Below are 71,273 nucleotides of genomic sequence, written 5' to 3' on the forward strand. Positions count from 1 at the left end.
CCATTAAATCTAAAAACCCTGAAAACCATAAGAAACATTAACCTAAAAAACTTTAATGCAAAAAACCCACATAAAACTGCTAAAAACTCTAAACCCTAATAACTGTAAAATCCCTAAAACCACTTCACTCTAAAAACCCATAAAAACGCCTAAACATAAAACCCTTAAGAACCCTTAACCCCCAAACCCCTAAAATGCCTTAATCCAAAACCCCCTTAACCCTACAAACCCTAAAAACCCTAAAAAACTTAACCCTACAAACCCTAAAACCCTTAACCCCAGAAAACTTAATCCTAAAAGCCCAAAAACCTCTTTAAACCTAAAAATTGTCAAATCCTAAAGCCTAAAAACACTTATCTCTGAAAATGCTTAACTCCAAAAACACTAACCCGAAAAAAAATTGACTAAATACCCTTAACCCTAAAGCCCATTAACAGCAAAAATCCTTTACCCCCAAAACACTTAACCCTGCAAACCAAAATCCCCTCTAACCCTAAAAATCCTAAAGCCCCTAAACCCTAAAAATAATTAAGTCTAAAAACACATAACCCTAAAAACCCTAAAACCCCTTAACTTTACAGGTCAAATATGTGCCTTATTTTCCACACCTGTGCCTCCTGTTACAATTCCAAAAAATGCACGCCTTGCTCAGCTTGTGCCTTTTGCGAGTTGTGTTCCCCGAGCAGAGCCCAGACGGCGGGGTGAGGAAGGACTCGGCTCCACAGGAATACCTCAAGTGCCTTGGACACAAGAACTATCTCCACAACGACCCAACCTGACCTAGGAGTTACTGGATGGTTAAAAGATGTGTTTCTGCACGGGATAACGGTATTAATTGCCATTGTAATCTTTTTAATGATATCGGGCTCTGTGTGGAATTGCTTTATGAGAATTATGAACCAAATGATAAAAGGGGTCTGGATCGCTCAAAAACAAAAAGGGGGATTTGTGGAGCGGCTAGAAGACAATGGGCACATTATGAGCAATCCAGACCGAGTAACTTTATTGTAACAGCAGGCCGAAGTTGTAGCAAGTTGCAGCTGTCGTGAAGGACACGTGCAAGGCTAAGAGAGACAAAGAAACTGTGTACAAGGACAAGGAGATTGTGAAACTGCGTCTGTGGCAAGAAGATAAGGAAGTTGGACTGAAAAATGATGAGCTAAGATGTGAAACAGGATGTCTACGTGACAAGAGAGCAGCGTGTGGACACCGCGCCAGGACCAATCCTAGATGACTAGAGTACGCGTGGACAAGTAGTTTTAGCCCATCACCTCTGAATAACAACGCATGCGTGGCGTGTGTATCTTTTGTTAAGAGTATAAATTGCTGTAAGCCTTTTAATAAATCAGCGCTAACTTGATCACATTGGCCGTGTAAGTTGTGTCCGAGAGACATCCGCGTCAACAAACCAGTACGGGGAGAGCAGTGGCCCCTGCCCCAGGAAAAGCTGTGTGCCCTGCATGAATTGGTGTAAGGAACAGTTAGACGCGGGCCACATTGAAGAATCACATAGCCCGTGGAACACCCCTGTAGTTGTGATAAAAAAGAAGTCTGGTAAATGGCGATTGTTGCGTGACCTGCGTAAAGTCAATGCAGTGATGGCCCCTATGGGGGCCTTATGGCCAGGACTGCTATCTGCCACCATGATACCAACGGAATGGGACATCTTAGTTACCAATCTGAAAGACTGGGGTTTTTACCATTCCTTTAGATCCAAAAGACAAAGCAAAGTTTGCTTTTACAGTACCAACTAGAACTAACTCTGAACCCACAAAAAGGTACCACTGGCCCGTGCTGCCTCAGGGCATGAGAAACTCACCAACCATTTGTCAATGGTTTGTTTGTAGCCCAAGCCCTGAGCTCAGCGAGAGACAAATACCAAGATGTTTACTGTTATCATGACACGGATGGCATTTTGCTAGCAGCACCGTCCAAAGAGCTGCGGGAGACAGTTGAGAAGGGTGCCAGGCACAGTTTAGCAGAGTTTGGATTGCATGTAGCTCCTGAAGAAGTTCAGAGGCAAGAGCCCTGGAAATATCTGGCCATGAATGTGCTGAAGGGAACTGTGTCTCCACAACCTATCAAATTGAAACTGGATGTAAAGACTTTGAATGATGTCCAAAAACTTGCAGGAATGCTAAATTGGCTACGGCCTTATTTAGGCCTTTACTAATGAACAAATGCATCCTCTTTTGCAGCTTTTAAAAGGAGACACAGATCTTTTAGCCCCAAGGTATTTAATGCCTGCAGCCTTGGCACTTGTGAAAGAAGTCAAACAGTTGATCTCTTCACGGCATGCGTGGCGTCTAGACATCACACTTCCTTTAAGTGGTTTTATTTTAATGGACCAATCTTCCCCTTATGCTATGTTGGCCCAGTGGAACCAGGCTTGGCAAGATCCACTGCATGTACTTGAATGGTTGTTTCTGCCTTTGCAGCCTAAGAAAAGCGCTGTCGAATTGTACAAACTTGTTGTCGATGTGATCATAAAAATCTGAAAAAGATGTTTAGAGTTGACTGGAGTTAATCCAGCAACTGTAATTATCCCTGTACAACAATTCTATGTTGAATGGGCGCTATTAAACTCTACTGCCCTTCAAGTGGCTCTTGCCAGTTTTCAAGGGCAAGTTCAGTACCACCATCCACCTCACCCACTTTTGAAAATGACTGTAAATCTAACTTTATGGCCACGGCAACGAAGTCAGAGACGACCAGTCAAAGGTGACACAGTATTTACAGGTGGGTCTGGAAAAACGGGAAAAGCTGCAGTCGCTTGGAAAAAAAATGGGCAATGGCATTCCCGAACTGTATATCAGGAAGGATCCCCGCAAGTCGTAGAGTTACAGGCTGTGGCTTTGGCATTTCAGTATTTTCCAGGCCTTCTTAATCTTGTTACTGATTCGGCATATGTGGCAGCCCTCCTTCCCTAGTTAGGCACGGCTGTCCTTGGCCATGTCAACATTCCCGAGCTTTTTGCAATTTTGACTTTAGTTTGGGAAGAGATTCGGAAACGCCATTCTCCGTATTATGTTATGCATGTTAATAGCCATACTTCCCTACCGGGTTTTGTAATTGAAGGCAATGCTAGAGTTGATGCTCTAGTTTCTGTGGCTCTGTCGGTGCCTGTTCCTGATGTCCATCAGCAAGCCGTGTTAGCCCACCAGTTCTATCATCAGAATTGGCGATCCTTGTATCATCAGTTTGGCCAGAAGGGTCTCTCTCAGGCTGCTGCACGCAGTATTGTTGCAGCCTGTCCAGACTGTCAAAATGTTACTTCTGTGCCAAATTATGGAGTTAATCCTAGAGGCCTTCAAGCTTTACAGCTTTGGCAAACAGATGTAACTCATTACAATGAGTTTGGCAGACAAAAATATGTCCATGTTACAACAGATACATATTCTACTGCAATGATTGCTACTGCCCACACAGGTGAGACCACTTGTGACGTCATTTGGCACTGGCAACGTGCTTTTTCTGTGCTCGGTGTCCCTCTTGAAATCAAAACGGACGGTGGACCTGCCTATAGGTCCAGGCCCGTCAGTCAGTTCCTTTCCCAATGGGGGATCTCCCACAAATTTGGTATTCCAAATACCATCCATCCAAATTCCATTCCAAATTCCAAATTCCAAAGCCATCGCTGAATGCATGAATGGTACTCTTAAATGCCAGCTTGAAAAACAAAAAAGGGGAATGAAGGGAATGACCCCAGAGGCATGATTAGAGAAAGCATGTTATGTTTTGCACTTTCTGAAAATCTCTGCTGACCGTGTGGTGCCTCCCATTCTTGTTTGGCACTTGGTGTCAATTGGTGACAAGCAGCAAAAGCACGAAGGCATCTTAGTATGCATGAAAGACCCTCGTACCGGGCATTGGTTGGGACCCGCGTGAATTGTTAACTTGGGGGAGAGTTATGCTTGTGTTTCTACAGTTGAAGGTCCACGATGGATACCTGCTCACTGTGTGCGTGCCAGACCGTGGGAGCACTGCTGCCGCCAGTCAACACAACAACTAATGTGTGGTCTCCTTACTGAACCAGTCTTGTTTGGTGTGCCCTTCCTCAAAACTGACTCGCAGACATTGTTGCAAAAAAGTGAATGTACGATTTTGACAAAGAATGTGGGGAATGAAGAATGTTACTGAAAGCCTTGATATTTGGGATGATTACCTCTGTCTAATGTTAATCCAAAAGAAGTGGATATTGTTTGCACTTTGAATGTCGATAGTTGTTTTTATGGAGATGCTAATGTAGTAGGAGGCCATGATGGGACCATGACACCCGCATAAATCAACACGTGAACATGTTGATAAGCATAATGTGCTCAAACACAATATAACTTTGGATGAAGCATGTAACGATGTAGTTGATTAATGGAACTGATGGGAACGTATTGCAGTGGTTCTTCTCTTATCCGGCGCAACCGCAGGGAAAGCATTCAAGAGTTAAATCACCTTGTTTGTTAGGCAGTTAAGAATGTGAGTCAAATTTGCCACTATGACATACAAAACAGAGCAACTATTGCCCTTTTGTTGTTGGCTCAAGGACATGGCTGTGAGGATTGTGATGGTATGTGCTGCTATGGATTTTAGGCGCCCCATTGCAGCAACACGTTATCAGAATCTGAGAAAATGTCATCCTTTTGGGCATCAATTCACTCAATTGGCAGTATTGTTTGTTTGCTGTTGCCTTGGTTGCCATCATGTTTGCAAGGGCCCTGCAGAACATGACAAACCTGGTACTAGCTGTTCAAAAAACAACAAGGGGGAATTGTTAGGGTCTGCAGCGGGTCTGCAGACAAGTTAGTTGACTTCAAAGACTTAGCCGTGTACCTTTAAGACAGCCACAAATTGTCAGGTATGTAAACAGGATGTGAAGGATCGGAACTTAGAGCCGCAGCATACAGGCACCTACAGCAACAGCAAATAGCAAGCAAGAAGAAGGACACAAAAACCTATCAGGGTCTAACACCTGCACTGTCTAAGATATATAAATAGTTTGTATAAAGAATAAAGGCCATTTTGTCCGAACCCAGCAACGCAGACATAGTGTTTTTTTCAGTCCTCCTCGACTTGCGCCACCACAACCTTGTCAAGGTTTAGCCCCAGCAGGCAGCTAAGCATCACACAGCCTCTGTTAGCTCCCTGCCCTGGTGGGATGGAGGGGAAAATCAGAAGGGTAAAAGTGAGAAAAGATTGGGTCGAGATAAAGACCGTTGAATAGGTAAAGCAAAAGCCGTGCACGCAAGAAAATCAAACCAAGGAATTCCTTCCCTGCTTCCCAGGGGCAGGCAGGTGCTCAGCCATCTGCAGGGAAGCAGGGATCCATCATGTGTAACAGCTACTTGGGAAGACAAATGCCATAATGCCCAGTGCTCCTCCCCTTCCTTCTTCTTCTTCTTCCAGCTCTATAACCAGCATGACGCCATATTGTATGGAACAGCCTTTCAGCTAGTTCAGGTCAGCTGTCCTGGCTGTGTCCCCTCCTGGTTTCCCGTGCCCCTCCAGCCCTCTCACTGGCAGGGCCCAAGGAACTGAAAAGTCCTTGACTTAGCATAAACATTACCCAGCAACAACCACAACCATCAGTGTGCTATCAACACTGGTCTTACACCAAACCCAAACCACAGCACTGTGCCAGCTACTAAGGACACTAACTCCATCCCAGCTGAAACCAGGGCACTATCCACCCCTTGTTCCATTCCATTTACATCATGCCACACTTCCCAATGCAACCACATTCACCACCACCACCCTTCCCATCCTTTGATATAATACATAGATATCATTCCCCTAGTCCAGGGGTCCTCAAACTACAGCCCGTGGGCCGGATATGGCCCCCCAGGGTCCTCAATCCAGACCCCCGTATTTACAGATCCACCCCCACCCACCCCACCCCCGCCAGGGGTTGGGGGGGGAAACCAAGCAGCCAAAGGTGACTTCCTGCCGCTTAATCCGCGCGCTGGCCCCCTGTTTAAAAAGTTTGAGGACCCCTGCCCTAGTCTATGGACCACCACTGTAAAAATGTCCAGAAAATGTCCATTGTGTTCATTCAGTCCATGAAGATGATCTGTTATGCTGGTCACTCAGGAGAGGAGAGTTTGTGTGTTGTGTGGGGTTACTGGGCCAGCTCCGGTCGGGTCACTACTGCACTTGCCGTGCTATTGTAAGGCTTGTCCTCCAATGGTTCAGGAGGTTCCTGCTATAGTAATTTCTAGAACATGCAACTCAAACCATGGCTTACAACAATTGAAAGGTATAGCCATTACAATGTCCACCCCGTTCCCTTTGGACCAGCCTGTAGGGTTTAACATTGCAATGAAGTCCTCCCCTTGCCCCTGCTCCAGCTTGTACTTACCCACAGACTGCCGTCCCTTAGGGTTGTACCTGCTCCAAGTGGAGCCTCAGCTACGAGCCACAGCCCCTGCAGGGGTATGCCTGCTGCAGCACGGACTTACCCACAGCCGCAGTTGCTTTGAGGTGCACCTGCTCCAGCATGGCCTTATGCATGGGCCATGACCATAGACCTGCTCCAGCGTGGCCTTACCCACAGCCACAGTCCCTTCAGAAATAAAAAAGCTCCAGCATGGCCTTATCCCTGGCTGCTGTCTCTCCAGGGCTGTCCTGCTCTGTCATGGGCTTATCTATGACCACACGTTTTGAGGTGCTCCAACATGACCTCATGCACAGCACTGATGCTTCCAGGTGTACCTGATGCAACATGGACTTACCCACAGCTGCAGATGCTTCGAGGTGTACCCTCTCCAGCATGGACTTGTCTTGGGCCACAATACCTGCTGCGGCATGGACATAACCACGGCCACAGATGCTGTGATATATACCTGCTCTGGCATGGACTTATTCATGGCCACCGATGCTTTGGGCTGCCCTGCTCCCATTTGGATTCACCCACAGGTCACAATCCCTTCAACTTGAGCTCACACCGGAGTTCCAGCCTGTCCAGTGCAGCAGCACAGAAACAGCAGCCGTGCCCTAGCCATCTGCCAGCCCAGGCGCACCACCATGGCTCGTTAAAATGTTCCTGGGCAGCACAGGAAGGTGATAAGCAGTACAGCAAGCAGTGAAAGGAAGAAGCAGCCACTAATGAGCACTAGACTCTAATAGACAGTGAGGAAAGCAAGCCCCATGGGAGGCGCAGAAACCTACTGATTAGTAGCAAACCAGCAATAACAGCTATAAATTCAAACTAGCAAACTCCTATCAAGTAGAAGAATTCTTTGTTGATGGTTATGATACAGTTTTCAAAATCCAGTTGCCTAATAAGGAAGAAAGAAGGAATTTTTTTGAGGCCTTAGTTGTAAATCAAGCTGTTCAACCTCCTGCGCCAAAAGAGAAAGCAGGTGAGGATAACCTCCTCTACATCGAAAACTTTGCTAACTGTAAGAGAACAGCTATCCAGAACGTGCTTTGGTGGCCATTTTCTATCAAGAATTTCTCATATGCTTGTGCCTGAGTGCCATACATTGACTGAAAGTTTCTGATTAAACGAAGCTTGGTGGCCTGTGGATAACTGGCTAGCTGAAAAGGGTCACATAGACATAGTCCAGCTGGCTGGACAAAAATGCACATCGCTCTCAGCTTATCTGAAGTAAAGCAAAATACACTGTCTTTGGCTGTCCTTGTTACACAGTAACAGGAAGATTTTGGTGGGAAAAGAATGTTGCAGGTGGGAACAGATAACTACAGAAGAGAAACAAGGGGCGGGCTTGGTATTTAGGTAACTAACCAATAATGAGCTTAACATTTGTAATATGTATGAGCTAATTATAACAAGGCATAAAAGGTGACTGTAAGGTACAATAAACGAAGTCTGCTGATCACTCATATTGAGTGACTGTGTCTTCCCTCCGTCACAACAAATGGCGCCCGAACAGGGACCCTAGAGAGGGCTGAACCTGCGAGCCACGGTTCGACGGAGATTCGGGTACCGGTGCTGAAAGCAGCGCAGGAGGCGGAAGGGCACAGTCCCCGCGCCCGGGAGCACCTACAGAGGGTCCCGCCGGCCACGCGTCGCCGAAGTCTCGCAAAGGCTGCAACAGCGCTGACGACGGTATGGAGAGACAAGCGACGTATGATTTGCTCAAAGGCTTTTTAGAAAAGCGGAGCATTCGGGGCATAGATTGTAAAAAGGAATTACCAGGGTTATTAGCTTATGGGGTAGCGAGGGGTCATTTTGGGAATCCAGATACAGTTTTCGAGCATGCAGAGTGGCGTAATTATGGGGACACACTGTTTGCCGAAGTAATAGCCGACAACAAAACTGCCAAAAAACTGATGAAACCGTGGCAGGCTGTCACTAATGCCCTTTTGCAACATCGAGCCGAACAGAGAGCGGCTGCTGCTGCCTCTGAGCGGCTGGGAGTTGCAAGCGGGACTGCAGTAGCCGCACGGCAGGGGGAATCGGTTTCCCCCCCCCCGATTGCCCGCTGCCTCCCTCGGTGCGTACACTGACGGTTCAGCAGGGGGCTGTGGGAAGCTGGGACCAGTCGCCCTTCCCGTCTCGCCGCCCTCCTCGAATCCCTCAGCTCCCCCGTCGGGGAATGATGACGTAAGTGAGGAGATAGACCGTAAAAACCCCGTAGAGAGTAGAGAATGTACGAGTCCTTTTGCAGAATGTCTTCAGGTTGCCCAAAATAGGCAAAAGGTCTGGAAGCAGATAGCAGATAGTGCTATGCTTGAGGGTGAACGCGATTTTGCCGCGGGAATCGTGCATGAGGCTTTCCCGGTCACGTATTCACAGCCAGATGCGCAGGGGAATATCATGGTTTCTCTCACTAACTTAGATTGGAAATTATTAACTCAGCTACGGGCTACGGTGAGTGAGTCAGGTTTAAAAGGGGAACCCACCAGACAAATGTTGGATTATCTTTGGGGAACTAATATCTTACTCCCAAGTGACATACGCAGTATAATGAAGTTAATCTTGAGCCAACATCAGCAGCTTCTGTTTAACGCTCATTGGCAGGCTGCTTGTCAGGAATTGGTAGCAGTGGTTGGACAGCCAGGGACCCACTGCATGGGGTTACTTTACAGGAGCTGATGGGTTTAGGACCCTATTTTCGAACCGAAGCGCAGGCACTGATGGGACCGGATAAGGCAAAGGAAGTGATGAGGCTAGCTAGACTAGCGCTTGACCGTATAAAGGAGCCCGGGGGAATCCCTTTCTATATGGGAATCAAGCAGGGAAGAGAGGAGCCATTTGGGTTATTTATCGATCGGGTAGCAAACGCCATACAGGCGGCTGGGGTGCAAGACTATCTCAAAGGCTCCATTTTAAAGCAGTGTGCCATACAGAATTGTAACCCAGCCACACGTAACATCCTAGCTACGCTACCAGGGACATGGACCATAGAAGAAGCTTTGGAAAGAATGGCACAAGTGCCAGTCGGGCCCCAGGCTATGTTAGTCAAGGCAATAAAAGAACTAGGGAGTGCTTTAAAAGAGCAGGCGCAGTCTACCCAGAGTCAGGTCTTAGCAGCCCTTGCCCCTTTGCAAGCCTTTGCTGGGCGATCAAATGACCGCGGCCCATCTCGTCTACGGTGCTTCCGTTGCGGTGCCACCGGACACGTGAGATGGGACTGCAATGTCAACTCCGTATGGTGCCGAAACTGCCGCTCGGACGCTCACAATGAAGCTGCTTGTCGTCGATCGGGAAACGGGCGACCCAGCGGGAAGAGCCGCCCCGCGCTGACACAAAAAGCGGCTGCCTGCCCAGCAGCACAAAATCCTTTCCTCTCCAACCTGCAACCAGCGGAAGCCTCGGCTTGGACCTGGCAACAACAGTAGATTGTACCCTCTTGGACTCAAAGCCTACAAAACTTGCTACTGGCATACAAGGCCCAGTTTGTATAGGCGGGCAAGGTGTTGGAGCATTACTCATCGGGCGTTCATCAGCCACCATGTTGGGACTCAATGTTTTGGTGGGACTGATTGATAAGGACTTTCACGGAGAAATTCATATTATGGCTCAGACGCTGTTTCCCCCACTCTTTATACCTAAAGGGACCAAGATAGCCCAGCTGATTCCACTACCGCATCTTGCAGGCACCCTCCAACCACTGCAAGAACAACCTCGAGGACAAGGTAACTTTGGGTCTACAGGGCAAATGGCTTTATTGACTATTGGCTTGCGTCAACGACCACAGCGATCGGTCACAGTGCAGTATGGAGACCAGACACTCTCGATTACTGCGCTGTTGGATACTGGCGCTGATGTCTCTATAATCAGTGCACAGAAATGGCCGGCGCATTGGCCAACCTGTACGACCAATGCCACGGTTGCAGGAGTGGGGGGATTGACCCTCGCTCACAAATCCCCCCTTCTGCAATGGACTATAGCTGACAAAGTTATAAACTGTTGTGTCTCGATTATTCCATTGCCTGAGGAGGTGCATGCTTTGATAGGCCGCGATATCTTGGCCCAAATGGGGATGGTCCTCACTTCAGACCTCCCTTTCTAGGGGCGGCCATTGCTTGGACTTTCCCAATCCCACTCCGATGGAAGACAGAGGAACCAGTGTGGATAGAGCAGTGGCCGTTAAAAAGGGAAAGTCTAGAACAGGCGCATGAACTGGTTAAAGAGCAGTATCAACAAGGTCATTTGCGTCTGTCAATGAGCCCCTGGAATACCCCCATCTTTGTTATCAAGAAAAAGTCTGGAAAATATCGATCGCTTCATGATCTGCGAGCGGTAAACAAACAGATGCATGATATGGGGGCCTTACAACCCGGTTTACCCAACCCAGCTATGATACCGGAAGGGTGGCATTTACTCATTGTACATTTGAAAGACTGCTTTTTCACAATTGCTTTACATGAAGATGATCAGTGCAGATTTGCCTTTACCTTACCCGCGATCAACCGGGAGGGACCGGACCAACGCTTTGAATGGACGGTCCTCCCGCAAGGAAGGAGAAATTCGCCCACCTTGTGTCAACTCTATGTTGCTGCCACACTACAACCTTTGCGACAGCGCTGGGCTAAGACTTTAATCTACCATTGTATGGATGACATCCTGTTAGCCCAGCCAACACCCTTCTCTTTACAACAAAAACAGGTTTTAACTGAACAACTCAAGCTTAGGGGCTTGGTAGTAGCACCCGAAAAGGTGCAAGAATCAAGCCCCTGGAAGTATCTGGGGTGGCGCATCACTGATACAACAATTCAGCCTCAAAAGTTGTCACTCCACTTGGATATCCAAACCCTTCACGACGCCCAACGACTGCTCGGTGATCTGCAATGGCTCCGGCCTGTAGTGGGCATCCCCAATGAACTGTTAAATCAACTACGCCCCCTGTTGAGAGGGACAGATCCTTCAACCCCAGTACAGCTTACTGAACAGCAAGAACAAACGTTACAACAAATAGCTTCAATGGTGACTATGCGCTCCACGCATCGGCGTGTTGTAGGGTTACCCATCGATTTGACTATCTTATGTGGCACTCAGTACCTCATGGGTGCTCTAACACAGCAAAAAATAAAAACGGGGGAGAAAGGGGTGTACTCCACCATCGTATCGGAATGGATAGCTCCCCCACTGCAACCACGACGCACAATACAAGACAAGATCTCGACGCTGACGGAGCTGATCAAGAAAGGTTGCTGTCGTATTTTACAGGTGGATGGCACTCCTCCTGGCACGATATGGGTGCCGATGAGACAGATCGACTTGGAGTGGTACTTGCAGAACTCCGAGGAACTGCAGGCTGCATTACTCCACGATGGAGCAGCGATAATAGTGAAACCACTCCCATCGCCCATCCTGTCGTGGATGGAGAACATGGGCTGGATTGTTAAGCCAAAGCGATCCAGCCAGCCTATCCCGCATGCTCTCACGGCCTTTACTGATGCGGGTCGACGCTCTAGGACCGCTGCCATAACATGGAAAGATGAGCAAGGGTGGCAACACCAAATTCTACAAGCGCAGCCAAAGGATTCTCTACAGACGCTAGAACTCTATGCAGTGGTCTGGACATTTATTAGATGGAGAGATGTCCCACTGAACGTAGTCACAGATTCTCTCTATGTTGCCGGCATAGTCAGCCGGATTGAAGATGCAAGCGTGCATGAATTAAAGAATCAACGCTTGACAGAACTGCTTGTGAGCTTGCAGCTTGCAATCACACAGAGATCGGAATCGTATGTGGTGGTCCATATCCGAAGCCACCAGTGGGAAGAAGGCCTCGGAGAGGGCAATGCTCGAGCTGATCGTCTCGTCGCAATCACTACTGAACCCCCATTAGCACCACATTGTCGAGCCCGAGAAGCCCATTCGATCTTCCATCAAAATGCGAAGGGGTTGGCACGAGCCTACAAACTGTCTATGGAGGAGGCTCGGGCCATTGTGAAGGCTTGCCCTATATGTAGTCACCATAACTCAGGCTTGGGGCTTGGTTGCGGGGTCAACCCGCGAGGACTACAGTCTAATGATGTTTGGCAGATGGATGTTACTCATGTTCCTGCATTCGGTCGATTGAAATATGTGCATGTTACTATAGACACCTATAGCCATATGTTATGGGCCACACCACAGCCCGGGGAAAAGGTCCGGGACGTGCGCCGGCATTTAACTAGTTGCTTTGCTGTTTTAGGGGTGCCTATTACTATTGAAACTGATAACGGTCCTGCATATGGTAGCGGATTACTTAAACGCTTTATGCAAATGTGGAATATTAAACATGTTACTGCAATCCCTCATTCTCCAACTGGACAAGCAATTGTAGAGCGGGCTAACGGGACACTAAAACGTTATATAGAAAAGTTCAAAGAGATTCAGGATGTAGGAGAAAGGGTGGAGAAGGCCCTTTTTGTGCTTAATCATTTGTGTGTGTTTGGGGACAGTAATGAGCTGCCTATAATAAGGCACCACGCTGGCTCAGAACCCCCCAGGCCACCACACATGAAAGTACTGTATAAGGATGCAAAACCAGGACAATGGGTAGGTCCTGGGGAGGTGATTTATGTGGGGCGTGGTTATGTCTGTATTTCTACCAATTCAGGCACTATTTGGGTTCCCAGCCGTTGGGTAAAACCTGCTGTAGAGCACGCTGGAGGAGCTCGACGCGAGAACGCTGCTTTGCCTGCACTTTGCGATAGGCCCTGTTCTGGAATCTATTCGACATCTGTTCCAATCCCACACACAGAGGACCATGCGTGAAAAACTCGAACTTTTGACAGCAAAGATACAATCTCATAGCAAACGGGATTATTTATTTTTTTTTATCATTATGGTAATAGTTTTAGTAGTGCTTAGCTATGTAGTTTTCCTGTGTTAAAACGCTGTTATTGAAAATGGTCAAACAAGCCTATGTCGCCCAAAATAAAAATGGGGGAATTGTGGATAACTGGCTAGCTGAAAAGGGTCACATAGACATAGTCCAGCTGGCTGGACAAAAATGCACATCGCTCTCAGCTTATCTGAAGTAAAGCAAAATACACTGTCTTTGGCTGTCCTTGTTACACAGTAACAGGAAGATTTTGGTGGGAAAAGAATGTTGCAGGTGGGAACAGATAACTACAGAAGAGAAACAAGGGGCGGGCTTGGTATTTAGGTAACTAACCAATAATGAGCTTAACTTTTGTAATATGTATGAGCTAATTATAACAAGGCATAAAAGGTGACTGTAAGGTACAATAAACGAAGTCTGCTGATCACTCATATTGAGTGACTGTGTCTTCCCTCCGTCGCAACAGTGGCCCTTGGAAGTACTGCCTGTCACCCTGCTGCCTGAGCCTTGACAGCGGACTGAGGAAGAAATAAGAGCGCCAGAGGAGCAGGAGGGGGATACGTTGCGTGGAGTTAGGATTTTCTAAAGGGATGTGACCGTTAGACTTGTCGTTGAGAGGCGTTTCAGAGCATTTGCAAAGGCTGCTGGCCCAGAGGAGGTAAATGTCGATCTCTAAGACCATTTTATCTGTGGGCCTTCATAATTTCCCTCTGTGTCTATTTCTCAGGGTTTGTGTGCTTTTCGTAGGAAGCTTTCTCTTGGCTTTTAGCACCAGGAAGTGAATTTTGCTTTTACTTTTGGCGATTCCTAGAGGCTCTCGAACGTGTGTTACTTGAGTATTCACTGAAAGCCCCAGGCTCCTTCTGAACACATTTATTGAATGTTTATTGTGTGAAACGTGGGAATATTCCAGTTGGAAGGGACCTACAGCGATCCTCTCGTTCCGCTGCCAGTTAGACCAAATGCCAGCACCGCTGGCTCATGGCAAGGCCTTGACATGTAGGCATGTGGCAGGCCCGAAAAGCAGAGAGATCTCTCTCTTTCTAATTAGAAACGGTATCTCTAGGATTGTTCTCATAAAGCCTAGAGCTCTTGAGTTGACTGACAATGGTTTCTGTGAGAAGAGGAGTAGAAGCAGCAGTTGTCAACGTAAATGTTAAGAGTCTATTCTCTGTTTCACCGGGGGCTGCTCCTCAGCGTAAGATCAGCCATAAGGCCTGTGTGCTTTCTTCCTTGTCCCGTACACTTTGGATGTCTCCTTTTCTCATTTAATGTATGGAATAAGCCTAAGCCAGGGCCGTGTACTTCAGTCAGCTGAAATGTTGATAGAGCTTTGCAGTTCAGCAAAGTCCTGCTCCCCTCAGCGTCCACTGACTTGTCTTTCCCTTTACTTCCACTTTCTGAGGCGGGAATAATCTAGAGAAGCAGAGATGTCCTCATCTGAACCAGCCATGAGGCTCCTTTCACGGTCCGAGTAAAGAAACTGGCACCTCTGGCTCCAGCTACCTCACCTCATTCATGTTGGCCATGGAAGATGTGTTTCCTGACCTAAAGGACTTTGGAGTTTGACCGTGCAGTGCTGTAATCGCAACGGGACTGTATTCTTTTCCTGCTGTTGCCCTCCTGTTTTCTCGAGTGCTTCTTGTGTGTGTGTGTGTTGGGGGGTGTGTGTGTGCGCCTGAGTTTCTGATTTTTAGGGAGCTGTGACTTTTCCCAGGAAGAAAGAAAGTCAAAGCAAACATTTCTCAGTCAAAAAAATAACAGCAACAGTTGTGTCTCTGTCATGGCAAAGAGAGACCGTGTTACAGGTACAGGAGACTTCACTGATCCTGTACTCCAGAGAAACAGAACCCCTGACTTCAGAAATGTGTGTCATTCCAGGTTGGTGGGGACACTGCATGGCTCGCGCAAGACGTTCTCGGGTAGAAGAGCAACAGCGGATGGGTGTGGAGAAAGCAATGGGGATTCTCACACAGCCAGTGATTGTGGATTCCTATGGGGTCAAGGTAAGTCCAATTTCAATTTTGTTAATCCTGAAGTAGGCTGTTTTCTTGCTACAGGTACAGTTGTCAATGGAGTCAGACGTTAACCAATGCCAACTAAAACTGGGAAGGATACGTAGCTTGTGAAAGAATTCCACCCGGGATGGACTAGGTTGTGTTTCCACACCTGGTGTAGACTGCTGTTCTTGCTTTTGGTGAACTAAACTTGAGGAGGCTGCGTTCTCTTCCTAATTTCCAGTTGAAAAGGGCTTGTTGAATTCTCAAATAGCCCACTCACAACCTGCCAGTACTGTTGGAAGGTAATGTCCTAACAGTTCCTATGACGGATTTGGGGAGGGGTGTTTGCATTGACATGCATGTGTTCACATCATCACTTTGCCATTTATTGCCACTTCAAATGAGCCCATCCTCTGTGCGTGAGTGGGTAGAGCCCTGCTCCTTTGTGGCTCATTCCTAACGCAATGACTGGGGATGTGGTACGTACCGAAGCATTGTGGATAGTCAGAGGCCATGTTGCTGCTGGAGTCGCAGGTGAACCTGAACAAATACCACCAGGACAGGAATTTCTTTTCAAGTTCAATTGCATTATCCCAGATTTCCTTTCAAATTGCAGTGGGCAAGGAACTTTCACCACCTTCTCTGGTAACTGCAGCTGTCATCGGTTGTATCCACACTTGAGCTTGGGTACAACAAAGAGTGAAAGAAGCATTACCTTGGACTACACCAAGTGCATCTACCATCAACTGCTGGTCTTTCTGTTCAGTTCCCTCCCACTGAGGCAACAGGTCCGACAAAAGCCATTGATTAGTTCCTAAAGCAAAAAGGGAAGATCATAAAGGATGTTATAAATTTGTGCAAATCACTGGTTACTGTAACTAATTTGTTCATGAAGACTTCTGAGTCTGTGCTATTTAGAACTCCCAATGCTGTTCCCAGGATACCAGTCCCATCTCTTTTTGCTTGTTTTGGGGGGAAGAGGGTTTGTTTATGCAGCCGTGCCATCCATCACTTTTAAGAGCACTTCAGGAATGGTGCACGAGCTAGATGGACTGCAGAAATGTTAGTTAGCGTTGATAATTCTACTCTTTTGAGGGACCATGGTGGGTTAAACAACTGCCGCTGTTGGCCTGTGTACTGGGTCATATATAGTCCAATGTTAGATATTGGTGGAGACAAAATGTCTTTCGCTGGTAAAACGACATCACAGATCTACCTTTCAAGGGTGATATCCTTTGAACCTAAGGTTGCAAATGATCAAATACAACAAAAATGTGTTATGGTCACGATGAGCGACAGGCTGCTTCATCCATCCATGTGTGGTTCATCCCGAGTTCCTGTAAAAAAGGACAGAAAAGGAAATGTGCTCGGTTGGAAGTACAAACGGCAGAATTAATTAAGAGGAGGAAGAAACCCATTGAGTAGTGATTCGGGGTCTTTTTCCTGAGCAATCTCTTGCTTCCCTGGCGTAGAGATTTTTAGGCATGACTAGTACCATTGGTCATATTTCAGTTTGGGACATCTTTACTGACACAGGCTGTCCAGCATCAAACCCAGTACGTTGATTTACGTTGCCTCTCAGACTCTTCTTCAAGCACAGATGGCACGTTCTCCACTCAAGAAGTGAAGTATAGACACATTACTCTCTTTTTAATTACTCTGGATTAATTTTTTTCCTTTCCTCCAAATTTCTGACAATTCCATCCAGAAGAGTGATGAAGAGAGGTTACCTTTATGGGGTGCTGTGCATTTATCAAGGTGTGTGTATTTGAATTCATGATGTCAAGTTGAGCTTTGTACGTAAATGCAAATTACACAGTGCAGCAGGGCAGAACTAAACCTCAGAGAATGATGATGACCGAAATGCATCATAAGGGCTGACATGATTTTCAGAAGGAAAGACTACGGAAATTGTTCTTGAGTTAAACATACGATTCCTAAAACCACGGCACGTGATAGCTCGTGTCTACATTCATGCCGCAAGTATTGGACAAAATGCCTGCAGAAAAGGCTGGGGTAAGGAATATATTTTAAGCTAAAGGTGTTACACTATGCATAATACAGATTGTGGTCAAGAACGCGTAATACATAAATCGCAATTAAGCATTAAATTTGTCTCAGAAAATAATATGCTCTTTCATGTCGCAACAAAATTACTACATTAAAACACACATTATTCCTCTTCAACTGAGCAAATCCTGATGGTTGATTCTCTGTGTGAGTTTTTAAAGAATGGATAAACTGCTTCGGAGAATGCACAGTCTTGAAACGTGAACATCACAGACATGTTGGTGACATTGAAAAAAGTCAGAGTTTTCTCTTCACAGTTAAGGAAAACCCCAACTTTCCTGGGATTTTCCTGCACCTCTAACTGTGTCCATGGATCGGTTCTTGCCCAGCAAAATTTAACACTTAAGCCCAGAGCCCAGAATCCTTCTTTAGGTGACAGAGTTATTCTTCCTTTCCTTGGGGCGGATTTCCTGGCTACTCCCAGGTCCCAGTCACTGCATTTTCCCACGTCCACCTCCCAGTAATGCTTGCCGGAGGAGAAACCTTCTGAGCCCAGCACGCAGACAGAGGAATCAAAACTGCCCTCATGGAGAGTCACTTTCTGGACCTGTGATTGATACGTGAAACTCTTCTTGTCCCCAGCAATAGACAAGTTTGGATGGGCTGTGTCCCAATCAACCACGATGTCATCTGTAAAAAACAGGTATTTGGGGCTTTCTAAACACTTTTCTAAAGAGAAGAGAAGGAAAGGGTGCTGCACTGCAATTCATTCTGAAAATCTGCCTACAACGTCATTCTGAAAATCTGCCTGTAACGGTCTGGAAAGACCTCTTACCCCCAGGGAAGGACTGCTCTCAGGCATACGCATTACACTTTCACTCTCAACTATGTCACAGCCCAGTGAAATACCTATGCACCACTGCAATAAAAGGCATTTGTAGACTCACGGTCCAGCCCATGCTCAGCACTGCTTCTGCAGTAGTCACAGATGTCACGCCATTGAGTACAGACATGAGTAAGTGCAGTGTTTTACCTGTATAGCCACGAGCCTTTATGAATTCTGAAAGCAAATAGGAGAGACAAAAAGGAAAAAAACCAAGGGTGAGAGAAAGCAAATTCAAAACATTGACTGGAAAAAATTTCCAACTCCAAGCTGAGACATCCCAGGCTGAGACTAAACTCTGCAGGTTAACGGATGCTCAGATTCCCTCTTGCCCTCTCCAGCGCTGTGATTACCTGTGGGGGCTGGAGAAGGATCTGAGGCTGGGCTGAGTTTCCCGCCTGGGGACTACTTTCTCTCTCAGGTCCCACTCTGCCGCCTTGCCAGTGTTTTGGGTGGATGTCCCACCTGCCACGCTGCACATTTCACAGCATGTGAGACCCCTGGTCAGCACCCCGGAATGTCCAGAGACACAGAAAGGGACCAGTCCCCTTTGTGACACTCCGCGGAATAAATGTCAGCCACTTCTTGTGGATTTCTCGGGTGGGGTTGGATACAAAGGATGAGCTTGGGGGAATTGTCAGTAACCCTCTGAAGAGAGGAGACACTGCGTTCCCGGAGAGTTTCTGGGTACGTGCAGCCGTGGCAGCTTTGTACCTGAGAGGGTGGGCAGGGAAGGAAGGCAGGGGAGATGTGGCAGGCAGAGAGTCTGCTCTACAAACCAAGCTGCTGAGAAGTCAGATCGGACCCAGTAAACGTTAAATAATCGAAAGAGCCGAATCAGCCGAGCTTGTGCATTTCTGTATGGATGTGAAAAGGCGACCCAGCAGGGCAGGATCGTGGAGTCCTGACACGTGAGCTTAAGGGGTTAGCTCCAAGGCAGGCATTGATGCTCCCTGAAGTTGCATCTGACATGCTTCTGATTCTGGCAGGGATGTCTTCCCTACCCCATCATCACGCACCATCCGTGAGCCCCCACGTCTGGTTGGTGGCCCAGGCTCTGCAGCCCCATCAGCCCCATCACAGCCTTCCCTCAACGTACCCTTCCTTCACTCTCTGACCAACACCAAAGGCTCCACCAGCCACAACACCACAAGCAACACCCTGTGAAAACCCCTTAAATGCCACAACTGGGTGGCACGCAAGGCCTCCAGGGAGGCAGCGGAACTCACCAATCTCGTTCTTCTGCTGCTCTGCAAGAAGAGAGGGAGAACACCTTGCTTAGCACCTTGAATCAAAGGAACACTGGAGCACCCCAGTCACAAGAACATCCCACCAGCCCTTCTGAATGCCCGCTGGGGGAAAAGACATTCCAAGGAGCCCAGGAATAGCACAACCCTACCAAAGTCAACTCCCCATTACTGAGCCTACAGCACAGGCAGGGAAGGAAACTGAACCTGCACATCTGCACTTATTATTCTGCCTCCAAAAGCCAGTCCGTTCTGGAATAGTCCAACCCACGAATGGAGGAAAAGCTCCTCTGGCATGGTAGATGGCTCACACTATTGTGCGGTCAGGGGTGACTTCCCCTCCGCTATCCCACCCTGGAATCACCTCCCATGATTGTCTTGCTCACATGGCCCGCCAGGGATTCAGCAGCACTCACCGATCTGCTTCTTCTGGTTCCCTGCAAGATTAGAGAGGGAAGAGAAAACACCTTGATTAGTGCCATGACTCCGTGGGATACATGGCAAACAGCATGTGTACACCTCCTTTAGGAAGGCTGACTTGTCATCCATCAGGACATGTCCCCAGCCAGAGCTCCCCCAGGCACAGAGCCGTGGTGGCAGCGCATTGCCCGCAGTCCCCCTTCTCAGCACCCAGGGCTGCCCCTGCTTGCAGCTGAGGCTGCTCTGCACGTGAGGGCTTGGCAGAACGAAGGGAGAGCAATCAGGGCTTCCCAGGCACGAGCTGCTGCCAGCCGTGGGGGCAGGGGCTCCCTTGCTTCTAGACCCAGCAGCACCCAATACCTGCACAGGATGACACCCACTGTCCTCCCACCCACTCCCCACCGCTCACAGCACTGCCCCTGCCTGCCACAGACACCCTCAAGGGCTGCCACCTCCACCAGCATCACAACCACAGGACCCCATTCGCATGTCAGGTGCTGAGGGACATGGCGGAACCCCTTGACCAGCACCCAGCAAGCCAGAAACTTGCTGTAGGAGTAGCCCCACCACCCTGCCCCTTCTTTCTGGCTCACACAGGGAATTCAGCTATCAGTTTCTTGCTTCCCAGGACAATAGTATTCCCTTTCCCTGGGGATGGGTCCTCTCTCTTGGGCCACTGCTTCTATCCTTGACCGGATAGCAAGGAACTCAGAGCCTTCACAATGGTCATAAGTCCATAATAGGACCCCCAGGCACAAGGACATCCAATCACTCATGTCAAATGCCTGCTGGTCCAGGAGAATGGCCAAGGACCATGGGATTAGGGCTGTCCTGCCACTGTCAATGGTCCGTGAAAGAGCTTGCACCATGGGCAGGTAAAGCGCACTGCACCCTTACATTCACCCTCACTAATCTGTTGCTGAAATGTGTTGAAAGGAGAAGAATCCGTAAACAGTGATGCCACAGTATCTATTGGGTGTCCCACGACAGAATAAAAAGAGTCAAAACCCACCCAGGCACTGGCCTTCGGGGAAGACCTTGGTACAGCCAAATGCAGGGAGCACCAGCTACCAGGTTGAGCCTTGCACATTGGCAGGGTCCGTCAGTGTGGCACTTGGCGAGCAGTTGGCATTGCTGGAGCATCCCTCCTCATCTGCCTCAAGGCCCTATCACTGTGCCAAAGGCATTTAAGAAACAGAAACACTCACCGTTTCTTGCATGGAGGTCCTCTGTTGAGTCACCGTGGTCACAGGAGAAGACACATGAAATCAGAGAAGACAGATAACGTCCTTGTAGTGGGCTGAGGGACACGGCACCTCCCTTGACCAGCATCAAGCAAGCCAGAAGCTGGAGTAGCTCCACCACAACCACCCTGCCCCTTCTGTCTGGCTCACAAAGGGAATTCAGCCTGGCAGATTCCTGCTTCCCAGGGGATGGTTTTCCCTTTCCCTGGGCATAGATCCTCTGTCTTAGTCCATCGCTTCTCCCCTTGACTGAATAGCAAAGAACACAGTGCCTTTCCAATGGGAAGAAGTTCATAATAGGACCCCCAGGCACAAGAACACCCCATCAGTCATGCCAAATGTGTGCTGGAGTAGGAGAATGGCCAAGGACCATAATTAGTACTTCTCTGCCAGTGTCAAGGCTCTATGAAAGAGCTTGCACCACCACAACACACTAAACATTCGCTTTTATTAATCTTCCACTTGAACTGTGCTGAAAGGCAAAGAGTCCAAAAATACTAATTCCCAAAAAGCCAATGGCAGGCCGACCACAAAATGGAAGAGTCAATGTCCACCCCACCACTGGCCATTGGGGAAGATCTTTCTTGGTAAAGCCAAAGTCAGGGAGTACTTGCTGACAGGTTGAGCCTTGTGCTCTCTCAATGTGGCACACAGGGAGTATTTGGCATTGCTGGAGCATCTCTCTTCACCTGATTCATGGCCCTATCACTGTGCTAAAGGCATTTAAGAAACAGAAACACTCACCGTTCCTTGCATGGAGGTCCTCTGTTGAGTCACCGTGGTCACAGGAGAAGAGACATGAAATCAACAGAGGCTGAGGGACACGGCACCTCCCCTGACCAGCACCCAGCAAGCCAGAAGCTGAGGTAGCCCCACCACAATCACCCTGCCCCTTCTGCCTGGCTCACACAGGGAATTCAGCCTGGCAGATTCCTGCTTCCCAGGGGATGGTTTTCCCTTTCCCTGGGGACGGAACCTATGACTTGGGCCAACACTTCTCCCCTTGACTGAACTGCAAAGAATACAGAGCTTGCACAATGGACACAGTAACAGGGTCCCCAGTCAGAAGGTCATCTAATCAGTCATGCCAAATGCGTGCTGGTCCAGGAGAATGGCCAAGGACCATGGGATTAACACAGTCCGGACATTGTTCAAGGCATCACTAATGAGCTGCACTATGGGCAGGTAAAGCGCACGACACCCTGAATTTGCATCCTTGCTGAGCTGCCTCTGAGACTGTGCTGACAGGCAAAGGCTCTGGAAATGGCAATGCCGCAGAAGCGATTGCAAGATCCCCCACAAAAAGGAAGAGTCCAAACAATTCACAGCTGGCCATGGGCACCGCCCCTGCAGAGCCAGAGCCACGGAGCACCAGCTGCCAGGTTGAGCCTTGCACATTGGCAAAGTCTCTCAGCGTGGCACTCGGGGAGCTGCTGGCATTGCTGGAGCATCCCTCCCCTCCCAGCCCAGGGCACTAACTCAGGCAAGGACAGCATTTGCACAAGCGGAAACACTCACCATTCGTTGCACGCAGTTCATCTGCAAGTCACCATGGTCACAGGAGAGGAAGACATGAAGTCAGGACAGGACCCACAGGATCCCTACAAGCCATCTCCCTCTGGGACTGTCCACCCCAGGGAGTGATGAACAACAAATCTGGCATGCAGGAGAGTTCATGCTCCTTTGGAGCTCCTCATCATGTGGCCCTCAGAAGCATTTTTACCAACGACGGCACAGACCCAAATCCCTTTAAGTAGCCAGGGTTCCTCAGGGACATGGGCTCTCTGCCCCATCACACACACTGTGGCCTCCCCTCAGCATCTCCTTCCCTCATGATCCTGCCTCCAACAAAGCCTCCCACAGCCTGGGCATCACCAGCCACCCGCCACGGCAACCCACCATCTGCCTTGTGGCAAGGGCCATGGGTGCCTTTAGAGGCCCCTTCCCCAGGGACAGTTGGTGACAGGAAGGGGAGGGAAAGCCAGCAGAGATGGCCTCCAAGCCAGGTGTCTCTCAGCATTCCTGACACCGGTCACGCTCCACAGTGCAGGCTCTCCTGGCTGTCCCATGGGGTGAGGGCTGACTTGTCCTCCACTCTCCCACCCTGGCGCCCCATCCCACAAACTGCTCACACACACGGGCCCCAGGGAGTCAGCGACACTCACCAATCTCCTTCTTCAGTAGCTCTGCAAGAAGAAAGGGTGAAAAGAGGACACACTGATTAGCACCCAACCTCCAGTGAAGATGGCTGTAAATCCTGGGACACCTTCAGCAAAGCAGATCCCTTCTCCTCCAAACCCACATGCAGCCAGAGCTCCCCCAGGCACGGAGCCGTGGTGGCAGCGCATTGCCCGCAGTCCCCCTTCTCAGCACCCAGGGCTGCCCCTGCTTGCAGCTGAGGCTGCTCTGCACGTGAGGGCTTGGCAGAACGAAGGGAGAGCAATCAGGGCTTCCCAGGCACGAGCTGCTGCCAGCCGTGGGGGCAGGGGCTCCCTTGCTCTGGACACAGCAGCACCCAATACCTGCACAGGATGACACCCACTGTCCTCCCACCCACTCCCCATCGCTCACAGCACTGCCCCTGCCTGCCACAGACACCCTCAAGGGCTGCCACCTCCACCAGCATCACAACCACAGGACCCCATTCGCATGTCAGGTGCTGAGGGACACAGCACCTCCCCTCAACCAGCACCCAGCAAGCCAGAAACTTGCTGTAGGAGTAGCCCCACCACCCTGCCCCTTCTTGCTGGCTCACACAGGGAATTCAGCTATCAGTTTCTTGCTTCCCAGGACAACAGTATTCCCTTTCCCGGGGGATGGGTCCTCTCTCTTGGGCCACTGCTTCTATCCTTGACCGGATAGCAAGGAACTCAGAGCCTTCACAATGGTCATAAGTCCATAATAGGACCCCCAGGCACAAGGACATCCAATCTCTCATGCCAAATGCATGCTGGTCCAGGAGAATGGCCAAGGACCATGGGATTAACACAGTCCGGACATTGTTCAAGGCATCACTAATGAGCTGCACTATGGGCAGGTAAAGCGCACGACACCCTGAATTTGCATCCTTGCTGAGCTGCCTCTGAGACTGTGCTGACAGGCAAAGGCTCTGGAAATGGCAATGCCGCAGAAGCGATTGCAAGATCCCCCACAAAAAGGAAGAGTCCAAACAATTCACAGCTGGCCATGGGCACCGCCCCTGCAGAGCCAGAGCCACGGAGCACCAGCTGCCAGGTTGAGCCTTGCACATTGGCAAAGTCTCTCAGCGTGGCATTCGGGGAGCTGCTGGCATTGCTGGAGCATCCCTCCCCTCCCAGCCCAGGGCACTAACTCAGGCAAGGACAGCATTTGCACAAGCGGAAACACTCACCATTCGTTGCACGCAGTTCATCTGCAAGTCACCATGGTCACAGGAGAGGAAGACATGAAGTCAGGACAGGACCCACAGGATCCCTACAAGCCATCTCCCTCTGGGACTGTCCACCCCAGGGAGTGATGAACAACAAATCTGGCATGCAGGAGAGTTCATGCTCCTTTGGAGCTCCTCATCATGTGGCCCTCAGAAGCATTTTTACCAACGACGGCACAGACCCAAATCCCTTTAAGTAGCCAGGGTTCCTCAGGGACATGGGCTCTCTGCCCCATCACACACACTGTGGCCTCCCCTCAGCATCTCCTTCCCTCATGATCCTGCCTCCAACAAAGCCTCCCACAGCCTGGGCATCACCAGCCACCCGCCACGGCAACCCACCATCTGCCTTGTGGCAAGGGCCATGGGTGCCTTTAGAGGCCCCTTCCCCAGGGACAGTTGGTGACAGGAAGGGGAGGGAAAGCCAGCAGAGATGGCCTCCAAGCCAGGTGTCTCTCAGCATTCCTGACACCGGTCACGCTCCACAGTGCAGGCTCTCCTGGCTGTCCCATGGGGTGAGGGCTGACTTGTCCTCCACTCTCCCACCCTGGCGCCCCATCCCACAAACTGCTCACACACACGGGCCCCAGGGAGTCAGCGACACTCACCAATCTCCTTCTTCAGTAGCTCTGCAAGAAGAAAGGGTGAAAAGAGGACACACTGATTAGCACCCAACCTCCAGTGAAGATGGCTGTAAATCCTGGGACACCTTCAGCAAAGCAGATCCCTTCTCCTCCAAACCCACATGCAGCCAGAGCTCCCCCAGGCACGGAGCCGTGGTGGCAGCGCATTGCCCGCAGTCCCCCTTCTCAGCACCCAGGGCTGCCCCTGCTTGCAGCTGAGGCTGCTCTGCACGTGAGGGCTTGGCAGAACGAAGGGAGAGCAATCAGGGCTTCCCAGGCACGAGCTGCTGCCAGCCGTGGGGGCAGGGGCTCCCTTGCTCTGGACACAGCAGCACCCAATACCTGCACAGGATGACACCCACTGTCCTCCCACCCACTCCCCATCGCTCACAGCACTGCCCCTGCCTGCCACAGACACCCTCAAGGGCTGCCACCTCCACCAGCATCACAACCACAGGACCCCATTCGCATGTCAGGTGCTGAGGGACACAGCACCTCCCCTCAACCAGCACCCAGCAAGCCAGAAACTTGCTGTAGGAGTAGCCCCACCACCCTGCCCCTTCTTGCTGGCTCACACAGGGAATTCAGCTATCAGTTTCTTGCTTCCCAGGACAACAGTATTCCCTTTCCCGGGGGATGGGTCCTCTCTCTTGGGCCACTGCTTCTATCCTTGACCGGATAGCAAGGAACTCAGAGCCTTCACAATGGTCATAAGTCCATAATAGGACCCCCAGGCACAAGGACATCCAATCTCTCATGCCAAATGCATGCTGGTCCAGGAGAATGGCCAAGGACCATGGGATTAACACAGTCCGGACATTGTTCAAGGCATCACTAATGAGCTGCACTATGGGCAGGTAAAGCGCACGACACCCTGAATTTGCATCCTTGCTGAGCTGCCTCTGAGACTGTGCTGACAGGCAAAGGCTCTGGAAATGGCAATGCCGCAGAAGCGATTGCAAGATCCCCCACAAAAAGGAAGAGTCCAAACAATTCACAGCTGGCCATGGGCACCGCCCCTGCAGAGCCAGAGCCACGGAGCACCAGCTGCCAGGTTGAGCCTTGCACATTGGCAAAGTCTCTCAGCGTGGCATTCGGGGAGCTGCTGGCATTGCTGGAGCATCCCTCCCCTCCCAGCCCAGGGCACTAACTCAGGCAAGGACAGCATTTGCACAAGCGGAAACACTCACCATTCGTTGCACGCAGTTCATCTGCAAGTCACCATGGTCACAGGAGAGGAAGACATGAAGTCAGGACAGGACCCACAGGATCCCTACAAGCCATCTCCCTCTGGGACTGTCCACCCCAGGGAGTGATGAACAACAAATCTGGCATGCAGGAGAGTTCATGCTCCTTTGGAGCTCCTCATCATGTGGCCCTCAGAAGCATTTTTACCAACGACGGCACAGACCCAAATCCCTTTAAGTAGCCAGGGTTCCTCAGGGACATGGGCTCTCTGCCCCATCACACACACTGTGGCCTCCCCTCAGCATCTCCTTCCCTCATGATCCTGCCTCCAACAAAGCCTCCCACAGCCTGGGCATCACCAGCCACCCGCCACGGCAACCCACCATCTGCCTTGTGGCAAGGGCCATGGGTGCCTTTAGAGGCCCCTTCCCCAGGGACAGTTGGTGACAGGAAGGGGAGGGAAAGCCAGCAGAGATGGCCTCCAAGCCAGGTGTCTCTCAGCATTCCTGACACCGGTCACGCTCCACAGTGCAGGCTCTCCTGGCTGTCCCATGGGGTGAGGGCTGACTTGTCCTCCACTCTCCCACCCTGGCGCCCCATCCCACAAACTGCTCACACACACGGGCCCCAGGGAGTCAGCGACACTCACCAATCTCCTTCTTCAGTAGCTCTGCAAGAAGAAAGGGTGAAAAGAGGACACACTGATTAGCACCCAACCTCCAGTGAAGATGGCTGTAAATCCTGGGACACCTTCAGCAAAGCAGATCCCTTCTCCTCCAAACCCACATGCAGCCAGAGCTCCCCCAGGCACGGAGCCGTGGTGGCAGCGCATTGCCCGCAGTCCCCCTTCTCAGCACCCAGGGCTGCCCCTGCTTGCAGCTGAGGCTGCTCTGCACGTGAGGGCTTGGCAGAACGAAGGGAGAGCAATCAGGGCTTCCCAGGCATGAGCTGCTGCCAGCCGTGGGGGCAGGGGCTCCCTTGCTCTGGACACAGCAGCACCCAATACCTGCACAGGATGACACCCACTGTCCTCCCACCCACTCCCCACCGCTCACAGCACTGCCCCTGCCTGCCACAGACACCCTCAAGGGCTGCCACCTCCACCAGCATCACAACCACAGGACCCCATTCGCATGTCAGGTGCTGAGGGACACAGCACCTCCCCTCAACCAGCACCCAGCAAGCCAGAAACTTGCTGTAGGAGTAGCCCCACCACCCTGCCCCTTCTTGCTGGCTCACACAGGGAATTCAGCTATCAGTTTCTTGCTTCCCAGGACAACAGTATTCCCTTTCCCTGGGGATGGGTCCTCTCTCTTGGGCCACCGCTTCTCCCCTTGACTGGATAGCAAGGAACACAGGGACTTCAGAATGTAAAGAAATTCATAATAGGACCCGCAGGGACAAGAACAACCCAGCAATCGTGCGAAATACATGCTGGGTCAGGAGAATTGCCAAGGAGCCTGGTATTAAAACTGCTCTGCTGATGTGAAGGCTCTATGAAAGAGCTTGCACCATCACAACACACTAAACATTCACTTTTATTAATCTTCCACTGGAAATGAGCTGAAAGGCAAAGAGTCCATAAATACTAATTCCCCAAAAGCTAATCACAGGCTCACAACATAAAATGAAGAGTCAAAAACCACCCCACCACTGGCCATTAGGGAACATGTTGGTAAAGCCCAAGAACAGGGAGCACCAGCTGCGAGGTTGAGCCTTGCACACTGGCAGGCTCTCTCAATGTGGCACTCGGGATGAAGGTGGCATTGCTGGAGCATCACTCCACACCTGATTCAAGGCCTTATACCCATAGGGAAGGCATTTGGGAAGCAGAAAGACTCACCATTCTTTGCATGGTGTTCCTCTGTTGAGTCTCCGTGGACACAGGAGAAGACATGAAATCAGCAGAAGACCCATAATGTCCTTGTAATGGGCAGCTCCCACGATCCAGACCCAGCAAGCCAGAAGCCAGAGCAGCCCCACCACAACCACCCTGCCCCTTCTGTCTGGCTCACACAGGGAATTCAGCCTGGCAGATTCCTGCTTCCCAGGGGATGGTTTTCCCTTTCTGTGGGGATGGATCATTTCTCTTGGGCATTCGCTTCTCCACTTGACTGAGTTGTATAGAACACAGAGACTTTATCTTGGTGAAAAGTCTGCAACAGGGCCTCCAAGGTGCAAAAACATCCCATCAGTCATGCCAAATGTTTTCTGGGCCAGGAAAATGGCCAAGGACAATGGGATTATGACCACCCTGCCACTGTCATGGCTTCACTAATAAGCTTGCATAATGTGTAGGTAAGCGCACAAAATTCTTATACTTGTACCCTTACAAATCTGACTTTGAGACTGTGCTGAAGGGCAAAGACTGTGTAGAACGTAATGCCACAGCAGTTATTGAGAGGCACAAGCAAAAAAGGAAAAGTCAAGACCCCCCCTAGCAATGGCCATGGGGCACCCACTTGGCAAAGCCATAGCCAGGGAGCACCAGATGCCCAGGTGAATCTTGCACATTGGCAGGGCCACCCAAAGTGACGCTCGGGGAGCATGTGGCACTGCTGGAGCATCCCTCCTCACCCTCCCCAAGGCTCCCAACCAGTGTGGAAGGTATTTGGGCAAGCACAAAATCTCACCGTTCCATGCACGCAGATGCTCTGTCAAGTCACCATGGTGACAGGAGAAGAAGACATGAAGTTAGGATAGGACACAAAAGGTACTTGTCAGGTGCTGAGGGAAAAGGGCACCTCCCCTCGAGCAGCACCCAGCAAGGCATAAACTGGAGTAGCCCCACCACAACACCCTTGCCCCTTTTTCTGGCTCACACAGGAAATTCAGCCTGGCACCTTCCTGCTACACAGGGGACGGTATTCACTTCCCCTGAGGATGGTTCCTCTTTCTGGGACACTACTTCTCTCCTTAAGTGAATAGCAAAGAACACAGAACTTTCAATGGACTGAAGTCCATAATAGGATTCCCAGGCACAAGAACATCCCATCAGTCATGCCAAAAGTGTGCTGGACTAGGAGAATGGCCAGGGACCACGGGATTAGGGCCCTTCTGCCACTGTCAAGGCTCCGTGTAAGGGCCCGCACCATGGGTAGGTAAGCACACTACACCCTCAACATTCTCCCTGACTAATCTGACACTGGAAAAGTGCTGAAAGGTGAAGACTCCATAAATACTAATTCCGCAGCAGGTATTGGGAGGCCCCCGATCAAAAGGAAGAGTCAGTACCTATTCACAGCTGGGCATCTGGTACTGCCTTGCAAAAGCCAGAGCCAGGGAGCGCCAGCTGCCAGGTTGAGCCTTGCACATTGGCAGGCTCCGTCAGCGTGGCACTCGGGGAACAGCTGGCATTGCTGGGGCATCCCTCCTCACCCGCCCGAGAGCTCTATCCCAAGAGGGAAGGTGTTCGAGCAAGCAGGAAGACTCACCATTCTTTCCATTCAGTTCCACTGCCAAGTCACCGTGGTCACAGGAGAAAAAGACATGAAGTTAGGACAAATGCACTGGGTCCTTGTCAGCTGCTGAGGGATATGGCACCTCCCCTCACCCAGCACCCAGCAAGCCAGATGATGGAGTAGCCCCACCACTTGCCCCTTCTGTCTGGATCACACAGGGAATTCAGGCTGGCACTTTCCTCCTTCCCAGGGGACAGCATTCCCTGTCCCTGGGATGAGGCCTCTCTCTTAGGCCACCGCTTCTCCCCTTGGCTGAATAGCAAAGAACACAGAGCTTTCACAGTTGGTACGCGGCAGCAATAAGTTCCGTGATCATGTCAACATACCACCAGCTCTGCCAAATGCTTCGTAGGCCAGGAGAGTGTCCAAGGACCATGGCATTAGACAGACCCTGCCACTGTCAAGGCTCCATGAAAGAGCTTGCAGCATGGGCAGGTAAGCGCACTAAACCCTGAACATTCACCTTTACTAATCCACCACTAAAACTGTGCTGAAAGGAAAAAAACTCTGTAAATACTCATTCCATGCAGGTATTGGTAGTCCCATGACAAAAAGGAAGACTCAAAATGCACCCCACGACTGGCCATGGGGCACTACCCTTGCACAGCCAAAGCCAGGGAGCCCCAGCTGCCAAGTTGAGCCTTAAACATTGTCAGGGTCTCTCAGCACAACACTCTTGGAGCTGTTGCTATTGCTGGAGCATCCCTCGTATCCCACCCCAGGGCTCTAAGCCAGGCAAGGACAGAGTATGCATAAGCAGAATACTCACCGTTGCTCACACACAGTTTTTCTCCTGAGTTACCTTAGTAACAGAAGAAGACATACATCAGGGTAATACCCACAAGGTCCTTACAGTCCAGGGAATGATGAACTCCACTGGTATGGGGGACAGTTCATGCTCCCTTGGAGCTACTCATCACCTGGCCCTGACTGGGATTTTTTCCACCAGCCACAAACACTCCCATTACTTCAGTGGAGCCCAGTCAGCTGGAGAGTCCCCCATTCATTATAACATACAACAGCCCTGCCAAATGCATGCTGGGCCTGAAGAGCCAGGGACCCCATCAACAGGACAAGCATTGCACTGTCAAGTCTCTGCTAATAAGCTCATGAAACGGGCAGGGAAGGACTCTAAACTGTGAATTTTCACACTTACCAATCTTCATGCAAGGCGTTGCTGAAAGGCAAAACCACCAGAATTAGTAACTCCACCACAACTATTGTGTAACCCACACACAGTACGAAGAGCCAAAGTGCAGCCCATCACTGGCTCTGGAAATGAATCTTCACTGCCAAGAGGGACTGGCTCATGCGATCTCTGGCAGGGGGAAATAGCTTACCTGCTAAAATAAGGAGGACAAGGAGGCAGGGAACCCAGAAGAAATCACCGCTTTCTGAAAAATGGAGAACAAGCAATAGAAAAAATGAATCAGCTTTCTTGCGGTATAGCACACGCGTACACACAGTGGCTGTATATTCACATGATCTGCAGCATTTGAACATGGCTAGCAGAAGAACACTTTCAGCCAAATCATTCCTCAGGAAATGTGAAGAGGAACAAAAAAGTTCTCAAAGAAAGCTGAAATGAGCATTGATAGTTGCATTTTATATTCACTGCCTTGTGTCCAAGAGTCTTCCACAGACACACGCTGAAAACCACACTCGACATAAACCGGCAACTATTTGTCTTTTTCCTTGGGAAGTTTCTTACTGTCTTTTGCTTTTGTAGTTGGTCTCTAGTCTCTCATGCTATTCGAGGCCACTGTCTCTGAAGGGAGCAATATCGTTCTGAGTGATACCATCAAAATACATTAGCTTACGACAAGTTGTCCTCCAAAGCTTTCACTCAGAAGAAATTTCAGAGGACAGCTCGGCCTTAACATCGCCTTTCAGGCAGAATCGCCCCCTAGTAGCCTCATGCCAAAGTCTTTCCTTCTCGGTACAACTCTCAGCAGCTGGCACCCTGAAGAGCTCTCACAAAAACTTCTCTGCAGCATCAAAAAACAGAGATTCATGCTGGGAGACAGGCTAGTGTGCACTTATCTCATGGGCCCACTGTCTTCCTGGCTTTCCTGGGGTCAGCAGACGCTCTTCTCATTGCAGCCACACTCCTGGCAGTTGGGTTCAGTGACTTCCTCAAAGCACTGAGCAATAGACTGTTCTTAGGCAAAACCCCGTTCCTGAACTCTTGTACCCGTTTAGTCTATATAGTATGAGATTGTCTCAACTTTCTTCAGAGGTATGTGGTCTGCATTGTATACTGAACAGTCCTGCTTAAGTAAGTATGACTGAAGGAGCCCAGCTCACTGCAAGGAGGAGGGCAGCTCCATCTGGAGGTAAGGACCTTTGTTTCTGAGAATCTGAAAGCTGTCCAGGAAGGATAAAGGATATGCCTGGACTATGGAGACATTGCCAGCACCTAGCCCCCCCAACACCTCTGTCAAACCCTCCCATTGCCTGGTGTCATACATAAGCAACCGTAGGAAGATGGACTCCAGGGACGTCTAGATCATCAAAGAGTCAGGTGGATGATGACACCATGGCATTGTCTTTTCGTTGCAAACTGTAGTCTCTGTGTGTGTGTTAAGTAGCAATGAGTCAAATCATGTTGTAACTGAATGCTTGAAAGGTGTAAGAACCATGAGTAACACCACACGTGGGTTACCCCGTCTGGCTGAGACACCTCCTGCACATGAATAGAATACTTGATCTTGCAATTCTACCCTTTGCATCCTAGCCTCTCTCCTTGGTCAGCACGGGCCAGCTGTGAGTTTTCATAACACTCTCAGTGGATGTAACTATGGCGTGTGGTTGGAAACTCAGTGAAATAATCCACAGCGTTTGGCCCCACCTTCTCACTTAGTGGAGGATGATGCAGTATGCGAGTGAGGAGAGAGTAGCTTTGCTTGCTCAGAGGATGCCAAGGTACATGAGTCTTAATTGCTGCTTACCTGACTGTTGAGGCACCTGTAGGCTGTGTTCCCTTTCAGCGGTCACAAACGAAGGTGGTGGTTGTCCACAGGGTATCTCAATGGAGCTTTCTATTGCAACAGTATTGTCCGTCTCCTGTAGAATGCTTGTCAGGGCCAGTGAAGATAGGTCTTCTCCTTGGGAATTAATCCACATCACTTTGGGCTTTACAAACGAACCTGTTATTCTGCCCTTGTATGCACAAGTGCCTCCCACAGTCATGTCATTCAAGGAACCTGGAAAAGAGGCAATTTAACACCACCACATCCAGCACAACACAGAATCACCAAGTATGCCATGAAAGAGATCTCACGGAACACCTGCACTTTTGTTGTTGTTTCATCTCTAATCAAGCATTTCATTTTCAGTAATTCTACACTTGAAAGCATCCTATGAGCTTTCTGTGTGAAAGAGTGAGACTGCTGAAATAAACAAAAACAGGCAGAATTGTGTGCAAGAAGCTCTTCCCAAACCATGAATGATACAGCCTGTCATTCCAGGTGAGAAGGTAAAACCCAGAAATTATGCCAAAGAGATAACAATACTCAGGTTCAGACCATTAAAAATACAGGTGAGCTATGGCTGAATGCAGCCCAAAGAGGCAGGGCAGTAGGAAGATTGCTCTCAGCACTTCCCTGGATCATCACTCCATGGTGTTGCCCTGAAGACGCCACAAGGCCAACTCAAACGTCTACCACCCAACAGAAAAAATTTCTCCTGCATGGGCAGGCTCTGCAGGATGCTTGGTCTTCAAGGAAGGTGCTGAGACCTGCCCCATTGCAGCTCTTCTAGCAATAATGGAGGGCTCTGATTCCTCCAACAAAGCAGATGCAGGGGAAAAACTGTGGCCTACCTGATTGGCTTGCCTTGGTTTTGTTGAGTTGGACTACACACACCACATCTACTTTATCACAAGGCACTGTGATGATGCTTTGCACCGTGAAATGGTCTCTCTCACTCCACGTTACATTGGTGTTGGCCTCCACATCTGCCATGTCTCCTCCATAGTTCGTCCAAATAACTTCAGGCTTTGGGTACCAGTTTTTTGACTTACACGTGTAGCAACACATATTCTCCTCTTGCTGATCCCTGTACAAAGTTGGCTTGGTACCAATTGCTGTAACGGAGTTAGTCAATGAGTACAAGGCAGGGTTAGAGTTACTGCAACACCACTACAGTCACAGCAAATTGAACCAACACAACTCAGAAGGCCTCAGTATGTTGCGCTAGAAATTCATAGCTCATAAAAACAGCCACAGCTGGTCAGATCAGATGGGCCGGTTACCTGGACTACAGCAACACTGAACACTAGGGCATCTCACCCCAGAGTCACAGTGAACCCCAGCAAGCCTGGATGACCAAAGGTCAGGAAGAGCATCTGGGAGTTTGCAAAAGAGATGAGCACTCTCTACGTGACTGAGGGGGGTGATACAGGTCCATAAAAAAGGAGCGGTGTGGAGGGGAAGAAGAGCAAAGAATTGTTGCCTGTCTTGTCCCACACCAAAACAGGAGGCATCAAGTCAGCCTAGCACATGATCAGTTCAAAAGAAAAGAGGTGAAAAGGGCCTTCACACATAGCATTGGCCTGCAGAATAGACTGACGCCAGATTTGTGGAAGCTAGATGTTTCCATGCCCTCAAATGAAGCTCCAGAGTGTGACTTGTCCATCAGCAGATCAGATCTGATAAGGTGCTTTTTGCAAGTACTTCCAGGTTTGCATTTCAGACAGGTCAACTGAGATGGGGGATTTCTAAAGAGGAGGGAGAAGGGGCCTTTACCATATCATTAGGTGCACGGCACGTTGGTGAATACCCTCCCTAATAGCTCTGAGTAACTATTTTTTTCTTTTTACAAGGCAAACCAGCCCTAACTGGAGAAGCTGAACATTCATAATCCCAGAAGAGGATTTAAACAAATTATTTAAAATAAAACACCCCTTAAACAAACTCTAGTTTATTTATATGGGGATATTGAGCACCTACATGATGATATTCAGCATCTTAATGCAGTTCCCTGTTACACTATCTACCCCCCTGACAAGCCACGTGACCTTTCCCACTGAGCGTCTTTAGATACTCAGAATCAAAGCAAGTCGTTCCAGCTGCTTCCCGCATCTTTGCTCATTTCTCCATATCTCCAAGAAACTGTTACATGTGATGGATCCCTGCTTCCCTGCAGATGGCTGAGCACCTGCCTGCCCATGGGAAGCAGGGAATGAATTCCTTGGTTTGATTTTCTTGCGTGCACGGCTTTTGCTTTACCTATTCAACGGTCTTTATCTCGACCCAATCTTTTCTCACTTTTACCCTTCTGATTTTCCCCTCCATCCCACCAGGGCAGGGAGCTAACAGCGGCTGTGTGATGCTTAGCTGCCTGCTGGGGCTAAACCTTGACAAGGTCTCAGCTGTCCAGCAAGGAATAGGCAGAGCCGCAGAGCCACAATGGGAACTGAACTCAGCATGGTCATAGCAAGTCGCATTTCACTGTGAAAATCTCCCTGCTTACCTGTAACATCAAGGTGCATAGTAGCCTTTGTGACAACGCTGCCGTTCACTGCGCAAACATATGTCCCCTCCTCAGCTACTTGCACTGCCTGGATAACCAGGAGAAGTGCTTTTCTCTTCCAGTGACACGCCATCCTCTTCCGTTCTTCATCCTGGCACTGATCCACCACCCCACCCAGGCTGGATGAAGCACACAGTGGAGCATCCTTCCCCTTTTCCAGTTTGTACCAAAGCACACTCGTGTTAAAGGGGACACTGTCTGTCAGCTGGCAGGACAGAGTCACTTGCTCTCCAACAGAGACAACTGACGGTTCACTGCTGACGGTGACAAGCACTTCGCCTGAAAGGAAGAGGTGGGAGCAAATGCACTGCTTTTCCCTGCAAGTGTAATCTTTCCATAGAGAGAAGAAAGCTACATGTGTTAGCTGAATCCAAAGCAGAAAGCCGAGCTCAAAGTTAGTCTCACAGTCCCATAGAATAGGGAGGTCAGGGTCTTGAGTCGTTGCTAGCACCTCCTCCAGGCACAGACATGCCTTACAGTTACCAGATGTCATGGCTTATATACGCCAGCTGTGTTACAGACTCATGGACCATACTCGTGGGCATTACGGGCAGTGATTTATTCAGGAAGACAATAGGTACACTGGTGCAAGTACTGCAAACCAAAGCTCGCTGAGCTACGAGCAAGTTACCACACGTGATGTGCAAAGAGCTGTACAAAGAGCTATGCACTCTGCAGATCTACAGCCCGCAAAGCAATCTGCACAGGCTCCTGCCCCCCACAGGCCCTGGTTCTGTCCCAGCAGAGACTGAACGTGCCGCCCTCATGTCTGTAGTAGGATAACACATCTGCGGCGCTTCCCTGAAGTCGCTGACACCTTCCCTGAAACAGCAGGGCTGGGGTGTCTCACGTCATCAGGATGGCTGGTGTTGTCCCATACTTGAACTTGGAGGTGTCAGACACCACATACGATCTACAGTGTGTTTGTTCCTCCAGGGTCTATGAAATGAAGCGCAGGCATGATATCTTAGGGTAACCGGCTAGCCGGGTACAGTAAGGAGTCTCTTACCTGTAAGCCACCTTGTAATTAAAATATATATTAGAAGAGCAAAGGACAAGAGCAGTATGAGCTTCATTTTGAACACTTCCTCCATAAATCCTCCAGAACCATCATGTGGGTAAAGTCAAATTGCTTGTATTGCCCCTGGAAATGGATGATGTGCTGTGAAAATGAGAAGGAATTCCCGAGAGGGAGGAGTGAACGGAAAGTAATGGATCTTGCTAAAGGCAGAGGCACAAAGTCAGCACCTGGCTCTGCCTGCTGTCCTCAGACCCTGCGGGACTGCGTCGCGTTAGTGGAGTCCCCCACAGCTCCCGCTTCTTTTCTCTGAAGGAGAAGTTGCTCGTTCCCGTTCCCTGACCGTGCCTGTTCTCGGGCACAAAATTGTCTGACCAAACCGATTTGGAGGGCAGGCACGAAGTCCAGGGTGCCCACCGCCAGCCCCGTACACATGTCACTAGGTCTCACGCAATGACTCTCTTGCTGGATGTGTCTGGGAAACTGGGCTGTGCTTCACACTTGCCAGCCTACTTGGATTCTGCAGCAATGTGTACCCTGGCTAAGAACACTGCCCTGGAAAAGGATGTGAGAGGGAATCACAGAAAATTCTGCTGCTTTTGCTTCACTGCAGATGAGCAGCTGTGGTCCTTCATGCCTGAAGGAGACAGATTGGGAGCAACTGCCTGGTCTGCTTCTCCCACAGTCTCCTTGGAAGCTTTTCTAGGGTCCCGTCTCGGAAGGCTTGAGGAAAGCCGTGTACCCCAGAGAGAGGCGACACTGCAGCTCACCTGTGCCCAGTCAGTTGTGACTTCACTCCCACCAGCCACTCTCTTCTGCCTTTTACAGTCCCTCGTGCAGCCTGGCTAAATCAATCAGCTCAGCCCGTTCCCTCTCTCGACGGCTGCATTATCTCACACCTGCAATCTCTCTTTTAACTTCCAACACCCTTGTACTCTTGTCCTCGCTTAGCAGAAAACGTTGGTGAACTGCTGAAGGGCAGAGGATGAGTTGTTTGTCGCAGCAGCAAACCTGGAGGAACCGTCAGTGCTCTGAGGAAGCACCGGGGGAATACACCATGGCATGTGAGGGTCAAGCGCTTGCTCTAGAGGCACAGAGGATGAAGAGGGAGGCAATGCAAGCACCGTTCAGGAGAACACAGACATCACACTCATCCCCTCAAAGGTAGGTAGAGTGCAATAAGGCATCCCCAGGAGAGACCCCTCCCTGAGTCACACTGAGATGCTTGGCACAAAAGCTCAACTACGTGTCGAAATGAAAAACTACTCACGTTCTGAGTACCAACGGTTATTTACAACATCTTTTCAACACAGTCTATTTGAGGGGCAGAGTTTTAACATTGATGTCTCAACCATTCCACGGGGTGAATGAACAAAAACAGAAAAACATGGGTCTGGCTGGACCCGGTTTGTAGATTTTTTTGCATTCTTCGTCTACGGCCCTTAATTCCCTGCTATGCTAAATATTTATACCTGTATTAAAGAGACCATTTTAATAGATGTTTACCATTCCAAAGCAGAGGATGGTACATTTTTAATCAGCCACATTGGAAGAACATTCTATGTGAAGAACTTCCCAGATCATGGGTATGATGTAACTAAAACTATGGTACAAATCTCAGCACAGTTCATGATTAACTAACTCATTAATGTTGGGAGACCCCACGTGCAGTGCTGCATTCATCTCTGGGGCCCCCAGCATAAGAAAGACATGGACCCTTTGCAGTGAGCCCAGAGGAGGACCACAAAGATGAACAGAGGGCTGGAGCACGTCTCCTGTGAAGGCAGGCTGGGAGAGTTGGGGTTGTTCAGCCTGGACAGAAGGCTCTGGGGAGAACCTAGAGGAGGCTTCCAGTACCTAAAGGCACCCACCAGAAAGCTGGAGAGGGACTTCTTACAAGGGCACGTAGTGACAGGAAAAGGGCGAATAGCTTTAATTTGAAAGAGGGTAGTAGATTTAGATTAGATATTGGACAGAAATGGTTCACTCTGAGGGTGGTGAGGCGCTGGCACAGGTTGCCCAGAGAAGCTGTAGGGTAGAAAGGGAAACTAGAGATGGATGCTGCAGAATGCCAAGACCCTTGTCCCAGTCTGCACTCACTTATTGATCTTTCTGTGGAATGATTAACTACTCTCCCCAATGCCGTCAGCTTTTCCAACATATAGAAAGAAGGAAGGAAGAATAAAAAGAATGTTAAAAGCTGCAGCAAAGTTACGGAGCCTTGGTTGGTTTGATTTTCTTTTTTTTCCTGTTCACGCTTCCCCATGTAAAGCTACAAGCTCTCAGGCACAGGCCACAACCTGTTTTTCAAAACGGAAAGACAAAACAAATGCCACAGGTTTGCATGATTCACCAGCTGGAAAAGCTAGCAAAGGTGTACTGCTTATACACACGAGTGTAAAAATCTGTATCCTTCCCATTGGTTATCTGCAGAATAAATTTATACCCGAGTTAGACTTAATCAGTTCAGATTATCTATGTCATGGGGTGTATATAGACGTCATATTGGTATATACCTAGCAGGCTAACCCAGAGCAAGCCTGTATTTCTGACACAAAGGGAGCACATGCATTTGCTTTCCGAAGCGGGAATGTGTTTCAGAACCAGCACATTGCAGTCCTCCAACCAGCCCCACGCATCACAACATTTTCAGCAAACTCTCTCTGTGGAGCAACCTCGCAAATAACCATTAGCATTTCAGTGACCTCTTTCTTTAATAAAATTGCTGGCGGATAGCCTCTGATTCCAAATCCAAATCATCCATCAGATTTACACGTCATTCTTCACGCTTAAGGAAGCAAAGAAAGAAGCCTTTTTAATTCCAGGCTGGAATCATGCCCTGGCGGTTGTCGATAGCAAACTACCAGCTCAATAATCAGGCAAACCTCTCCAAAAACCTCATCACACACAATTCTCTTTCAGCCAGGCTTTAATTCCTTACCTGAAGAGCAGGACCCAAAGAACCCCTTTGAATTTCGGCGTGGATTATGGAAGTGAGGAGCTTTTGGCTTGTATTACCCGGAGGTAAGGGAGTTGACCTCGCTCCTTTCCTGATGGAAGCTTACAGGCGCTGAAACCTGAACGTTCACCAGGAGCAACTGTTTGCTCTTGAGTGCAATAGTCCAGCCCGTGCCTGCACGTACCAACCCCTGTAGCAGGAACAACCCAAGGGCCTGAATTGCCGGCACGCCTAGATCCAAGGTACAGTGAGAAGATTATGTTTCAAGCCCTTCTGTACCTGAGCACTGCAGCTCATTTTTGAGTGTGGCTTTCTGACAATGACCTGGAATTGAGACAACAGCATGAACGGGAGGTAGAGAAACCAAATCGGGGTGTTGCATGAGCCTGTTACTCACCAGGATGATTTGAAGTTACAAGCAGGAATATACGGGACACAGCTGCAGCAGGAAATTTAGAAATTGCGCACTTTAGAACTTCAAAGTGCAAAGCCTTACGATTCAGTTCCCCCAGGCTTATTTAGGTTGGGGGGAGAGGGAGAGAGGAAGTTCAGATCACAGGTGGGACACAGACCCCAAACCATTTCCCTCCTCCTGCCCAGGCAGCAGCAAGTTCTGAGCCACGAGGCCGATAGCGGTGGCGGAGCCCTGCTTTCCCGGCGATGGCTGGGCACCTGCCGGCTGATGGGAAGTAGTGAATGGATTCCTTGAGCTGCTTTGCTTGCGTGTGCAGCTTTTGCTTTACCCATTAAACTGTCTTTACCTCAGCCCACAACTTTTGTCGCTTTTACACTAACAATCCTCTGCCCCATCCTAACGCGGTGGTGAGGAGTGGGCAAGCAGCTGCTTCCTTTCTCTGTTTTGGAGTAATTTTTCAACTGAGTGCAGGATTTTCAGCAGCATGTCCCTGAAGTTACACTACATTCTTAGAAGAAGTGGTAGGGGGGAAGGATGACAGAAGATGTGAGAGGCCTCTAGTTACAAAACTGCTTGCACATGCTTGCTCGTATGGACCTACAGAGATGTGAACAGATTACTGTTTCAGGCTATCTCCCTCTCCAGCCCTCTTTTCCCATCAGTCTCTGCCTGGTAAACCAGCCTTTGCAGTGGGAGGTTATGGAACTTGCTCTTGAAAGAACATCCTGGTTCAGTGTTGCAGAATGGCTGTGTGATCATGGCCATGACTCCCTTAAAGATCTTTGTGAAACAAAGTTAGCATAAGTTAGCTGAAGCAGGCCTTGCAGCTATGCTGAGGCATGCTGATAAGGAAGCTGAGAAAAACACTGACCTTGTGCCTAATGTTGTAAATAACTTTGAGGAATTCGCATAGACAAGAGAGGAAAAAACAATATGTAGCTAGCTATCCGCAGAAACCGCAAGTAGGAGGACGTATGAAAATGTAACCCTTTAGAGCTTAGCCAATCAGCAGATGACTAGTAGGCATAATTAACTGGAACTGTATATAAGACATAATCGCGCCGTAATAAATCGAAGCTTGCTTTATCACTCATATTGAGTCGGCCGCATGCTTCCCCTCGCTCGTCGCAGTTCAGAGCATTTTCTAATTTACTGATTTGTACCAGATTAGGATAGCTCCTTTTCCTTGCATTCACATCTCTGTGTGCACTCCAGTTTCCTACAGGAAATGCTAATGAGAGCATTTGCCACAGTACTGCATCCAGCCCTGGAGTCCTCAGCAAAGGAAACACATGGACCTGTTGCAGCAGGTCCAGAGGAGGCCACAAAAATGATCAGGGGGGTGGAAGACATCTCCTGTGAAGACAGGCTGAAAGTTGGGGTTGTTCAGCCTGGAGAAGGCTCCAGGGAAACCTTATTGCAGCCTTTCAGTACTTAAAGGGGGCTTCTAAGAAAGATGGGGACAGGCTTTTTAGGAGGACCTGTAGCAACAGGTCTCCACAGAGTACAGAGTTCAGACATCTCCCTCTGCATACCTGGAGCCACAGGCACTCGCAGCTCCAGGACTCGGCCATCAGGATTCACCACAACAGGAACTGGAGGGGAAATGGGAATCATCTGATGAGCAGCATGGCTCAGGGACCTCTCTCCACATGGGGTTATGGGCTGAAGCGTTCCAGGCTCTGAGCAGTCCTGGCATGATTCAACAAGTAATTTATACATTCCCTGGAACAGGTCATGCAATCACTGGTGAACCGAGAGTCACCTTGGAGCTCTCACAGCCATGTCCTCTTCTGGGGTGCAAGTCCACACACTTTACAATAAATCTCCTTCTCTGCTCCATGCATTGCTGCGTCCTCTCCAGAACTGTGTCCACATCCCACCCCCGCATCCGATACCTATCAGCGACTCCTTTTCTCGGTCTTCCCAAGAGCTGCATTACAGCCTCTTTTCCTGTTAACCAAGCCCATCATGTTCCTGTGACTCCAGCTTAGTTGGTGTATCTCTAACATCATGCCATTGTAATTTCAGGGTGACTGGTGTTGCCGTTTCAAGGTAGCTTGGACATTTGGCCATTGCATTTTCACCGCCCTCCTCCTGCCTGCTTACCTGGGTGGCATCTGGCTTCCCAGAAATCTACAGAAAGGAAGCAGAGGTTAGCGTTTTATGAATAGTTTCAGTTGGAGGGGACCTTTAAATGTGATCTAGTCAACCCCCCCCGCAGTGGGCAGGGACATCTTCAACTAGATCAGGTTGCTCAGAGCCCCATCACACCTGACCTTCAACATTACCAGGGATGGGGCATCGACCACCTCCTACCAACACGGCAACCTGTTTCAGTGTTTCACTACCATCACCATCAAACATTTCTTCCTTATATCTAATCTGAATCTAGCCTCATTTAGTCTAAAAGCATTACCCCTTATCATTTAAATTCACTGCATGGTGTCTAAGAGATTTCCATGGACACACACTGAAAACCAGATTTGGCATAAATCGGGAAGTTTGGGTTTGGTTTTTTTTCTTGGGAACTTTTAAACTGATTTTTGGCTTTGCACTTGGTCTCTAAATTTATTCAAGAGGCTAATAGCTCTGAAGTAAGCAATATTTTTCTAAGTGGTACTGTAAAAATACTTTAGCTTAAGAAAAACTGACCTTTGAAGCTTTCATTGAGAAGAAATTTCGGAGGGCATCTCAGCCTTAGCCTTGCTGCTCAACATCACCTTTCAGGCAGAATGCAACTATAAATGTCTCCTTTTATCTTCCTTTTGTAATAATTGTGTTCCTCATCACATTTCCAGATGAATTATTTGGCTGAAAGTGTTGTTTTGCTAGCTATATTCAAATGCTGCAGATTATGTGACTCCAAGGCCATGTATGCATGTGCTTTTTTAATTATTTTTCTCCATTTTTCAGAAAAAAAAGTAACGTCTTCTGGGTTCCCGACCATCTTTTCCTCCTTATTTTAGGAGGTGAGCTACTTCCCCCTGCCAGAGATCCCACGAACCAGTCCTTCTTGGCAGTGAAGATTCATTTCCAGAGCTAGTGGTGGGCTGCACTTCGCCTCTTCACACTTTGTGTGCAAGTCACACAACAGCTGCAGTGGGGTTACTGTTTCGGGTGTCTTTGCATTTAAGCAAACCTAAGGAAGAATACTGAAGTGTGAAATATCAGGATTTAGAGATCTTCCCTGCCTGTGACATGAGCTCATTAACAGGGACTTGACAGTGCAACGTTTCTCCTATACAGGAGGACCCTGACTCTTCATACCCTACATACATTTGCAGGGCTGGCAGTATATTCCAGGGTCTAGAGGGGCCTGTTACTGGCTGGGCTCCATTGAAGGAAAGTGGACGTTTATGGCTGGTGGCAAAAATCCCAGTCATGGCCACATGATGAGTATCTCCAAATGATCATGAACTATCCCACATGCCAGAGGAATTTTTCATCATTTCTTGGGATGGAGACATCCAGACAGGACTGGCTTGGAAAACCTTATTAGGTCTCCCCTGACAGAGGACAGTGGACCTGAACCTGTTCAGGCACTGGGTGCTGCTGTGTCTAGAAGCAAGGGAGCCCCTGCCCCCACGGCTGGCAGCAGCTCGTGCCTGGGAAGCCCTGATTGCTCTCCCTTCGTTCTGCCAAGCCCTCACGTGCACAGCAGCCTTGCACGCTACCCAATTGTGCCATTTAAGGGGTTTTCACAGGGTGTTGCTTGTGGTGTTGTGGCTGGTGGAGCCTTTGGTGTTGGTCGGAGAGTGAAGGAAGGGAGTGATGGGGCTGTGATGGGGCTGATGGGGCTGATGGGGCTGCAGAGCCTGGGCCACCAACCAGACGTGGGGGCTGGACGGATGGTGCGTGATGATGGGGTAGGGAAGACATCCCTGCCAGAATCAGAAGCATGTCAGATGCAACTTCAGGGAGCATCAATGCCTGCCTTGGAGCTAACCCCTTAAGCTCACGTGTCAGGACTCCACGATCCTGCCCTGCTGGGTCGTCTTTTCACATCCATACAGAAATGCACAAGCTCGGCTGATTCGGCTCTTTCGATTATTTAACGTTTACTGGGTCCGATCTGACTTCTCACCAGCTTGGTTTGTAGAGCAGACTCTCTGCCTGCCACATCTCCCCTGCCTTCCTTCCCTGCCCACCCTCTCAGGTACAAAGCTGCCACGGCTGCACGTACCCAGAAACTCTCTGGGAAGCGCAGTGCCTCCTCTCTTCAGAGGGTTACTGACAATTCCCCCAAGCTCTTCCTTTGTATCCAACCCCACCCGAGAAATCCACAAGAAGTGGCTGACATTTATTCCGCGGAGTGTCACAAAGGGGACTGGTCCCTTTCTGTGTCTCTGGACATTCCGGGGTGCTGACCAGGGGTCTCACATGCTGTGAAATGTGCAGCGTGGCAGGTGGGACATCCACCCAAAACACTGGCAAGGCGGCAGAGTGGGACCTGAGAGAGAAAGTAGTCCCCAGGCGGGAAACTCAGCCCAGCCTCAGATCCTTCTCCAGCCCCCACAGGTAATCACAGCGCTGGAGAGGGCAAGAGGGAATCTGAGCAGCCGTTAACCTGCAGAGTTTAGTCTCAGCCTGGGATGTCTCAGCTTGGAGTTGGAAATTTTTTCCAGTCAATGTTTTGAATTTGCTTTCTCTCACCCTTGGTTTTTTTCCTTTTTGTCTCGTATTTGCTTTCAGAATTCAGAAAGGCTCGTGGCAATTCAGGTAAAACACTGCACTTACTCATGTCTGTACTCAATGGCGTGAATTGCAGTGCAGCACCCTTTCCTTCTCTTCTCTTTAGAAAAGTGTTTAGAAAGCCCCAAATACCTGTTTTTTACAGATGACATCGTGGTTGATTGGGACACAGCCCATCCAAACTTGTCTATTGCTGGGGACAAGAAGAGTTTCACGTATCAATCACAGGTCCAGAAAGTGACTCTCCATGAGGGCAGTTTTGATTCCTCTGTCTGCGTGCTGGGCTCAGAAGGTTTCTCCTCCGGCAAGCATTACTGGGAGGTGGACGTGGGAAAATGCAGTGACTGGGACCTGGGAGTAGCCAGGAAATCTGCCCCAAGGAAAGGAAGAATAACTCTGTCACCTAAAGAAGGATTCTGGGCTCTGGGCTTAAGTGTTAAATTTTGCTGGGCAAGAACCGATCCATGGACACAGTTAGAGGTGCAGGAAAATCCCAGGAAAGTTGGGGTTTTCCTTAACTGTGAAGAGAAAACTCTGACTTTTTTCAATGTCACCAACATGTCTGTGATGTTCACGTTTCAAGACTGTGCATTCTCCGAAGCAGTTTATCCATTCTTTAAAAACTCACACAGAGAATCAACCATCAGGATTTGCTCAGTTGAAGAGGAATAATGTGTGTTTTAATGTAGTAATTTTGTTGCGACATGAAAGAGCATATTATTTTCTGAGACAAATTTAATGCTTAATTGCGATTTATGTATTACGCGTTCTTGACCACAATCTGTATTATGCATAGTGTAACACCTTTAGCTTAAAATATATTCCTTACCCCAGCCTTTTCTGCATGCATTTTGTCCAATACTTGCGGCATGAATGTAGACACGAGCTATCACGTGCCGTGGTTTTAGGAATCGTATGTTTAACTCAAGAACAATTTCCGTAGTCTTTCCTTCTGAAAATCATGTCAGCCCTTATGATGCATTTCGGTCATCATCATTCTCTGAGGTTTAGTTCTGCCCTGCTGCACTGTGTAATTTGCATTTACGTACAAAGCTCAACTTGACATCATGAATTCAAATACACACACCTTGATAAATGCACAGCACCCCATAAAGGTAACCTCTCTTCATCACTCTTCTGGATGGAATTGTCAGAAATTTGGAGGAAAGGAAAAAAATTAATCCAGAGTAATTAAAAAGAGAGTAATGTGTCTATACTTCACTTCTTGAGTGGAGAACGTGCCATCTGTGCTTGAAGAAGAGTCTGAGAGGCAACGTAAATCAACGTACTGGGTTTGATGCTGGACAGCCTGTGTCAGTAAAGATGTCCCAAACTGAAATATGACCAATGGTACTAGTCATGCCTAAAAATCTCTACGCCAGGGAAGCAAGAGATTGCTCAGGAAAAAGACCCCGAATCACTACTCAATGGGTTTCTTCCTCCTCTTAATTAATTCTGCCGTTTGTACTTCCAACCGAGCACATTTCCTTTTCTGTCCTTTTTTACAGGAACTCGGGATGAACCACACATGGATGGATGAAGCAGCCAGTCGCTCATCGTGACCATAACACATTTTTGTTGTATTTGATCATTTGCAACCTTAGGTTCAAAGGATATCACCCTTGAAAGGTAGATCTGTGATGTCGTTTTACCAGCGAAAGACATTTTGTCTCCACCAATATCTAACATTGGACTATATATGATCCAGTACACAGGCCAACAGCGGCAGTTGTTTAACCCACCATGGTCCCTCAAAAGAGTAGAATTATCAATGCTAACTAACATTTCTGCAGTCCATCTAGCTCGTGCACCATTCCTGAAGTGCTCTTAAAAGTGATGGATGGCACGGCTGCATAAACAAACCCTCTTCCCCCCAAAACAAGCAAAAAGAGATGGGACTGGTATCCTGGGAACAGCATTGGGAGTTCTAAATAGCACAGACTCAGAAGTCTTCATGAACAAATTAGTTACAGTAACCAGTGATTTGCACAAATTTCTAACATCCTTTATGATCTTCCCTTTTTGCTTTAGGAACTAATCAATGGCTTTTGTCGGACCTGTTGCCTCAGTGGGAGGGAACTGAACAGAAAGACCAGCAGTTGATGGTAGATGCACTTGGTGTAGTCCAAGGTAATGCTTCTTTCACTCTTTGTTGTACCCAAGCTCAAGTGTGGATACAACCGATGACAGCTGCAGTTACCAGAGAAGGTGGTGAAAGTTCCTTGCCCACTGCAATTTGAAAGGAAATCTGGGATAATGCAATTGAACTTGAAAAGAAATTCCTGTCCTGGTGGTATTTGTTCAGGTTCACCTGCGACTCCAGCAGCAACATGGCCTCTGACTATCCACAATGCTTCGGTACGTACCACATCCCCAGTCATTGCGTTAGGAATGAGCCACAAAGGAGCAGGGCTCTACCCACTCACGCACAGAGGATGGGCTCATTTGAAGTGGCAATAAATGGCAAAGTGATGATGTGAACACATGCATGTCAATGCAAACACCCCTCCCCAAATCCGTCATAGGAACTGTTAGGACATTACCTTCCAACAGTACTGGCAGGTTGTGAGTGGGCTATTTGAGAATTCAACAAGCCCTTTTCAACTGGAAATTAGGAAGAGAACGCAGCCTCCTCAAGTTTAGTTCACCAAAAGCAAGAACAGCAGTCTACACCAGGTGTGGAAACACAACCTAGTCCATCCCGGGTGGAATTCTTTCACAAGCTACGTATCCTTCCCAGTTTTAGTTGGCATTGGTTAACGTCTGACTCCATTGACAACTGTACCTGTAGCAAGAAAACAGCCTACTTCAGGATTAACAAAATTGAAATTGGACTTACCTTGACCCCATAGGAATCCACAATCACTGGCTGTGTGAGAATCCCCGTTGCTTTCTCCACACCCATCCGCTGTTGCTCTTCTACCCGAGAACGTCTTGCACGAGCCATACAGTGTCCCCACCAACCTGGAATGACACACATTTCTGAAGTCAGGGGTTCTGTTTCTCTGGAGTACAGGATCAGTGAAGTCTCCTGTACCTGTAACACGGTCTCTCTTTGCCATGACAGAGACACAACTGTTGCTGTTATTTTTTTGACTGAGAAATGTTTGCTTTGACTTTCTTTCTTCCTGGGAAAAGTCACAGCTCCCTAAAAATCAGAAACTCAGGCGCACACACACACCCCCCAACACACACACACACAAGAAGCACTCGAGAAAACAGGAGGGCAACAGCAGGAAAAGAATACAGTCCCGTTGCGATTACAGCACTGCACGGTCAAACTCCAAAGTCCTTTAGGTCAGGAAACACATCTTCCATGGCCAACATGAATGAGGTGAGGTAGCTGGAGCCAGAGGTGCCAGTTTCTTTACTCGGACCGTGAAAGGAGCCTCATGGCTGGTTCAGATGAGGACATCTCTGCTTCTCTAGATTATTCCCGCCTCAGAAAGTGGAAGTAAAGGGAAAGACAAGTCAGTGGACGCTGAGGGGAGCAGGACTTTGCTGAACTGCAAAGCTCTATCAACATTTCAGCTGACTGAAGTACACGGCCCTGGCTTAGGCTTATTCCATACATTAAATGAGAAAAGGAGACATCCAAAGTGTACGGGACAAGGAAGAAAGCACACAGGCCTTATGGCTGATCTTATGCTGAGGAGCAGCCCCCGGTGAAACAGAGAATAGACTCTTAACATTTACGTTGACAACTGCTGCTTCTACTCCTCTTCTCACAGAAACCATTGCCAGTCAACTCAAGAGCTCTAGGCTTTATGAGAACAATCCTAGAGATACCGTTTCTAATTAGAAAGAGAGAGATCTCTCTGCTTTTCGGGCCTGCCACATGCCTACATGTCAAGGCCTTGCCATGAGCCAGCGGTGCTGGCATTTGGTCTAACTGGCAGCGGAACGAGAGGATCGCTGTAGGTCCCTTCCAACTGGAATATTCCCACGTTTCACACAATAAACATTCAATAAATGTGTTCAGAAGGAGCCTGGGGCTTTCAGTGAATACTCAAGTAACACACGTTCGAGAGCCTCTAGGAATCGCCAAAAGTAAAAGCAAAATTCACTTCCTGGTGCTAAAAGCCAAGAGAAAGCTTCCTACGAAAAGCACACAAACCCCGAGAAATAGACACAGAGGGAAATTATGAAGGCCCACAGATAAAATGGTCTTAGAGATCGACATTTACCTCCTCTGGGCCAGCAGCCTTTGCAAATGCTCTGAAACGCCTCTCAACGACAAGTCTAACGGTCACATCCCTTTAGAAAATCCTAACTCCACGCAACGTATCCCCCTCCTGCTCCTCTGGCGCTCTTATTTCTTCCTCAGTCCGCTGTCAAGGCTCAGGCAGCAGGGCAACAGGCAGTACTTCCAAGGGCCACCAAGCTTCGTTTAATCAGAAACTTTCAATGTATGGCACTCAGGCACAAGCATATGAGAAATTCTTGATAGAAAATGGCCACCAAAGCAAACTCTGGATAGCTGTTCTCTTACAGTTAGCAAAGTTTTTGATGTAGAGGAGGTTATCCTCACCTGCTTTCTCTTTTGGCGCAGGAGGTTGAACAGCTTGATTTACAACTAAGGCCTCAAAAAAATTCCTTCTTTCTTCCTTATTAGGCAACTGGATTTTGAAAACTGTATCATAACCATCAACAAAGAATTCTTCTACCTGAAACATGAGGAGAAAAGACACACCAGCTGTAAGGCCACAGAAATTTATATTCTATTCCGAAAAGATGAGCACCTCTCTAAATTCAACTCAAGAACCATCTGGTAAGACAGACTGTTAAAAGTTGTCTTCTTCTCCTTAAAAGACTAGGTGTTCCCAGGTTAGCACAGCAAATTAAATTACCTTCTCTAAGGAACACCTCTAGATTTAAAGCTCAGTGGAGGGACCGTGTGATACACTGATAAAGTGGTGGCATTCACCACCTCCAAGATTACTTATCTGTTATTTACCCAGCTTTCTGTCCTTCAGTTTGAAGCTTTATGGCAGCTATAGAGGGAACAAGCAGGGTTCAGCAGTCAAGGGCAGGCTTTTTGTTAAGGTGGTCATTTGGCGTTTGTTTTCATGTTTTATTAATTCGCATGAGGTGCCTGAAGTTGCAGAATTCCAAGGTTTGCTTTGTTTTATCAATCTGTACTACCAAAAGGGATGGAAGGAATTTCAGTACTTATTTTAGAAGGAACTTATTAACAATCTAAAAACCTCTGTAGAATGTTAAGCTCTTTCAAAGCAGTTGATAAATTCATCTAGGTAAGCCCCCTCTCCTCCCCCGCAGTAACTGACAAAAAATAATCAGAGCAGCAACTTCGGGTTTTGAACACCTTCCTTAAATGCACACTCTCAGATGCCTAGAAAGCTAGGCATGTACTCTTACTGAGTGTTGTTAAGGAATACAAGGTAAAATTCATTTCCAAGTTACTTAAATGGAATTTATAAAGTTTTCACCTCTATGGAGAAAGAAATTAAAATTTTTATTAAAGAATTTAAATTTGTAATTACATTGCATCACTAACAGTGTGATCACCTTCCTTTTCCAGTAAAAGTCTCTTTTTTCCCATTTACATTTCAAGCACCATATATTCTTAATGAAGTACACACCTATCCATCTTGAAGTCACTGGAATGACTGCCTGAAGTAAGTTTATACAGCCGTCTAAGCAGCATGAGTGTGTGGCGAGGGAGAACAAGTTGGGACAAAATCAGTCTGTTGCCTCGGAAAACACTTGAGCCAAATGTTTTCAGCGTTGTTTTGTCTAAGCTAGGGTGCCTGAGGAATAACAGTAGGAATTTGCTTCAGAGTGCACAGTACTCCAATGCTTAAAGGATCGGTAAATTAACAGGAATCGTATAAAAAAGTAAGAAAAGTATTGAGAGAAATACCTCTTCTGGGAGATCTGCGTGACACACACCAGATGTTGCAAGCAGCAAAACTGGAGCAAATGCCGAAATGTTCCACAGTAGCATTGTAAAAGCAGCTTTCAATGGAGCTCCAACAGCCTCCCACCACAAATGGATAAGTGGGATATAAATTATACTTGGTGCTGTCATTTGAGCTTCTCGCACCAACTGGGAACATGAAAGCTTGGGGAGGAAAACCAGACCATGTAGAAGAGGCTAAGAAAGAATTACGTATCGGTCAAACTACCTTACGGAAAACAAGCATGTGAAGCCAAAAGATCAAACCAAACCAACAAAAGAACAACTCCTTCACAATAAGGTAACATTTTCACTCTGGCTCCAATACAGACATTTCTATGCAGGCAGAAGTAGACCTGAATCTCTCTTCATTTCCAAACCACTTAGGTGCAAGGTACCTCCTAAAAAGCCTCACAACTCAGCCGGTGTAGTGTTGTGCCTGGAAAAACGAGACTAACCCTTCAGCAAGATGCATTATTGGTCTGGATAAATGGCTACACGACTGAAACTCCACCATTTTCAGTTCAGAGGGGACACATAGCCAAGTCAGCCTGGAGCACAGCCTGCACAAAGAAAGACCTATGTGGAAAGAGGAGGGCTGATGTTGTAAAAGAAACCTGGTCACAATTCATAATTTCCAGGACATTTCAGAAGAGATGACCAGTCTTTAGCCTGCCTGAAGAGCTGAGTCACTCCCAGCCTCTCGTTACCAGAGGATCCATCAGACCAGATGACATGCTTTGGAAGACCACAAGCCATTGCCTCAATCGCAGAAGACAACGTGCATCTACTGCATGAGGGAAGTGGCAACAGTCCTTTCACATGACAAATCTCTCCGTGCACCCTTCCAGATTATCAAGATCCGGAGAGTTCCTGTCACAAGAAGGGATGCTCATGTGGGATATGTGGGCAGTGACTAGACGTGGCAGGTATACAACCATAGACGCAACCACCACATCACAAAAAAGGAATTGTCCCTCCTATGTGACAAATGTGCCTTCAGTCGTGTCATGTGCCTGTGCTTACTTGTGTACAGCTCTCAAATGCTGCTGCTTAAGGTCAAAATATGTTAATAGAGGGATGCCAAGCAACAAAATGGATTTCCTGCCTAAAAGCAAAAAGGAAAACACCACTAAATCTGTTTAGGTTTAATGTTCCCAGTTAAGAAAAACACAGCAGTAGTCTAGGACTAGTGAGTCAAAAATACACAGACCAACACATCTTCTAGATCAGGCTCCTCAAAGACCACCACAGGAAGAGATAATGGGAAAAAGAGAGGGGGTGAAATGAGCAGTCCCCCAGTGTCCCTGCTTTTATGTTGGTGGTGGCTTTCTGCCTCTGTTTTACCAACACAAACCATCTACCAGTTCTGCTGGGAGTAATACTGGTAGGATATTCTTCAGAGATTAGCACCATAACTATTTACGGATCTCCATTAATCAGGAATTGAGTGAGCTGCTCCATTAATTTGTTCTCAACAAATGACAGATTCAGTCTTGGAAGGGCTGCCGCAGTCAGGAGCGTGAGCTCACATATGCTGTGCAAGCCCAGTCCCGAACGATACACTCCTAAAACATTCAGATCTCATGTGCAAGTGTGCAGTGTGATCCACAAACACATCAATTCAGAGACTATGGTTAAAAGCCACAATAGCTAAGCCAGGATTTAGCTTCAGCCACTTGTGCTGTGGTCCTGACAGGCTTCAGGCAGCAATTAGAAGCACTGATGTAAAAACACCCTTCTCCCCCCATTTCAGTATTGAGGTGCCTCATACATTCAACCTTAGATCCACCTCTACCAATGATAAATACGATGTTAGCTACTGTCCAAAACAGGGTGCTCAAGTAGAGAATGCAGAGCTCCCTACTGCGTACTGCGGGTCACTCTCAGCTTCCAGCCAGCGCTGTACACGTACGTTATAAAATCCTACTGTCACTAGGGCTGAGAAGTCTGAGTGTGTTGATTGCACAAATCCAAAGGTTTTGCTTTGGCAGAATTTTAAGGAAGTCCGTGGTGGTGTTGTACCTTGCCGTTGGTCCTTCTTTAGCACAAGCTCGGCGTGGGGAAAGACTCCCTGCAAGGCCTGCAAAATTCTTGCTGGTGTCTTCTCAAGCAGTGGGTTTACAACAGGTGACCACGCTCGCCCAGGTGAAACCACAGCCCTCTGTGAATCTGGAACAGTTTTCTGCACAGCCAGGACAAAACTCTTTGCTGTTACGTTAACAGAAGCAATATCCAACTGCAGTTTCTCCCTGGTTTTGTATATCTGAGGATAGTGGTGAGGCAAAGCACAGCTGGCAGCTTCAGCACATAAGGATTTAATAACAGCACCGACCATATTCCTAAAAAACAAACCAAGAATCAAATGTTAGGTCCATCTTAGGCAACACAGAAGTCAAGGCCAAGGTTTCTAAAGTACAGCACTGAAAGATTTTGCACGCAACCAAAAATTTAACAGGATAAGAGAGAACTGAAAAAGAGTTAAGGCACTGCAGAGCAGTTTTGTTACATGGCTCGCAGCCTGACATCCTGCACTTACGAAGCAGCCTCCCAGTTAAAACTTTGCTGCCGAGGAAGATGCCCAAACCCCACCTGACGTCCTGAGAGATAAAAAGAAACTGAAAAGAAGCATCAAACTTTCCTTTCTCCCAAGATGTGCCAGCTGCCTCCCTGCCTCCCTCTGCAGCAAGGCACAAGAGCTTAGGAACTGCCTGGAGCAAGACCAGATGCTTTAGGACTCAGTCACGTGCAGTTTTCTGTTTCCCACTCTGTTTTCCAACTTACCAACACATTGTTCAGCTTCTGCATCCAGAAATGTGACTGGTGGCTTAGGGGTCCAGTCTCGGGTGTGAATCTTGAAAATCCCTTTCCTAGCCCGCAAAGTGGTTGCATTTTAGCCCGTCCCAAGAGTTCTCTTTAAAACAAAATTAAAAAAAAAAAAAATCACAACCCCCACCCCAAACCCTCACACTAATACAAACACTTTTCTTATCTGCTAAACTTGTCAGTATTTGAAAGTTCAGTTGAGACGCTCTTTGCTTTTTGAAGCAGGAAACACAATCATTCCCAACTTGTTACATTAAACTCTTTCTGGGGGGCTGCAGTGTGAGAAAAGGCATTTATAGATTCCATAAAACAAGAATTAGACCTAATGAGGAACAAGACGTAGCTGAAAAAACTTACGGAAAACAACTTATCTGTAACCAGATATTTTTTGTCAGAGAAAATTCTCTCCTATTTAGCAAAATGCTGAACACTGCCCATCCTCACCTCTGACTTAGCAAGACTTTCAGTTCGGTATTTCCTGGCACACAGGTTAACGATGGCAGATTTCTAGAATTCTTCCCCAGTAAGGAATCAGTGTTAGATCTGCCTCTCCTGTTGCTGAAAGCAGATCAAAACTGGAGACAACCATCATTTATGTCAGATACACTCTTCAGTGCGCTTTCACCTTCAATCCAATCCAAGCATTTCACCCTTTTTCCAAAAAGAAAAAGAAATATCAGTCATAGCCAGAGAAAAAACACAAAAGCAGGGTTCCTGTTCTGCGTGCTATCTCCCCACCATCACCACTCTACCCCACCCATCCCCTACCCCAATATTTTTTGGTGGTTACAGGTTGTTATATACCTGTTTTTTTCATTTCTTAGCTATTGCCATTGAACCAACAGCTTCCCGAGCCCTGCACCTGTGCAGTGTAGAAGTCCCTGTTAATAAGTTCCAGTAATAATGTCAGATCTCAAAAAACTTAGAGGCATCCCTTGGGATTCCCAGCCTGGGAACGGTCCAACACAGACACTTCCACTGCCCATTCCTGAACCAAGAACTGAGAGCAAGAGCACTTCAAGAAGAAGCAAACGTGAACTTTCATGAATATTCACACACTCATTCTTTCTTCAACATCTCTGTGACTAGCAGCATGCCATTTTCTGGGATGGTCACTGTGAAATCACAACTAATTCTAGAACCACCTGTTAAAATCATCCTCATCATATCTGTTCAGCACCACAACTGCCCTCCCCAGTACAATGCAATCTCTCCAGATTTTGCCCTATTGTAGAATACCAATTTCAACTTGAACTGCTCCGTGATACTGTGTTGATACATCGTTTGGTTGTAAAGACGGACTTTGCCACGTTAGCATGAAAGTGGGGTTTAAGTTCTGACCTCTTCATCTGGCAAAACAAAGAGGAGCTCTTGATCAAAGTGCCCGGGTTTTCGTAAAGCAGGATCTACAGCATCCAGCCCATCAGTGGCCCCAATGACCACAGTGTCTCCTCTGCTCCCTACGCCATCTATATGTGCCAGGAACATAGATATGATCGAGCTAACAGAAAAAAAGTAATTGTCATTCACTGGTTTAGAACACTGTGTTACATTCCACATGACCTTCTCCAATGATCGCTCAAACAGGACAAGCTTTTATTCATGAGATGCCGCTTAGTGAAACATTCACTTTAAGACATAAAGAAACAGAGAAGGTAACACAGACCTTGTGCTGATATCAAGCGTAGGGAATTGTTTTCAACTGTTGTTTAAAAATCACTTGAAGTTTGTGATCTTTTCACAAAGATCAAGTAACCTCTACGTAGATACAAGAGAATGTACTACCTGTGAATTTGGTCTTGTTCACTGGATCGCACGGGAGCAATACCATCTCTCTCATCCAGGAACATAAGTGAAGGTTGCATCTGGTAGGCCTAGAATGAAAACACAGGTATGTTGACAGAAGTAAACCAGCGCTATTTTAAAGTGAAAATGCACGAAAAACATTATGGTTGGAAAGTTACTGGAACTCAAGTTTTCAGACTAGCATCAGGCATTCAATTACTGGTTCTGGAGGCAAGCTTGCATTGAGAATTTAAATGACCATGCTTTCAGCCTGCATCTCCTTCCCTCTCATCTAAAGCCACTGGTTCTTGCCTCCTGAAACCTTTTTTGTGGCTGTTTGGGGTTTTGTTTTGAGTTGGTGATGGGGTTTGCTTTGCAACTTTTTCTCATTTGTTTTACTAATCTTTCCCAACCCATCTCAAGATGTCAAGCCCCTAAACAATCTGCTGAAAAAGGAAACACTGGCAATCCCGTTTCAGTGGAAGAAACTGACAAAATAGCAAAAACCAAGAGTGAGTTCTTCTTAAAAATACTGACCGCAGAAAATCACAGTTACAATTCGGACAGAACACATGGCATGTTTCAACTTTACCTGATCAAATAATAAACGAAGCTGACGTTCAGATTCCCCTGCCCACTCATTCAGGCAGTCAGTACCTTTTCTCATGAAAAAGGCAATTCTCTTGGCACCTTGGCTACATTCACTAGCAAGTGCAGGAGCAACCAGTGTCTTTCCAGTCCTTGGTGGTCCATAGAACAGCCAGCCTCTGCAATTCAAAGAGTCTCACAAGAAAAAAAAAATCCTGGAAAAGTACCTATGACAACCCCCATCCCTAGACACACCACTCTTCTCTCCTAAACCAAACGCTTCATGTGGAAGAGAGTGGTAACAACTCACGTGTGAGAAAAGTCAGAAGAGATGGAAGTTTGGTGTTGCTGCACAATTCAACAAGGCAGCAAACAAAAGGGACGACGCAGAAGTGCAAAACCTTGAGAAAACCTTGTCATGTCCCAGAAGGACACTTCCAAAACTGTCAAGAGTGGTTCCAAAAAATGTTATCAATATGGTGATAGGTGCTTTATATATATAAATATCCAAAACTGCTGACAAACTGGCAGGGGTGCTTACAGCACAGCAGAGCCAAACAAGAACAAACGTCAGCGCAGAATCCAAGGCTGGGCTAACACAGGAACCACCAGTTCCTTTTTCAGTGATAACCCTGCATATTTATTCTTGTTTTCACAAAAGGCAAGATTTGATAGTAAAGCATTTAATTCTCCCTTTCAAAAGCTTGAAGTTACTGGATCTGGTCTCCCATTGCCCATGACAAACGAGGAGGAAGCCTAAAGCTGGGAAGGTATTCTGCATTTCCAGATAAATATAGCCATCAACTAGAAAAGCCAATGCGCTGCTGTTTCCAAATGAATTTCCATGAATAAAACAGCAAAACATGGAAAGATTTTCTTTTCATTAGTTGTAATACTTTTAACGTTACTGAAAGCAAGGAATGTAAAGTCCTATTTCGACATACCATGATTGAGTTTTGCTGACCAGAATATATAAAGCCACCAAATCTCTAAGAATTTCATTTCACCTGTCTGAATGTTTAGTGGAAGACACCTGATTTGAATGAAGGAGAAAGAGAAAAGGGCTTTCCAACTTCAGATGCAGCCAGAAGGTTTTTGCTTTTCTAATGATAGTGAGCAAATGCAGAAGACTTAAAAATGAGCATAAACTTCCTGAAGAGTTAAATATTCATTCAAGTTGGTTTACATTTAATGTCCATGAGTAAATAAAGGAAGGGGGTGGCTCCAGACATTAAACTGAGTTAAAGACTTAAACAACCCCGAGCACTTAATGCCAGTCCACGCAGCACACACATGAATGCAAACTTGGAACAAGTCCTTCCATAAGTGGAGACCATGAACTGACCCTGATTTGTGTGATGGAAGAATCCCCCAAAACACACTGACATCTTTCAAATATTTTTTTTCCTTCTCCATTCAACAAGTTACAGCCCAAGGGGACACTTATTTCAGTGGGGATTAATGTTATAAAGGCTGCCCACCACTGCTGCTCCTTCCCGAGGACTTTGGTATGTGTGTGCCAGAAGACACACGTCTCTGAAAGAAGAGTTGGGTTGAAAACTTGCTTGGTTATTAAAATAGTTTTTCTACAGCATTTGTTAAGTAACAAAACCTCCATAATTTCCTCTGTTTATAACATTTTCTGTTATGGGTGTTTCCTTTCTGACAAAACTACTGTAAAGCACAGGAGCAGTAGAATCTTACATTAAAAAATTACATCGAAGTGTCACTATTATTGCAATCCATCAGTTAACATTTCATTTAGCTTTTCTCCCGTTTAAGGGTAGTTTCATAAAGAAACATTGATTCCAGAGGGAAACCAGAATCACCATTTGAGTGATTAAAATAAAAACCCATTGAAACTTCCATACAGGCTCTCCCTCTAACTGAATTATCTCCAGGTGTAAAAAAATAATTGGTACCCTTCAATGACAAAAAGTGTGAGATTTTCAGAGGGAGATTCTGGCTTCAGTTCCAGAGGAAATCTCATACACAACCTTCATCATCATCTTATCAGTGACCCCAAATACTGCAGTTTAAAAAAGCTAATGACTAATACAAAGTACAGTGTCCCCCCCAAATATTTGTTTCCTTTATACCCTCAGACTACCACGGCAATCATCATACTATTCATCTGTAATTGCCACCAATCCAAAACCCCTTGAAAGCATTCAGTGTCATGACAGACAGCAATATTGATAAATAACAACTATCACTAACCACACACCAACGTGTCGGCTCGTCTGCAGCAAGAGCCTCGTGGCTAAGCACTTATGCATCAATCTCCCTGTCTGACAGGTGAAGATCAGCCCAAAAAGTCTCTCTTATGGTTTCCATGGACAAAAAAAAAAAAAAATAGAATAATGTTACAGACAAGTTAAAGACAAAGCAGGAGAGTCAAGGAGGCAGAAGACGTGATGTCTTTCACTCATCTCTAATTTGAAAAGGAGTGATTTCAAGTTTATTTTAAAATTAAATTTTAATTTAATTTTAAATAAATAAATTTTTTTGTTTATTTTTGTTGTTTACATCAGTACACAGTAGAAGTGAAAAACCACACACCTGTTTTTTAACAAGGACAGTTGAAAACTTGCAGAATGAAGGTAAGAAAGTTAAATAGAAGTTGTGTGTGTGTGTGGTTTCTTTCAAAAAAACCCCACACTTAGTGCAAGAAAGTAGCTCTTCAGAGAAACTGTGCACAGAATCTACTTTCCCAGGGAGCTTGATAGCGCTCAACAGTCTTCCTCTATTGAAGGTTGTAACCCTTTCAAGTGTCTTCACCATCTTCTTTTGCTTCACATTCTTCTGATGGAACTACCACACATCAACATAACATTAAACGGTTTAAGTCCAGTTGCAAATGACACTAAATTCAAAATGCACCATACAGATGCCTATAGGTTTTACTGTTGCCTGCATGTGAGTGACACAACAGAGCTGAAAACCTGTAAAATGTTAAGACCAATGTATGGAAGAGACATTCAAAAAATGATAAAACACAGAGGAACGTACACGTAGGTGTTGCTCTGTCCTGGCTGAAATGGCTGGGTGGCTTCTCATCAGTCTTAGTAACAACCATTCCGTCACCTTGCTTAGCTCAGCTCTAGCTCTGATGAAAACCACTATTCTATCTGATTTTGTTTGCTGGATTTTTGTCTCTGTTGGATTTTGTTGAAGTGTTGGGTATTTGTGATTTTGAAAACTTTGTAACATGGGGACTGGCTGTTCTGCTGGGAGGGGGTTCTCCGCTGGGCTGTACATTAAGATATTGGAGCAAATTTGAAATTAAACCACTCAGAAAAAAATTAGCACAATATTTTAATCACTGGTGGCCCTTTTATACCATAGATGATCAGGAGAAATGGCCCAAGAACAGAAGTATAAGCTGTATTGCAATTAACATTATTTTGTAGACGCAAAGGAAAATGGGATGAGATGCCATATGTGAATTTGTTCTTTGCATTAGGGGATAATTATGATATATGTAAGGAGTGTGGCTTGATTGCTGGAAATAGGAAACCACCTAAGTGGTGTTGTTCGGCGCATAGCATCAGTAAGCGATGCAACAAGTACAAAGAGAGGTTGGTAGAGGAAGAAGAGTAGGATGTTGACATGTTGGTCAGCCCAGGAAGGGGCAATGAGGCAAGGAGAAATGAGCAAGAGGATTCCAGTGAGGAAGAAGGCATCAGTGCAGTGGCAAGTAGGACTAGGGGAAACGCGCAGAACATATAAGCACCCCTCAGGCAAGCAGCAGGACCAGAAATCTGGGTAAAAGTGCTATTTTCAGTATCAGATTTAAAAGCCTGGAAGGAGATGGCAGGTGTACATTGAGAGGACCCCGAAGAGTCGTGAAGGTTTTGGAAGCTGTAGTTGAAAATCAGAATCTGGACTGGAAAGATCAGCAAGTTATTTTAAACAACTTCTTGTCTTATGAAGAAAGAACAATTATTATAGCTAAAAGTAAAGAGGGTGCAGAGCAAATGCACATCCAAGCTGCACAAGCAGGATGGATAGGGGTCATTTTCCCTTCAACAACCCTAACTGGGATCCCAACATCCATACTCAAAGTACCAACGATTGATTTTCATAGATTCATTCGGAATGCTGTTCCAAAATCAAAGAATTGGTCTAAATGACAGCAAGTTGTCTGAGGAAAGAACGAGAATCCCTCTTTTTTAAAAATAAAAAATAAAAAATAAAAAATAAAAATAATGGAGGCTGCAAGAAAATATACTGATTTGAATCCAGAAAATGAGGTGGATTCTGTCCCATTAGTTCACATATTTGTGGGACAATCTAGCACAGACATCAAATCAAAGTTACAGAGGCCAGAGGGGGCAGATGCCCACTCATTGGGCAAAATGTTAGAACCTGGGAAGTATATAATAATGGAGAAAAGGTGGAAGAGAAAAAACAGAAAAATGAAAAGTTGAAGTAAGATCGTGGCAGCAGGCATAGCCCAGGAAATGAGTAGGGTTAGAGGGCTGAGCCCAAGAGGGAGAAGGTTTCCTGGTGGAGTGCTATGCATTCTGCAAGCAGAAAGGGCACTGGAAGAGGGAATGCCCACAGGTAGGTTGGCAGGACCTTGAGGAAATACTGAAGTGGGCTGATGACATGATGACAGTAGAGTCGGACTGAAGGGGACTGGGGGAAGAATTAGAACTTAACCCTGCAGCACCCCTGGTTACAGTAAAATCAGGGAATGAGAAAATAGATTTTTTTTTAGTAGACACAGGAGCTTACCTATTCATTATTGAATACATGCAGGGTAATTTGAGCAAACAAAGCACGTCAATTATTGGTGCCACACGGCAGAAAGAAAATCAACTGTTTTTCCAGCCTTTGAAGTTTGGAATTAGAAAAAAAGGGTGTTAACCCATCAATTTCCCTACATACCAGATTGCCCTGTGCCGCTATTAGGACGGGACATACGAAGTAAATTGAATGCACAAATTTCATTTGAAAAAGGGAGAATCCAGATCCAAATTCCTGAAAATAAAAGCTTTGGATGCCCAAGTTTTTATGCTACAGAAGGAAGCCAAGTTAGAGAAGATACCAGGAGAAACCGAAAGCGCTGTAACACCTCTTGTATGGGGTTCAGGAACACCAGGGCAATCCCCAGCAGCGGAACCAGTAACCATCCAGTTGAAACCAAATGCCAGACCGGTAAGATGAAAACAGTAATCAGTTAAATTAGAAGTCAGGAAAGGATTAGATCCATTAATGGAACAATTCCTAAATTTTGGGTTACTAAGAGAATGCCAGTCAGAATATAACGCTCCAATATTACCAGTCAGGAAGCTGAATTCAGAAGAATATAGACTGGTCCAAGATTTAAGAGTGATAAATCAAACTGTGAAAGATGTCCACCTGGTGATGGCAAACCTGTGTAACCTCTTGACAGCCCTGAAGGAAACAGATAAATGGTTTAGTGTATTAGATTTAAAAGATGTATTCTTTTGCCTTCTGCTAGTGGCCACAAGCCAAGAATTGTTTGCTTTAGGATGGGAAAGCCCTAAGACTGGCAGAAAAACCCACTTGTGTTGGACCGTGTTACCCCAAGGATTTAGAAGTAGATTCCTACAGTCTATGGAAATCAATTAGCCAAAGGAAAGGGTGTATGAAAACGTCACCTTGCTACAACATGTAGGTGATACACTGCTAGCAACCCGTCATAAAGAAGGACCCATACAAATGACAGTAAACCTCCTCAATTTTCTGGGGCTAGGGGGTACAAAGCGTGCAGGAAAAAGGCACAGATCACCCAACGTATTTGGGATTTACAATTTCCCAGGGCCAGCGTAGTCTCAGAACCAAAAGGAAAGAGGATCTCTGCCAAGTCGCAGAACCCAAATCAAAACAAGAGCTTAGAGCATCCCTTGGGATGGCCAGGTGGTGTTCCTTTCAGACCTATTGCCAAGCCTTGATATGAAGCTGCATGAGGAAACAGAAACCTCTTTGCCTGGACTCAGGAACGCAGAGATGCATTTACTAAATTGAAACGGCCTTCAATGAGGGCTCCAGCTCTAGATTTCCCAAATTTAGGAAAACCATCTGAACTGTTCATGCATGGAAGGCTACACATTGCCTTAGGAGTGTTGGCCCAGAGACTGGGATCATGGAAAAGACCCATGGGGTACATTTCAAAACAACTAGACAATGTCAGTAAAGGACAGCCAACCTGTCTCTGAACAGTGGCAACTACAGTGCTACTCATCCAAGAAGCCTGGAAATGGATATTTGGGCAAAAATTACCTGTACTTGTACCCCACGCAGTTATGGCAGTTCTGGAACAGAAGGGAAGACACTGGTTGTCCCGAAGCTGAATGCTGAAGTTTCAAGCCATCCTTTTACAACAAGATAATGTGGAACTGAAAGTGACTGCAATCCTGATTCCCTCAGTGAGGAACACTACTGATCCCAGTGGAAAAGAAGAACTAACTCATGGTTGTTCACAGATCATGGAACAGACATACTCTAGTTGAGTGGACTTGGAAGACACCAGTAGAAAACATGGACTGGAACTGGTTTGTAGATGGCAGTAGCGTTGTGTGAAGTGGGACCCAAGGAGGAGGAGGTTATGCAGTGTTAACTATCAAAAAGACCATAGAAACCAAAGCCCCACCATCCAACACATCGGCCCAAAAGGCAGAGCTCATCGTCTGTCTAAAAGCGTTGGAGCTGTCAAAAGATACAGCAGTTAATATACGAACAGATTCGAAATTTGCTTTTGGCGTGGTCCGTGCTCATGGAGCCGTTTGGAGAAAGAGGACTCTTGACCCCTCAAGGATCCCCAGTCAAATACAGGCCAATGATCCAATGATTGCTACCGGTAAAAATTTACCTAGACTGGTGGCAATTGCACATTGTAAAGCGCATCGATATGGAGATAGTCCAGCACGTACAGGAATGAATGCAGATAAAACAGCAAAAGAAGCAGATGAAAATCAAATATTGCTGGTCCTGCCAGATACAATCCAGGAATTAGGACACAAGAGCCCACAATATACAACAGAAGATGATCAGTTGGCTGATCCACTAAAGGCAATCAAAAAACAAGAAGAATGGTGGGTGACTCCTTCACATCAGGCAATAGTTACAACAGAAATTATGGTGAACTGGTTAATAGTAAACACCAAGACACTCACCAGGAAATCGAGAAGATGACAGAAGCATTGGAAGGGCACATACTAAGTGTACAAATGACTAGGATAGCTAAAAGCGTAGTGAAGAAAAGCAAATTAGGCATGAAAAATAATCCTCACGCACCCCAAAGACTTTTACCAGGGGTGACAAAGAGAGGCAACAGCCTGGGAGATTATTGGCAAATAGATTTTTCTGAATTACCACGGCAAAATGAATATTGGTATCTTTTAGTAACGACAGATACCTTTTCAGGCTGGCTGGAAGCTTTCCCGTGCCACACCAATAAGGCAAAAGCAGGAACAGAAGTATTACTTAAGGAAATAATTCCAAGATTTGGGGTACCCATAGGACTCTCCTTGGAGAGGAGCCCGCACTTTATAGCAGTAATCCAAATTTTAGCTAAAATACGAGGGGTCAAACAAGATCTCCATACCCCATGGAGACCTTGATCAAGCAGGAAAGTAGAAAGAATGAATCAAAGCCTAAATAGACAAGTAAAAATTGCCAAGAAGCTCAGATAAAGCGACCAGATGCTTTACCCTCAGCATGGCTACAAGTAACACCCAGCCTAAAATTAAAGAGTTCTTTGGAAATTATGCGCAGCAAAACTTACCCTGTGAAACAGGAGCAAATCCCAAAATCGTAGGGAGACATTCCCTAAAAGTATGTTATTTTGCTAGGAAAGGTCCCGTCACCTCTCCACAGCAAGCGCATCACTATCCCCGGACGTGCCCGTCCATCAATACCAAGACAGAGACTGGATGTATCTGAGACCATGGTCAGATGAACTGTGGAAAGAGAAGTTGGAAAAGGCCTTTCCAGATGTTACTCACCGCCTACGCTGCTGCCAGGCTTGTAGGATTTCCTCCATGGATACATCACAGCAGGGTGAAGCCAGCCACAGCGCCAGAATGTCAAGAAGGACCTTAACGCTTGAAGCCAACTCAAAGATCTTGAAGTTCTTGGTTGGGTCCGTTGCAATATCGCCAGGCAGCAGGAAAGTTAATGACTCAAATAAGACCCCATAGAGGATGGGATTGTGTACAATGTTGTACAGACCTATAGAATTCTGCCCGTTAGGTGGTAGGATAAATTCTCAAATTCAGTGGGATCAGGAGGACTCATGGAGATGGAATATTGGTTTGAAAATGGAAAGGTGGAAAGGTGGCGAGGGTGGAAAGATCAATGAAGGTCATTAATAAGAGCCAGCGTTGGGTATGTACCCATTTCCCTGAATATGTTTGATATTCATCTATTATCAGATATTCATAAAATGAATATTTATGAATTCGTAAGGGGATTCCTCCAGCTGGTATCCCCATCCCATTCCGGACTAATTGGAATAACTTGTGGGTGACCCCAAGACACGCTAACTGGAACGAGACTGACCTCCAAACACGGACAACATTGAACCCACACTTGTCCAACGTGTTTTACGACCAAGAAAATGTTGGATTTGGTTATTTTGAGATGTTTTTTCTTGGCTCAGAAAGGAGGTAGCCCAAGTTTTGTGGTGACACTTCCATGGCTACCAAGGGAAGAGGAGGGCTAGCCACAGAATTCCTTCCCGGTGCCTTCTCCATGGGAGCAGTGGATGGATGTTCCCAATGTGTTTGGGCTCTGGTAGAGTGCAGGAGCGAGGACGGCGACTGGTTCCTTGGCTCTGAAAGGAAGTAGCCCAAGTTTTGTTGTGTTGGTTACATGGCTACCAAGGGGAGGGGAGGGCTAGCCACAGAATTCCTTCCTGGTGCCTTCTCCATGGGAGCACTGGCTGGATGTTCCCAACGTGTATTTGGGCTCCAGTAGAGTGCAGGAGCGAGGAGGGGAACCGGTTTCTCGGCTCAGAGAGCAGGTAGCCTAAGTTTAGTGGTGACACTTCCATGGCTACCAAGGGAAGGGGCAGGCTAGCCACTGAATTCCTTCCTGGCACCTTCTGCTGTTGTGTTTTGAGCCAAACGGTCCCCTCGGGGTCCCACATGCTCTTACTGTAATGGAGCAGGGCTCCTGTATAGGGTCCCTATAGGGATGGGGGGTTCTATGGTTTTGGAGACATCTTCATGGAGTTTGAGGGGTCTCTGTGGGGTCTGCGGTCCCTGTAAGGACGGAGGGGTCACTCTGGTGTCTGGAGGTTCTGTGATGTTTGGAAAATCTCAATAGGGTCTGTAGATTTCTATAGGTACTATGGGGTCCCTATAGGGATGGAGAGGTTCCTATGGGCTTTGTGGGTCCCTATAGGTGCTAAGGTGTCCCTATAGGGATGGAGAGGTTCCTATGGGCTTTGTGAGTCCCTATAGTGTCTAGAGGTCCTTATAGGGGTTTGAAGGTTCTTACGGGGTCTTGGGGTCTCTATGTGGGTCGGCAACTCCCTATATGGTCGGGGGGGGTCTCTATAGGGATGGAGGGGTCCCTATTGGTTTGGAGGGTCCCTATGGGGCCTTGGGGTCCCTTTTGGGTTTGTGGGTCCCTATAGGGATGGAAGAGACCCTATAGGTGACACCCCCCACAGGTGGACATGTACTTGGAGACCATCTTCATCCACGAGGCACTGGGCTGGGACCTCTCCACTAGCATGGGGCCCTGCTGGCTGTCACCACCGGGATGGGGGCAGAGGGGGCGGAGCCACAGGAGGCGGGGGCAGAGCGGGGGGGGGCAGGGGCGGCCTAAGGGGCTCGTGTTAAGTGGGAGCTGGGGGTGCTCAAAGCAGGGGGCGTGGCCAAAGAAGGGCGTGCCTTGTGTGGGTAGGGCAAAAGGTAGGCAGGGCTTAAGGGTGGTGCCCAGGGGAGGGTCACAGAGGAGGGGCGTGGCTTGTGTGGGTGGGGCCTGTGTGGGCATCTGTCAAAAAGAGGGGCAAAGGGGGTGTGGTCTGACGGGGGAGGGGCCCAGGGGGGTTGGCATGCTGGTGGCACCCAGGCCAGGGGGCAGGGCTAAGGCGATGGGACATGTCCTGAGCTGGTGGGCATGGTCACAGGGTGGGGCTCATGTGGGTGGGGCCAATGGGGTTATGTGGGGGTGGGACCATGTGGTGCTAATGGAGTAGGGGCAGGGCTAAGGGGAGTGGGTGTGGCCTGATGTGAGCATGGTCTGATGGGGGTATGGCATGACAGGGTGTGGCCAAGGGGGTGGGGTCCCATGCTGATGGGACCTGGTGGAACCCAGTGCAGGTGGGTGGGGATAAGGTCTGGGGGCGTGGCCTGAAGGAAAGGGGGTGTGGTCTGATACTGGGGGCGTGGCCCACAGGGGCCTGGCAGCGCTGACTGACATAGTGCAGACCCTTATCATCATCACAGAGGCCTCCATCCTGGCCCCCTACAGTAGGACTGGGAGCATTGGGAGAGGACTGGGAGAAGACTGAGGGAGAATGGGAGGCGACTAGGGAACACTGGGAGGGGATGGGAGATACTGGGAGGCAGCTGGTGGCACTGGGAGGGGACTGGGCAACACTGGGAGGGACTGGGAGGGCACTGGGGTTGCATGGAGGGGCTGTGGAAAGCACTGGGAAGGATTGAGGTGCATTGGAGGGAGACTGGGAGGCGGCACTTTAGTGCCATATTGGTCTGTACTGATTGATACTGGTCTACACTGGTCCTGGGCCTTCCGGGCGAGCGCTGGAGGAGGTACTGGGCTCTACTGGGAGGAGACAGCAGGAGCCCTGGGAAGGCACGCTGTACCTCACACACACACATGCTGGTCCTTACTGGGGACCACGCAGCACTAGGTGCCACTGGGGGCTACAAGGGGCTGGTGGAGTGTTACCCCCCGGTGCTGCCCCCCAACATCACAGGTCCCTGCCCCAGCACCCCCCACCTCCTGCAGCACCCCAGTACCAGCGACCTGCCATGGCCCAGCCTGCCCCCAGGAACAGGCATCATCTCCTGGTACTGGTGTACAGACCAGGTGGGACTGGAAGACACGAGGAAGGAACTGGGAGGCACTGGGAGGGACTGAGGGCAGTTGGGAGGGGATTGGGGGATGCTGGGAGACACTGGAAGGGGACTGGGAGGCACCGATAAGGTATTGAGGGGCACTGGGAGGGGACCAAGGGGAGCTGGGAGGCACTGGGAGAAACTGGGAAAGGGTGGGGATGCTGCTGGGAAGTACTGGGAAACACAAGGAGGGCAATGGGGGGAAATTAAGGGGCACTGGGAAGGACTGGGAGTGGAACGTGAGGTGTTGGGAGCGGACTGGGGGCCATAAGGAGGGACTGGGACGTGACTGGGAGGGCACTGAGAGGGACTGGAAATGGACTGGGAGGCAGTGCAGCGTAACTGGGACACACCAGGGTGGCACTGGGAGCACTGGGGAGGGTACACTGCGAGCGAATAGGGGGACTCTGCCCCCCCGTTGCCACAGCAATCCCCCCAAATCCCCCCAACAGGTGATGGCGCAGCAGCCACATGGCTGCGTTGCCTGTGGCACCTCAAGGTGCTTCCCAAGCTCCTCACGGTGCTGCCCGGCATGGCCACCCCCATCCCCTCGCCTGGTCACCCACCCCGGCATCACCCCATACCCACCCTGACCTGCCCAAGGCGGCCACTGCGTCTTCTTCCCCTGGGAGACCGACTGTCACCCAAAACTACCTCCACAGCTACCCCATGGCCACTCTGGTGCCCACGGGCCCACCTTGGCCAGCCCATGATGGTCACCCAAGATGGCCACCATGTCTTCTTCCCCTGGAAGACCGACTGTCACTCAGAACTACCTCCACAGCTTCCCCATGGCCACTCTGGTCCCCACGGGCCCACCTTGGCCAACCCAAGATGGTTGCCCAAGACAACTACCATGTCTTCTTCCCCTGGAAGACTGATCGTCACCCAGAGCTACCTCCACAGCTACCCTATGGCCACCCTGGTGCCCACGGGTCTTCCTTGGCCAACCCAAGACGGTCGCCCAAGATGGCCACCATGTCTTCTTCCCTTGGAAGACTGATTGTCACCCAGAGCTACCTCCACAGCTACCCCATGGCCACCCTGGTGCCCATGGGCCTTCCTTGGCCAACCCAAGGTGGCCACCATGTCTTCTTCCCTTGGGAAACTGATCTTGACCCAGAACTACCTCCACAGCTACCCTATGGCCACCCTGGTGCCCATGGGCCTTCCTTGGCCAACCCAAGGTGGTCGCCCAGGATGGTCACCATGTCTTCTTCCCTAATAAGCCCCATCTTGACCCAGTCTCCAGCCCCACCCTGTGAGGACCCAGTAGGGAACCACATGGTGGACATCAACACCCTGATCTATATGGCCATCGCCAACTTCCTCCAGGGGTACTTCATCCAACATGCGCGAAATGCACTGAAACGCCCAAAAATGAGCCCAGAACAACCCCAACACTGCCCAAAACAAGACTAGAATGCCTCAAAATAAGACCAAACTGCCTCAAAACCGCCCCAAATGAGCCTGAAACCCCCCAAAATGGGGATTTTGGAGTCAAAACACTCCAAAACAAGTCAAAACTGGTTCCAAAGACTAAAATGCCCCCAAACGAGCCCCAAACAGCCCTCAAACACACCAAAATATGCTCCAACCCCCAAATCAGCCATAAAATGACACCAAAATGCCCCAAAACGAACCCCAAACCCACAAAATACCAAAACACCCCAAATAATCCCAAAATGGCCCCAGACGAGCTTGAAATGCCCCAAAATGAGCCAAAAACACCCCAAAAATGAACCCCCCAAAATGAGCAAGAAATGCCCCCACATGAGCCCCAAAAAACCCTCAAAGGAGCCCAAAAAGGACCCAAAAGAGCCCAAGTTTCTTGAAAAGGCACCAAAATGTCTCAGAACCACCAAATTCCACCAAAATGTCTCAAAATCCCCAAAGTTGCCCCAGAATCTCCAAATTCCCCTCAAATGCCCCAAATACCACCAAAAATGCCTCAAAATCCCCCAAATTCCCCTCAAATGCCTCAAAATTCCCAAAATTGTCTTGAAATTCCCAAATGTCCCTCAAATGCCCCAAATTCCACCAAAAATGCTTCAAAAAAACCCAAATTGTCCCCAAATCCCCAAATATCCTTCAAATGCCCCAAATTCCACCAAAAATGCTTCAAAATCCCCCAAGTACCCCTCATAATCCCCCAAATTGCCCTGAATTCCACCAAAATGCCTCAAAATCCCCCAAATACCACCAAAATGCCTCAAAATCCTCCAAATTCCCCTCAAATGCCTCAAAAGTCCCCCAACTGCCTCAAAATCCCCAAATTCCCCTCAAAATGCCTCAAAATCCCCCAAAATGTCTCAAAATCCCCCCCAAATCACACCAGAACCCCCCACCTGGCCCCAAACCGCTGGGAAACGCCTCATCAGCAGAATGTACATTTTTACAAATAATGGAAAAATGGTTTTTTGGACCCATTGTCAAAAATATGCATTTTGGCCCTTCCCCTGCCCCATTTTGGGCCGATTTTGGGTAAATCCGGAGCTGGGTGGAGCCGGTTTACTGGGGGTGGGGTGAGGGGCAGGGCTTGCCTGAGGCCCCACCCTCTGACCCTGCCCACTCGAGCTGCCATTCATCGGGGGCCAGGAGGTGCCGGTGCGTCTCCCAGCCAGCGGCCGTCAGCCCTGCAGGACAACGACGTCACAGGATGACACATGTGCCACCACACGCCACCAGGTGTGAGGTCACATGGTGACACGTAGCAACAGGCACAGCAGGGTCACAGGGTGACATGTGATGACACAGGGTGGTGGCACATGACACACATGACGTGATGTCACTGGGGGGGGCTTGGAGGTCACACACATGATGTCACAAGGGCATCCAACGACAGGTGGGACCCAGATAGTGACATGTGATGATAGCAGACGTGACAATGTGTGACATCACAAGGATGCACGCTGCCACATGTCATGACAAGCAACACAGTGATGACATGTGATGACACGCAATGATGACACGCGTGATGACACGTACCACGCAGGAAGGCGGGGCCAAGCGTGCGCCACAGGCGGGAGCTCTCAGCCACGACTCCCCACGGCACCATCCCCGGCGCTGCGGGGGAGGGACACCCCGTTACTGCCCCATGGACCCCAAAACCTCCCAGGGTCCCCCCAAATCCCTCCAAGACCCCCTGAAACTCCCCCAGGGACCACAGAACCCCCAAGGAACCCCCTAAATGGTCCCTAGTGTACCCCCAAATGCCAACACCCCCCACTGTGCCCCCAAACCACCCCAGGGCCCCCAAAACCCCTGCGGAGACCCTCCAAACTGACACCAGACACCCCCAAACCACCCCAGAGACCCCCAAACACTTCCAGGAACCCCAAAATCCACCCAGGGTCCCCCCAACCCCCCCAAAACCCTCCAGGGACCCCCAAACCCCTCCTAGGGATCCCAGATTCCCCCCCAAGAAACCCTCTAAACCGTTCCTAGGGGACTCCCAAAAGCACCCCAGGGTACCCCCCAAACTCCTCTAGGGACCCCAAACCCCTCCCCAAGACACCCAAAAACCCTCCAAACCACCCCAGGGACCACCCAGATCCTCCTGGGGACCCCAAGACCCCTCTAGGGCCACCCCAAAGCATCCCAGGGTCTCCCCAAATCCCCTAGACCCCAAAACCCCACCGGGGACTGCCCAAAACAACCCCTGACACCCCCAAACCACCTCAGGGCCCCCCAGCTCCCCCCTAAACACCCCTAAACTGACCCCAGAGACCCCCCAAACACTTCCAGGGACCCCAAAACCCATCCTGGGTCCCCCTAACCCACCCCCGCAAGACCCTTAAACCCCTCCAGGCAACCCCAAAATCCTCCTAATGACTCCAGACACCCCCAGGAACCCCCTAAACAGTTCCTAGGGATCCCCTCAAAGCATCCCAGGGTCCCCAAAAACCCCTCTAGTGACCCCCAACCCCCCCCCCCCAGAACCCCCAGGACCCTCCAAACCACCCCAGGGACCCTCCTAGGCACCCAAAAACCCCTCCAGCCCTCCCTCAAACCAACCCCAGGACCCCCCAAAATGATAATGATCCCAGAGGCTCCCCCAAAGTCCCCCCTAGGACCCCCTAAACCACGCTAGCCCCCCTCAGACACCCTAGGGACCCCCAAACCCCACCCCAGAAACCCCCTAAACTCTACCTATGGTCCCCCCAAACCCCTCCATGGCCCCCCCAAAGCATCCCAGGGTCCCCACACTCCCCCCCTAGGGACCCCAGATCCCCCAGGGCACCCCCCAGACAACTCACGGCAGTGGCGCAGGCGGCGTTGGAGCGGGCGCAGGGCAGCACCCATGGGTGCCCCCAGGGGCAGGTCAGGGCCCAGCAGCTCCTCCAGCAGCAGGGCCTGGGCACAGGCTCGCAGGGGGGTGTCAGGGGGGGCCCCCTGCCGTAACCCCACCCCCACCCACCCTAGTAGGGGGTGGGGGTCACCTGGATGGCTAGGTCCCTTCCTGGGTCCCTCCCAGGCACATGGGTCCCTGTGACCAGCCCCTCCCTGGGGTCCCCTAGGATACCCCAAACCCCAGATGCCTGGGTACCTGGGAACCCACCCACCCACCTGGGGAGCTGGGACCCACCCCCACCCACCTGGGTCCCTGGGATGCCCCCCAATCAACCCCAGACACCTGGAGCCCTGGGACCCCACCCCCCTCGCAAACTCAGACTCCTGGGTCCCTGGGAGCCCCCCACCCACCTAGGGCATCCTCCACTGAACCCCGGGTCCCTG

The 71,273-nt window shown here is 48.5% G+C and overlaps 2 protein-coding genes and 1 long non-coding RNA gene across 5 annotated transcripts in view; all 3 read right to left on the reverse strand.

The window, feature by feature from the left end:
* Positions 1-21,921: 21,921 nt before the first annotated feature.
* Positions 21,922-39,649, reverse strand: LOC114013604 (CD276 antigen homolog). Of its 2 annotated transcripts, none has more exons than XM_055808379.1 (9): positions 39,221-39,578; positions 36,271-36,423; positions 35,202-35,540; positions 33,550-33,813; positions 32,678-32,932; positions 31,067-31,120; positions 30,883-30,903; positions 30,496-30,528; positions 21,922-29,720 (listed from the first exon to the last, which is right to left on the reverse strand). In XM_055808379.1, the coding sequence occupies exons 2-9, from the start codon at positions 36,353-36,355 to the stop codon at positions 29,593-29,595; spliced, it is 1,179 nt and encodes a 392-aa protein (XP_055664354.1). In that variant the 5' UTR covers positions 36,356-36,423; positions 39,221-39,578; the 3' UTR covers positions 21,922-29,592. The 2 variants fall into 2 exon arrangements, with proteins under 2 accessions (XP_055664354.1, XP_055664353.1); XM_055808378.1 differs by having other exon boundaries at positions 29,590-29,720; positions 36,271-36,405; positions 39,221-39,649.
* Positions 39,650-48,884: 9,235 nt separating this feature from the next.
* LOC101920102 (uncharacterized) lies at positions 48,885-55,496 on the reverse strand. 2 transcript variants are annotated; one of them, XR_008747809.1, is made up of 7 exons: positions 55,472-55,496; positions 54,880-54,968; positions 54,646-54,723; positions 54,334-54,563; positions 53,539-53,745; positions 53,053-53,182; positions 48,885-52,610 (listed from the first exon to the last, which is right to left on the reverse strand). It is a non-coding gene; the product is annotated as an uncharacterized LOC101920102 (long non-coding RNA). The 2 variants fall into 2 exon arrangements; XR_008747808.1 differs by lacking the exon at positions 54,646-54,723 and having other exon boundaries at positions 54,334-54,443; positions 55,472-55,493.
* Positions 55,497-68,913: 13,417 nt separating this feature from the next.
* Positions 68,914-71,273, reverse strand: part of RUSF1 (RUS family member 1) — a 16,045-nt gene continuing 13,685 nt past the window's right edge. Inside the window, 3 exon segments of the mRNA XM_055807637.1 lie at positions 68,914-69,172; positions 69,525-69,602; positions 70,796-70,957. Coding sequence (XP_055663612.1) covers positions 69,048-69,172; positions 69,525-69,602; positions 70,796-70,957 — 365 coding nt within the window. The 3' untranslated portion in view covers positions 68,914-69,047.

This window comes from Falco peregrinus, chromosome 6, assembly GCF_023634155.1.
Source record: "Falco peregrinus isolate bFalPer1 chromosome 6, bFalPer1.pri, whole genome shotgun sequence".
NCBI lineage: Eukaryota > Metazoa > Chordata > Aves > Falconiformes > Falconidae > Falco > Falco peregrinus.

Excerpts from the sequence above, each read along its gene's own strand:
- LOC114013604 (XM_055808379.1), bottom strand. The coding sequence starts at position 36,355 with ATGGAGGAAGTGTTCAAAATGAAGCTCATACTGCTCTTGTCCTTTGCT. Across the intron at positions 35,541-36,270 it reads AATTACAAGGTGGCTTACAG|GCGAAGTGCTTGTCACCGTC; the intron begins GTAAGAGACTCC and ends TCTTCCTTTCAG. Across the intron at positions 31,121-32,677 it reads ACAGGTGCCTCAACAGTCAG|AAAGCGGTGATTTCTTCTGG; the intron begins GTAAGCAGCAAT and ends TCCATTTTTCAG.